The sequence below is a fragment of the Phaethon aethereus genome (genome assembly GCF_964289735.1).
Source record: "Phaethon aethereus genome assembly, chromosome: 3".
Taxonomy (NCBI): Eukaryota; Metazoa; Chordata; class Aves; order Phaethontiformes; family Phaethontidae; genus Phaethon; species Phaethon aethereus.
Window position 1 is genome coordinate 67,365,549 of NC_138576.1, and position 71,381 is coordinate 67,436,929.

General features: G+C 45.7%; 2 protein-coding genes across 2 annotated transcripts; both read right to left on the reverse strand.

Moving 5' to 3' along the window:
* Positions 1 to 10,312: 10,312 nt before the first annotated feature.
* TXLNB (taxilin beta) lies at positions 10,313 to 38,337 on the reverse strand. The gene is made up of 9 exons (XM_081998347.1): positions 37,936 to 38,337; positions 35,874 to 35,965; positions 31,779 to 31,949; positions 25,132 to 25,326; positions 23,351 to 23,470; positions 18,566 to 18,640; positions 13,387 to 13,479; positions 12,195 to 12,290; positions 10,313 to 11,216 (listed from the first exon to the last, which is right to left on the reverse strand). Exons 1-9 carry the CDS (start codon positions 38,321 to 38,323, stop codon positions 10,404 to 10,406), a joined length of 2,043 nt encoding a protein of 680 aa, XP_081854473.1. The 5' UTR covers positions 38,324 to 38,337; the 3' UTR covers positions 10,313 to 10,403.
* Positions 38,338 to 59,565: 21,228 nt separating this feature from the next.
* Positions 59,566 to 62,752, reverse strand: CITED2 (Cbp/p300 interacting transactivator with Glu/Asp rich carboxy-terminal domain 2). Its single transcript, XM_081997353.1, has one exon. The coding sequence runs from the start codon at positions 61,582 to 61,584 to the stop codon at positions 60,856 to 60,858; it is 729 nt and encodes a 242-aa protein (XP_081853479.1). The 5' UTR covers positions 61,585 to 62,752; the 3' UTR covers positions 59,566 to 60,855.
* Positions 62,753 to 71,381: the final 8,629 nt, after the last annotated feature.

Here is a 71,381-nt window from a genome sequence, read left to right on the forward strand (position 1 = left end):
GAAAAATATTTCACTGTGAAGGTAATCAAACATGGGCACAAGTACCCAGAGATGTGCAATCTCTGTCCTTGGAAAACTGACAAGGCCTGAACAACCTGATGTAACTTCAAAATTGGTCTTGCTTCCCTTAGGAAGGGGAGGTGATCTCTAGAGGTCTCTACCGACATAAAATATTCTGTTGTTATAATTTTTAATGACATTTTAAATTAAATGAAAGCGATTAATCATACTGAGAATTAAACGTTTATACACAAGTCTGCACTCAAAAGTAACTCTCAACCAAGTTCACTACCCCAATTTTACATGCAGGAAGCTGAAGCAGAAAGATCATTTGTTTCTCTGAGACACAGGGTTGCAAGAGCAGGGATTATAATGCAAAGATTGCAGGGGTTTCAAGCGCATAACCTGGTGTCCACATTGTCTGCCTCCCTCTACCATCTACCAGCGCTGATGGGATTCTCCAGGGCACAGTGAGGATCCCAGCTCCTCCCTGGGGGAGAGGAGCACCAAGCGGAGCAGAGATGTTGCAGTGTGTCCCTGCAGCTGTGGTGTTACAAAGCTTACACCACTAAAATGTCTGACTACAGCTCTGCAGTTCTATGTGCTTTATAGCTGTAATGGAACATGCTACATCCTATGATATGTTACCTTAATATATAACTAAGTTGTTAGTATGGTGTGTGTTAATTCACCGGTAACTGTGGATGAAGCTGTGTTCCATCAAGAATCTCTATTGGCATGTGTGTAATAGAGATACAGAAATAGGTAATGGCAGACGTCATAAACTGAAGATGTGGAAGGCCCGGAGGGGTTACTGGCAGCCACTGTTCTGCACACACAAGGTAAATGTGATCTTGTATAGAAGGAGAAGTTCAATCTCCTTTCTGGGGAGCCAGCTAAACATAGCTGGTGTGGACCATGCTTGTAAACTGCAGTTATTTTAATCTACATTTTAAAGTGTTGTGGGTGTATTTAACGATGCAGAAAAAGATAGGTGGAGTGGGTTGACCTTGGTAGATGAAGAGAACTGCTGCTGACTAAGACATATCTTGTGGTGGCAGGTCCATCTTTTCGCGACCCTATGTCAAGCTGCTATTTCTGTCGTCAAGGCTTTTCTGAACTGACTTTCTAGCTGTACAGAATAGCACCAGTCGAAAGTGTGGTTTCGTGCAGTGGTCCGTCAGTCTAGCAATGGTCTAGAAGCACGAACTTGAAAAACCAAAACTGACTTCAGTTGATGTAGTTAGATGTGACCCTGAATTTCAGGAGGTGACACTGCATTACCAACCCATAAAAAGCTGCTTGTAATAAAAATGACATGGACCACACAGGGTGTTTTTAATTTCTTCAAAACAAATGCCTCATTTTCTTTATGTTACATTCAGCCTCCGGTGTAACAGAAAGATGAGTCTTTTGTGTTCTGAGATGCTGTGGTCTACAGACATTGATTTAATAAAATTTTGTAGCACAATAAGCGAAGAAAGAAAGAAACTCAGTATATTTATATTGCTGAGGGCATTTGCCAGTTAGCATCTACCAGAATGGCTGGGAGCACAGAAATGATCCTTGAAGTGTGAGCAATCACCTTGCTGCTGGCACATCAGCTGTTCTTGTCCGTGAGAACCCAGGGTGTCCGTATGGAAGCGGGAGAGCTTTCATTTTCTTTGTGAACAGAAGATGTAACACACAGTTCCGAACGCTGGAGCTGGTCATTATCGTCGTGTGTTGGGTATTGTGTCTTCCCCGTCTTTTGTGTAGAGGGTCAGACTGAGATTTAAAATACAACTGTTCAAATTCTCTGTTCAGTCCAGGAGATGTCTACTAAAATACTCAATGGAAAGACTACCATTAACTCTGAGAACAACATTATGCTCCAGAGTTAACATCCAAATAAAATTAAAGGGTTCTAATCATGCAGCTGTGTGTATTTTTCTCTTTGCTGTATGGATTCCTTCATGAGCAGAGGGTGGGTGAAGTTCAATTAGCAGTTATTGTGACCAGAATTCAGGTCATAGTTTCATGAGATACTGTCACAAAAAACCCCAACTGGATCACTGCAATGATCTGAGTTAAAATTAGCTCTTCTTGGTAGTGGTGGTGGGGAGATATTTTTAATTTCGATTGTTTGAGCGACCCAGTTCAGGTGCAGCCGTGCAGCAGCACACCGGCGAGGGCGGTGGGTGCAGTGCGTGAGTGGGAGCGATGCCTTGAATGAGGGGACGGGGAAAGAAGCTGTAAGTCGTGCTCTTGCTAGAGCCGGCATTTTATTTTTAATTCTGTGGAAACTGAGGGAAAGATCCAGGAAGAGGTAGCTGAGGAACATGATGACTAGCATGACTTGACTCTCCTGTGGGACTTGCTTGAGGTTTTTTCTGTGTACGATTGCTGTGGCACTGGACGTGTTCAGCTTGCGGCTTCGTTTTTCAGAAGCTGAACTAGCTGGCAGTGTGTAGGCTGAAGCTTTCTGGTGTCAGCCGTGGGGCACCGCGGCCACCTAAACTGAGAAAACAGAGATTCCAGAAAACCGACGGATCTCAGCAAATGCTGATTTTTAAAAAGCTATTGCTTTTGTTGTTGTTGTTGTTTGTAACACTCTCCAAAGGGATGGATGGAAAAGAGAGCTGAGCATCACGGTGCCCAACTTCAACGTTGCTGACACCTGGCAGACCATGAAACAATAAAGCTAGGAGGGACCTCGAAAGCTTCGCTGTCTGGGTGAGGTCTGCCGTGGCCCGTGGCCCTGAGTCACACAAGCCGGCTCTCTCAGCCCTGTTAGTTTGGTAAGGTGCCCGGCCCTGTGTGCACAGCACGCCTTGCTGAGCTCGCACATCCTCATGGGACCCCAGAGGCTCTCCAGGCCCCCGGTGCCTAGACCGTAACCCTTTCTTTTAGGGGTCTGCGGTGCCATGTAGCGCACCTTTTCCCTCTCGGCTGCAAAGGCAGACGCTGCCACAGCCTGCCATTTGAGGTAATGCAAAAAAAAAACAAACCCAGAAAACTGCCCAGCTTTGCAAACTGGAAGTGATGTGATACAAGAGTGGTCTGCCAGAGGAGCTCTTCGTGACCTGAGCGTTGCTGGCGTGTGGGGGGGCACATGGATGCTCAAAAGTTCTCTGCTCCCCTCAGCTTCTGCCCTGAGCGAAGCACTAGCTTCCCCAACCTAGTGAAGTGCTAGTGAAGCACTAGCACCCCAATGCTGTAGTAAGCCAGTTTGGGGAGCTACACCAGCAGAAAAATATTTTTTTCTCCCTTGCAAGGTTGGTTTTCTGCCAGGTTAAACCCCTGCTGGGTCAGAGGTGTGCCAGCACCCAAACAGGAGATGAGGCTGTGACACCCAGCACAAGGTGCGAGGAGGAGGGCTCCTTTTGGTGGTAGCTGATCTTTAAAAGCATAAAGATTACCCTGCTGCTCACACCTAGTCTGTGCTCCGTCTCTGGCTGTGGCAATAGGAAGATCACACTTCAGGTACCTCTGCGATCAAGTAGAAAGCGAGCAGGATTTCGGTACACCCGAGCTGACCTGGTAGTTTGCTGCTGCCAGAAGGACTGTTCCCACTTTATCCATCAGCACGCTAACATGCTGGAAAATAATCCTTTTTTCCTTAGTTGGATTACTTTTCTGTTGGGCTTGTGAATTAGATCAGGTCATCAGGGTCTGGCAAGCGCCGCGGCCGGCGCAGAGGAGGGTCTGCAGAGCCGTAAGCCGGTGAGAGGAGCAGGACCTCCCCCATTGTGGAGACAGAGAGCTGTTGCCGCAGCTCAAACGGTGTTGTCAGCCCTGACCTAGATCTTGTGTGAAATGAAACCTGAATCTAATCATATTTTATTCTATTTTTAACGAGGTCTGTGCAGCAAGCTGCAGCAAGCAGAACAGGTTTAGACCCGTCATCGGGTAGGAGAAGTGTGAGAAAGAGCTGCAGGATGTGGGTGAAGTCGTTGAAGAAATGGTGCTCTGCTTTTCATCCTTTCTGAGGAGCGGATGTGAGCTGGAGCACCGCAGCACGTGGTGCTTGGATGTGCTGCAAACTGGAGACCGTGGCCACTTGTGGTCAGTAAAGATTGCTTTTTTGGCACTTTTCCTAAAAGTAGCTTCATTACATGCAAAGTGTTGGCCAAATTCTGATTGAGTAAATCCATTCTGTCTCTCTCAGGGCCCCTGAAGTATCGGCTGGGTAAAATGTTCACTTCATAGGAACAGAGGACTTGCTAATGGCCTCAGTAATTCAGCCTCTTGGATGGGGTTCTCGTTGGACATCAATGCGTGGAGCTCAGCTGGCTCCAAAGGAGCTACTTTGATTTACACCTGCAAAGAGCTAGACCTTTATTTTCTGCTGATGGCAGTGCCAGAATTATCAGGGCAAGGTACAAAAAATAGGCAATTAGGGAACAAACTGTTCATTGAAAAGGTTTCTTTCTATTACCAGACACTCAGTGGTTGGATTCTGCTCTGAAGGTTTATACCTAGTGAAAGCCTCTGTATTTCTGGAGTGTTATTGCTGCAGCGTTGCAACACAGTGCAGGTGCCCTCAGCCCAAAGTGAAGTAACTCCTTGGCACTTATAGCTTGAAAAGCATTTTGGGATCCTCTGAAGGCACTCTCTGTGGTGTATTTTTATAATCAGTGTATGAAATGATTCATGCAAATAAGAGAGCGTCCTTCCCCCCCCCCCCCCGAAAAGGAATATTCTACTAATACAGAACTTGTTTTTTTGATCAGCGAACATGAGATATTTTCTTCATCTATTCTTTGTCTCATGGCTCTTGGCCACAAGGTGTGACATTTTACCCACCTTTAGAAACACTTTTGTGCTAAGTATATAATGTTTTGCTAAGGCTGCCTTTCTCTCAGGCTGGATTGCAAGTGTTTCATCTGCACCTCAAAGCTGAATGCTGCTAATGTTGTCAGAGACAGACTGGTACTTAAGCCTCTCCCTTTTTTTCTTTTAAGCATAAAAATATTTTCCATGGGATAAATGGAGAAAGTAACCTCTAATCAGAGATGCATGAAGCAAAAGAAAAGCCAGGATCCAAACACAGGGAAATGTAAAGCTTTTCCCAGTCTTCCCGTCAGGGCCGCATGCAGCTGTGGCAGGGAGGGAGGATGCTGCGGCTGTTCCCTCCTTACGGGACATTCTTACAGGACACAGAGCACGTGCCTCATCAGGCGACAGGAATGGGTGCACGTGCGTGCCTTTGTTGCATCCTCAGGGTAAATCCAGGACTGCCCTAGCCTGGATGCCCAACTTTGGTTGCTCTGTCTGGGCATGCTTATGTTATGTGTCTCCCTTGAGTAAGGGCAAAGAGAGCATTCCCTTTAGGCCCTTGTCCATACCCATGTGATGTAGACATTGTAAAATACACGATTCTGGGCTTGTTTCTGAGCCGTTACCTCTTTTGGCTCTTCATACGCCCTTTCTTTCAGACCATCTCCAAATATAAGAGGGAGTGTGGAAGCTACTTTGCTAACGTAGAAAATTGCTGACAAATGGCATACACCCTGGCATCTTTCTTTGCCACCCCTCTCCCATGGCCAGGGCCAAAGTAGAAGATCCTCTGTTGCTCCTTGCCGGGCCTGCGAGGGGGGAGCTGGCCCGTGGTTTCTTCAGCCATCCATGGCCCAAGAGCAACTACCGCTTGACTTGTCGTGTTGGGTCAAGTGTGATGAGCGGCCAGGGCTGCAGGGCGACCTGCGCTGTCAGCCGTGTGAAGCTGTGAGTCAGTGGCGACTGTGGATCTTGACGTTTCTGGGTTTCCCCGGGGTTTGAGCGCTGGCCCAGCACTGACCTGCCACAGCCACAACCATCATCTCCTGCAACTTTGAAAGGGATGGAAGAAGTCTTTTCTAAGCAGAGAAAAAAACATTGCACCATGTTAGTGCAAAAAATTCAGGGGAAGGGGTGGCCACCAGTGCAGCAAACACTCATTTTCCATGTCTGCCCTTCCCTGTCCTCCTGACTCCCTTGTCCAGCTGGCAGGCGCTGCGTTGCGGTGCCTCAGCCCCCAGGCTGACTCGCGGGCAGGGTTATCTCCGTTCCTTATGCGTGCCCCTTGGCTAAGCAAGGTCACGGTTGGAATTTAGTATGCACAGCAACGCAGGGGTAGTGTGTGAATACAGGAGAGGAATGAGTCCTGTTGCAATTTCTTTATAAAGTAAAAAGAAAAGTCTAAGTTCAATACTGATGAGCACAATGATGTTCATTGCAAAGAGAGAAGGGCGGTGTGAATCTGGAGACGGATGCATATGTGGTTGACTGCAACCTGATTGACAAAGTGAATTTAAAGATGGCGTTAATAGTGAAGCCTATAATGAAAATTTCCCTCTATTTTATCATACGTCCCTGTTTTGGGTCATTTGCACTATTGAGGCAGTTCTGTCATCTGGATTTTGTATTCTGTGCCTGTGTCTACTTCTGTTCATTATTCTGGGAAAAGTTAAGCTGAAACAGATCAGCTCTTTCGTACTAATCTCTCATCAACAGGATTTATCATTACTGTGGTCTGCCACAGGGATCAGAAATTAGGTGAGAAGGTCGTGTTAGCATCATGGATGCAATTTTAGCTGTCATCATGAAAATCCCCTCACATTTGGATAAATTCTGGGTTATTGAAAAATGTTGTGTTTTACATGTTCAGCAGGGGAGCTGTTAAATTTTTGAGGTGACAAAGGTCAGACAAACAGAAAGGGAAAATATTTTTGTTGTTTCCTCACAACTTTTGCAAATAAAGGCTGTTGCTGGTTCGGAAGCAGTGCAGCAATGGATGTTTTTAGTAAGGATGACATAGGTACTACCACCACATTTCCTCCCCCCAAATCTGTGCCCGGTGTGAAATAAAAGCGAGACCAAAGGAGGCAACCACAGCACACACCAGGACTGATGAGACTGGCGATTATCAGTAGCAGAATGATGCTGTGGATGAGCAGCAGGGAAGACGCATGCCCCACTGCTACGTGCTGCCTCCGAATGATCACAGGAGTGTGCTGCATTTCTGTGTCTTGAGTGCGGAGGTATCCGAGGGACGTGCAGCAGAGCTGATGTGCAGGCTGCAATCCCAAAGGCTTTGGGCGAGGACACTGCTACCCTGCAGAGGCAGCTTTTGCATTGGGTACGAGTACGAGAAAAGAGCAAGAGGAGGCCAGCAATTAATTTTGAAGAAGAATGAGAGAAAGTAGGTTAACACCCAGAAATCTGTGATGGTGGTTTAAACTGCCAGTCTGACGCAATGGATGATGAACAGGTGCATGGCTAAATTTTATAGATTTTCTGCCTCTACTGAGGGTACTTCAGCCTCCCACAGCTCTATAGGCCATGAGATTACACACAAACCATCCCACAGTGTGACTATAAATGCTCCATCCAGCCTGGGACCAGCCAGAATTTTCCCTACAATTTTTTTTCCCATCTTTTGCAAACTTGTGAGACCAAATCCTGGAACTAAAATCTGGGAGGGTCACTCTCCTGTGCTTTCAGTGTTGTATGTATGCACTGAGAATGAGGAAACCATTGGATAAAATGCAGTTGGTAGATGGTATGGAAGAAGAGAAGCAACAGGTTCGTGGGTAGAAACTCCCAGAGTAACAGGAATTGCAAGTATGTGAGTGCAGTTTTAGAACTAAGAATTAAAAGGGTGAAAATGAGGAAGGTGGAATAGAGTGGGAGTGATTTTCCCAGAAGGTTGTGTAATTATTCATGAGGGATGATGCTGTAAGAATCAATCATGACTATGTAGGAAGTTTTTATCTGTAGGATCCTTGTGTCCCTGCTTGCTGAAGTTGGAAGGTATGAGGCAACAATTATATAATTAAAGATGCGACCATAATGATTATGCAAAATGGAACCAAGTCAAAGTTGCAAGGCCACATTGATCATTATTATTATTATGTAATTGAATATTTGCATGTATAAGAAAACATCAACAATTAAAGGCATTCTAAGGGCCTACTTGAAGAAAAATAAGTTGGTTTCATGCAGGTAATTACTAAAATGGCAACAGAATTAAACAAGACCAAGAAAGGAAAAAAAGCATTAATCGGTATATAAATTGCATTAATTTTAAAAGTCACCCTAACAAACAAAACTTGTACTTCTAATGGAAACTAGATTTCTACAGACTTAAGTCAATGGAAACTAAAAAAAGTAAATCAGGTGAGTATAAATTTTATCTTAGGTTAAGGATTTGTTATAGGTTAACATTTTCACAGGCGTATAAGTGGCTTGGTTTTCAGAGATGGCCATTCACTTAGGGCTTTGAATATTTGATGATCCTAATAATAGACATTTTAAATTTAAGCTGGTTGTCTTGGGCTGGCTGTAGAATGAGTGAAGAGAAACGGCATCTTCAGAGAGAAAGTAATATCTTCCATCTTGGATGCCAGTCGTACCATGAGATGACTTGTCTTCAAAAGATGCCTATTCTTCTCCACTGCTTATAAAAGGAGCTTAGGGTAACTAAGACAACTTGAATGATCTACTTTCAGATGATTAAAGACATGAAATAAATCCCTTCGGTCTTGGTGCATAACGTAAAGCGTCCACATGTGAAAACTGTAGCCGTAATAGCTACTTGTAAGGCCATATCAAAACAAGCTTTTGCAAATCACGCTCTGTATACTCCAACGGTTAGCTCTCGAGAAGGCTGGGCCAAGCAGTGCAGACACAGACATATGCAAACAGGGCATGGACCATGTTGACAGCAAGCAAAGAGTCAAACCCTGCTGGAGGTGGACGTGCTGGAAGGACTCTGTGACCACAGAGTCACCAGTCTCCTGCGGTCTGCCAAAGATGGCATCTTTTCTCTTGGTTCACCTGTATTTCAACTTTGGCTTGAATGAGTCGCACTGTCTACCGGGGCTTCTTGGGATTTGCCTATAAACATGGGTTTGTTTGATTGTAGCATTTCCCTTTCCAGTCTCTGGACATCTTGCTTAATTGCCTTTTTCAAATTCTTAAGCTACCCAGCTCAGACTCCAAAAGGCCTAGACTGAATTCAGAGGAAGGGCATGAGAAACAAGAAATGTGCCAGCAGGATTTTTTTAACCTTCTTCCAAAAAGCTTTCTTACTTTCCTTGCTTGAGACCATACAGCTGTCTGGGTAGGTACCCTCTCTTGCCCCCTTCCTTCTTTGTCTTTGTTCTTGGTGCCAGAATCAACCAGTTTCTGACAAGGTGGCTCCATTATTAAGCGGTGGCGTGTTGGCAAGCAGACGGGTAGAGCCGGTTAGACAAGGGAGGAGATGAGAATGTAGCCAGTCCCCGAAGGTGTCTGTGAGAGGGATTCCTGCTTTCCTGCTTCCTCTTTGATTCTGGGCTATTTACTTGTGCTCCACTCCGACAAACAGGGCGACAGGCAGGTGTGCTCGCCCTTCTCCTGGGAGCACCAGCACATGCAGCAGGACCAGGAGGAAGCTGTGGTGAAGAGGTTCACGTGGCTGTGACTGGGAGAGATGGGATGATCAGGAAGCATGATCTCAGGGGTGTCTTCTGGAATACATCCTGGTATCTTCTAGTGTAGCTCCACTCTGCTTTCTGCTTCTGGACTAGAAGCCAACAACTGCAACCAACTTCTGAACTTCTGACCTCCTTTGTGAGCTGGAAACAGCCATGAGCCCCTCTGTTAGGCTCGGGATCCCAAATAGTACGACAAACTAGCAGGTTTCTATTGGATGCAGAAAGAGGATTGGGACCTCTACCCTGGGAATTGCCATCAATTTGGAAATTGCTGTTGTTTTCCGTGATTTTATGAGAAATCTAGAAAAGATCTTCTCCCCTCCCCTGTAGTTCTGTTAAAACCAAAACCTTTTTTAGAATACTAAGCAGAAAAGACCAATTCAAGGTGAGGCTAAGAGCTTGTGGGTGATCAGTGCTGAGTGGTAGTTTACTTGTACAAAATTTCACCTTTTGTTATTGCACCTCTCCTTGGATATGGGTGACTGCATCGATGGTCTCACTGTTTTACTTTATAATTACAGATTCCTTTCACCTCATTTATTAAAATCACTTAGTGTCCGAGTAGGCCACCTTTTATGCAACGTCATAACAAATAGACACAATTAATTATCTTTAAATATATGTATGCAATGATTTTTGAAACATGAAACTTCAACACTTTAAAATTATTTTGCAGAATGAGATGACTCATTATGCCTGGGGAAAAAGATCCTGTAATTTTGTTGTATTTTCCTGTCATTAAGAAAATATTATGCTTCAAGCAGATGAAGGACAGCAAAATTTGCAGACCCATTATTACTGGACAGTGGTAGGAAAGAGAGTGCATTACATTTGCCTACAGGTATGTGAGTGTGTTTTAGCACCCACTTTTTCTTTCTTGAAAAAAAAAAAAAGGCATCAATTTAGAGGACAAAGTAGAGCTGTGGTTTGTAGAAGACAAGCCCGGACACACTAGTGTCTTCAATCCACTGCTTCCATGTCTGTGTCTCCTGTTTGCTCTGCAGACTGACCTTGGACAGACCTCTCCGCTGGGTCATCCACACATTCTGCAGCTTCTGGTGCACTTTTCGTGGGTACTGACGTATTCCCAAGGGGAGTGGGCATGTTTTGTGTGGGTGTTGGCACGTTGTCGGGGGTTGCTGGCATGCTTTGAATGGCTTTTGGTGTATTCGCAGTGGGTGCTGGCACGCTCTCAGGAGGTATCGGTGCACTTTCTGTGGGCATTGGCACCCTTTCTGGGAACGCGGGCATGCTTTTGGTGGGCTTTGGCACATTCTCGGCGGGTGTTGCTATGTTTTCTGTGGGCGCTGGCGGGCTCCCAGTGGGTGCTGGCATGTGTTCGGTGGGCGTTGGTGTGCTCATGCTGGGCTGCTCACGGCAATTCCTGTCCTCTGACCGTGGGGTGAGAGGAGAGGGGAGCTCCGGCACCAGGGCAGCATTACACATTTGAGTGCCACAGGTCTCTGGATCGCTGCTGCTGCTTGGGAGGGACTCACCTGCCTTGTGGGACACCCTGAAAGCTTCAGCCAGCTCCTTCAGCATGTTCTCGTCGGTAGCGCGCAGCTCAATGCTCGCCTGCTCGGAGGAGGAAGGGCTCGTATCAGTGTCGTCGTCTTCTTCTAAGATGCCATTTCCATTCACCTCTTCAGGGAACTGCGCTTGCTTTATTTTTTTGTACAATTCATTCCTCTCTTCCTGCAGAGCCCGGCAAAGGTTCTCTAGCCTCTGGATTTTCAGCACGAAACACTCATATTCCTTGGACCTCATGGCTTTCTGTGGTCAAAGACATCAGACAAAGGTGTGGACTGAGTTTGGGTGCATGCAATTCATTGGTGGAACTGGCAATTAGGAAGCAATCTGAGATCTAGGCAGCCCTCACAGGACTCTGCCAGGTGGCTGGCTTTCACCAACTGCTCTACAATAACTGTGGTCTTTTGTACTGTGGCTTCAAGAGGAAATTCACCCCTGTTACTGTAGTGTATTAGCATTCTCCATACAGGTTCAGATCAATTTCACTCAAAAATATTTGCAGGAATACCTGTTGATGGTCTGTGGAGATGTAAAAACTTAGTGGATGTCCATACAGATAAGCGTCCAAAAGCCTACCTGGACTTCTGGGGGGCATGGGTGTGAATTTTGGGGGAAAGCAAACTGTATTATATTTTTTGGTTATGTTGCTTCTAGATTCTGTGAGAGCAGCCTGAATTGGAAAACTTTATTACTTCTACACAAGTTCAGTGTACATTTGGGGTGAAACTTCAGGCAGTTCCAACATGCTTATGAATTTCCTCTGCAGTGCCCCTGTGACAGCATGTTTAAAACTATGGAGAACCACAAGTACTTGCTTTTGGCTCTTAGAGTTTGCCTACACAGGAAGTTAACAAAAGGCATGAATTTAAAGTTCATTAGCTAGAGCACATTAATTCCCTGGGTGGATGCTCTTATGCAGAAAGAAAGTAGCATGAAGTGAACTATTATCACACATTTTTAGAGCACTTAAAATTCACAGTTACATAATTCAGTTTCTCGAGGACGTAATGAATGTCTCCGCACAATCTAAAAGCCCTAGCAGTTGGCATTTTTGTCTCTTTTTTTAAAAGTCATATAATTATCACGGTAGCTTGAAAAAAGACCCTTAGATTCAAGAACAATTGTTTCATTGAGTTTTGGTGGTTTCAGGTCATCTCGTCTCCTAGTTAAAGGCATTATGTGTGGGAAGAGGTGCATCCTGAGAAGAAAAAGACCACTCACCTCTTCAATCATGTCCAGCAACGCTCTGTTACAGTTCTCAAACCTGGATTTCCATGTAGCAGTATCCTTTTCCAACTTCTTCATTTTCTTTGTCATCTATAGAAATGGGACAAAAAGCTGAATCACAACAGGAATTCCATGCTGCAGATTAAATTAGAGCAGTCCTTTTGTTTAGGTCATTGGCTGTACTCGTAACGGTACTACCAGCAGGTGTAGTGGCTGTGCTAAGTAATAGTTTATGTTAGGGGGTGGATTTAGTTTTAAGTTGCTGCCATATAGCTTTCAGCCTCCAGTCTGTAGTCCTAAAGTTGGTGATGTGTCTAAAAGTATAGCCAACTCTCAGAGTACAAGCTGTCACAAAAAACAAAAGGCAAGGAAAAGGTAACATTATTCTGTTTCTCTCTGTACAAAGACCACAGTGTTGTATTGCTGGGAGGTTAAAGAAGCGCTTGTATCTTCTGAGCCAGCACCATCAAGCAAGATCCCTCTGGATTAGTCACCTCTATACTACCTCCAACACACACTGCTAGCTATATAGCATCATCTTTCCCTTTGGTTTTCTGCAGGCTGAACTCTGTGAAGATCGTTAGATATTGCCTGGATCAAAGCACCAGGATTTTGGGTCCTTCTGGCAGAGCAGAACATTGTTTATTATGAAAGTGGGTGTGTTTGTTTGTTTTTTGATTCCCATTCATTACAGGAAATAAGTACACCAACTGCAAGTAAACAGTCACTTGGGCTTAATGGTGGGAAGGTGTCGGTGGGCTTCAACTTTGTCCGCACACTCCAGTGGGAAGTCCTGTAGCCTGTGTCAACCTTTCCATACCAGTGTCAGTCACCCAGGAGGCTCTGGGCATTCCTGGAGACATGGGCTGACAAATGCAGCTCCGGACTCCACCTTTGGTATCTCTGAGGGGTCTGTACCCAACCACCAAATTAGGTTTTAGGTAAAAAAAAGTTTGTTCTTCAAGACAATTTCAGTTTTAGCTGAAAGGAAGAGTGAAATGTTCAGCTTGCAGTGCTGAAGTCTAAGCTGCTGTCAGTTGTGGATGAGTGTGCCCCAGATCTTATTTGGATGTTGATGAGATTGTTCTCCAAAATGTGCAGAAATGTCCCCATCCCAGATAAAATTATTGCAGTGAGAAATACCAAAATCTAAAAGGAGAGTCTCAAGTACAGAACCGCTACTTACTTTCTCCATCTCTTGTTTGAACGTGGCAAACACTTCATTGCTTTTTGTCAATGTTTTCTGAAATTCTTCAAACCTTTCAGAGTAGAGAGTGATCTGCATTAACAGGGAAAAAAATAACCACAGTAATTTCAGTCTCCAGGATGGCGAACTTCTTCTTTGGTAGAAGATAATAAAACAAGTGTTGTGTTTGGACATGGAAATTAGCTCTGTTTGGAGATCATGAAGCACAAATATCAGGGAACTGAAACCCTCTGCATCTTTTTAAGGTTGCAAACTATTATGATTCCTCTGTTGCAGAAAGGAAACCTGAGAAAGAATAGAAAGATCCAGGCCAGTCATTTTACAAAGACCTGGGAATTATGGGTGCCATATTCTCCTGAATGTTGCAGCTATGATGTCTCTACACAGGGTGCCCAGAAGCAAAAGAATTCCCTAGAAGTGGAGACTTCTGAAAACATTTCCCTAGCTAACTCCGTGGAGACTTCAAGAGGACCTGTTAAGGCCTACAAAGATTTCCAGCCTTTCCTCACAAGCCCTGTATACTTCTTTTCTGTATACCATTGTGGCTGACACCTACAGGAAAGGACTCCTAGGATGACCTACAATGGAAAAGGATAATGCAATCCGTGGGCCATCTCCATGGGCAGGGACTAACCTTAGCTGATCCCACCACTGATGCTGTGCAGGACCAGGCAGTGGGATTAACTGAAGGTGAAAGCCAGCGTGGTCAGAGCTGTGCCTGAGCTCTAAGCCTTGCTTCACCATGCAGACGTTGCCAAACTCCAACTTCAACCTGAGGGTGTAAGCTCTGGCAGGCTTTAGCAGAGGAGCTCGGCACAGCCTGGCTGCCCAGCTGCTTACCTGCCTTCTTGATCACCCAACAGGCTGGCAGCTGGGTGCTACCTGGGCTACGCTGCTTCTGACATCCAAGTGATCTGGGGAGAGGCATCCCCACATCACGCTGCAGCCACCATTTCCTCTCTTCCTTCTTTCCAATCCCCGCTCGGTGGCTCAGGCTGTGGCCGGGGGCTGCACGCGATCTGCTTTACCCGACTCTGCCATTGAAGAGCAGCATCGCTGCTCCCTTCCTGTATTATCTGGCGTGCGGGGTAGCCCCACCACTGAGCAAAGCCCACCCTTCGCTTCACACTGCCGTGATCCTGCACCGGATTCCTTCAGCGAGCTGAGAGGGCACCTTGTCAGCTCTGTTTTGTAGCCTGCATGTGGACTGCAGCTGCAGGCAAGGTCAGCAAAGGCAGAGGAAATAATCCCCTGCCAGCCTTTTCTGCCAGCTTCACTTCACATCATGAAGCAGAGCGGAAGAAAGATCTGTTGCAATGTGCCCACATTTAAGATTAGGGCTCCATATTTTGCTATCAGTTTGTACCTGGTAGCCACATGAAAATTCATCTGTGGCTGTACTTTGTCAGTAGGACATATTTTTATCTGTGGGCATTTTTGAAGAAAATTGTTCTAAAGATCTGAGTGTTTCTGTAAGAGTCTCTTGGTTTCTACTTTTTCTGTTTTTCTGAGTGGGAAAAGCACTTTCAAAGGAGGAGGCTACATAGATAAAGCACTGTTATCTGCTCTTTGGGAAAGAAGACCAGCTCCAACTCAGCCACTTCCTTCTGGCACCAGAGCATCCCCAGCAGTGTTTTGGTGGTCGGACATTTCATCTGTCCAGCCGACAGCTCTCGTTAGAAAAAGCGCAATCGGCGTAACACGCCGTGGCTGAGGCGGGATGGGCGCAGGGCATCGGGAGGTGCAAGAGCAGCCTGCGCTATTCAGCCCTCTGGCTGGGGGCTGGCTGCCCTCCCCGCGCCGGCGGGGAGCTGACGGCATGGTTAGCTGGGAGCTATTTCGTGAGGTGCCAGCCGATATGCACCCTCCCCTGACACTGCGCTTCAGTTACTGAGGAAAAGAAGATTTAGAAAATGTTGCTAATAGTGGGGTGGGTTTAATATGGTTATATTCTGATTCATAGTCATTCCGGTTAGTTGTTACGACGCTCCTTAGAAAATGCCGTGGCCACAATTGCCGTGTAGGGTGGATGTGCCCGAGCTCGGGTTAAGCTAGGTAGTTAGTGTCCCGGTGGCCATGAGTACGGCACTGGCTGCAGCCCTTCCCCGCCAAGCTGGGTGAAGGCATGGGAGGTTAATCCTCGCAGAGCTCTGTGGTGCCAGTATCGGAGCTAGCTGGCCTGAAGCTTGCACGTGTGTATTTATCCTAGACTGTGACCTATGCACAAACAGAAACGCAGAGGGATTTGTTTCAGCAGCCTGAGTGGGATGCTGATACCAAGTGAGACATTTGGAATACACATCGTGGCTCTAAGGAGAAATGTCTGCACACCCCAAAGCCAGGTGAGGGAGCAGGGGTGGGAGCCAGCAAACTGGGGCTCCTAGCCCAGAGCCGTTGTCTTAAAAAAACTCACCTAAAGCTCTCTGTCTCTGCTTTTCCCTTCCAACTTTTGCCTATTGTTTAATAAGATTAAAAACCTTTCAGGTTTGAACAGGGCAAGCTCTGATCTTGGCTGGGGCCCTAGGCAGTACCGTAGCACCAGGAATAGCTTCTGCAATTTAAATCTGAATAATAGATGAATATTTTCATAGCAGCTGGGAACAGCCTGTGAACGCTGTCTCTCGCCAGGAGCAGGCACACATGCTCCTCAGCTGGGGAGATGAGGACCCCCTCGCTGCTGCCCACCACCCGCCCCGCTCCCCTAACGGCGTGGGCAGGGGGAGCGGAGGCAGCCCTGCTGCCAGGTGAGGGCTTGGAAGTGCAAAAGGCTTCAGGGCAGCTCAGCGTCACCTGCCGTGAGGGGGCTGCAGGGAGGACGCCCCTTTGCCTCTCTTACGCTCTTCTCGTTGCCATAGCCCGCACTGTGCCGGCTACAGAAAAATTAAAGGCCTCAGCTCAAAGCATGAAGCTAAAAAAGTCAGCCTGAGCAACATGCCTGGGGAGGGCATGCAGCATCCTGGGAAGCACCGCTGTGGTTTGGCTGTGTTCCCTGAGCTGGTGCCGGATCCCAGGTTTGGCTGTCTCAGGCACACCGTGCCGTCCAGAGACAGGCTGGCACAAAGCTGATGTCCCCTGGTTCCTTACAGCTCAAGGAAGCACTGTGTGTTCATCACCTCCTCTAAAATGGAGTGGTACCTCACCCGCTATAGCGGGCAGTGAGGGCTATATTATGGCTTCTCCTCATCTCATTGACCAATGCCTTCTCATCATTTCCATGCAGCTGTTCCTCTGTTAATATCTGCCTTGTGCTGTTTGCATCAAGGAGCTCTTTATGCTCTTTCTGTTCTGTGTTTGCACAGCACCTTGCATGATGGCATCTGGTCCGTGAGGGAGTCCCTTCAGTGCTACCATACTGGAAATAATAATAATCATCATCATCATCATCCTCCCAGTAATTCCAAATGGAGGCTGCTGTGTAAGTGACAGCTCTCACACTTGAGCATAACACCTAACTGCATGTTTCATTTCAGCAAGTGAATCAGTTTTTGTCTAACCAAGTCTGCAAGGGGCACATGTGTTATCAATGCCTTTGCAGACTTGTTTGACTGGATTTTTCTACAAACAATTTTACCGTTTCAAATGTATGCTTAATATAGTCTACCTTTTATCAATACCTTCAGTTTCATTAAACTGGCTACAGAGGCCTGCCTGACTACAAGACTCTTTCTGGTTGAACATAAAAGTTTAATTAAAACCACTCTGAGAGAAGTGGGAGCAGGTTTGCAGTTGGGATGGACTCAGCTGGAAGCCTTTGGGATTTGGTTGCAGAACCTGTCAAACTGGTGTCAGCAGCACTTTATGTGATATTCTTCGGTGTGCTACCTGCTTATCTTAGCCTTTGGAACAACACGTGAAGGACAGCGTGTTTCCAGGTTATCAGTTTAACACTAGCCTTTCTTGAATGCTCAACAGGTAGGAATTAGTCTATCTACAAGGGCAGATCTGGAACAACTTACCAGTACTGTAAACCGTGAGCAAGGAGGGGGCCTGCTGATGGGTGAGGAGCTGGGCAGCTGCCGAGGGGCTGCAGGACTGATACCCACCCTGCAAGCTCTGCTGGGCGGGGACCTTTCCCACAGACAGATCTAAGAAGATAAATCTGCATGACTGTTTCTGTAAGTCTAGGAAAATCTACAGTTGCTGTCTCTTTTTGATGTGGACGTCCAGCATGTCACGTAGTCTTCCCACTCGTATTCAAGGTCGCTTACTGCATTTCTCTCAAAGTGTAGTATCTGCCTTTCACTCCAGCCTGACTCTTAGTGTAAATTTGGCAACTAATTTTATTTTATTGAATGTTTCAAATTCTAACTGAATACTGAAATCCTAGAGGACCCTTTGTATAAGCCTTTAGCAGGCAGAATTCCTGCTGAAGTTAATGAAAGCTCTGCCTTCTCACCCCAGTCCAGAAAAGCACCTGAGCACATCAGGTCCAGTTTGGTAAAACATGTCTCACAATATCTATGTACTTCAGTGCTTCGCTGGATTAGAAACCTGCCTGAAGGTTAGCTAAGGTGAATAATCAAGCCAAGGCACATACATTGCTGTGTGGCTGAGTACTGTAAACACTCATAAATCGTAGAATCACAGAATGGTTTCTGTCAGAAGGGACCTTTAAAGATCATCTAGTACAACCCCCCTGCCTTGGGCAGGGACATCTTCCATTAGACCAGGCTGCTCAAAGGCCTGTTCAACCTGGCTTTGAATATTTCCAGTGATGGAACATCCACAACTTCTCTGGGCAACTTGTTCCAGTGTCTCACCATCCTCATAGTAAAAAGTTTCTTCCTTATATCTAATCTGAATCTACCCTCTTTTAGTGTAAAACTGTTACCCCTGCTCCTGTAACTACAGGCCCTGGTAAAAAGGCTGTCTCCATCTTTCCCTGTAAGTATTGAAAGGCAACACATGATAAGGTCTCCCCAGAGCCTTCTCTTCTCCGAGGCTAAATGACCTACATGCCACACTATGATCTGCAATATGGGCATTACCTTACAGTTGGCTTGAAAATAGCCTGTTTCCTTTGCAATAGTCTGTGGGGTGTAGAATGAGGCTAGAAGGAATATATAGAAAGTAGTTTGGATACTTTACCTGGAACGTGCCTCATGGGTTAAAAACTGGGAAACAAAGGCACACCATGCAATCACCTCTCCTACGTCACCTGTGCCTGCAGGATAGTCTCTTGCTCCTTTAACATTTTGGCCTGGAGCTTCCATTCTGCAGCTTGGTTCAGGAGCTGTGTTTTGGGCAACAGAGAGAAAATCGTTAGGTCCCTAGTTTATCCGTTGGAAATCCTCATCCTCTAGCTACCTATGCTTTTGCCACGGCTACCTTGATAAGGAGTGATCTAACTTTCAGATGAATGCAATTAGAGGAGTTAGGCAAGACAGAGTATTTAGTGTTTTCCAGGGACAGGGCATTTGGGTGGCAAAGGCATATTTGAACAGGAGTTTATAACCTACTTGGAATGAAGTGTGCAGTACAGTGGGCTCTAAAAAGTGTGGTATTTAACCATATCTTCACCAGACTTTTAGAACATGGTTATGATACTTTCTGGCACTTTCATTTCAGCACAGCTCCAGCCAAATTCCTGCTCTCCAGTGAGAGCTCCAGTGAGCCAACTGGTTAGGCCAAACATATTGTAAAAAAAGAATGATAATGATAGTTTGAGAAAAGAGATATAAACAAGTTAGTTTACCACAGGACTTTCTTCTGTTGGATTAAATTGTACTGTTTAAAATAGCATAGTTGGGCTCTGAAAATATATTGAAAATAAAAGTACTGTGTAAGTCAATAGATCCTACTCTTATATTGAAAGTGAAAGGTGAGTATAACCACATGCAGAAAATGTATTTGATTGCTAGTAAAAACTTATATTCTAACTATTTTGTTGGAAATAACACGTGTAAACTACTTGAATACCATCTGGCAAAAGAGCTGAGGATGTACCCTACAAACGCTGACTGAACGACATAATGAATTCCCTCCCTGTCTGTAGCTGTTTGTGGCACAAAGACTATCTGAATTACACTTGTTGCCCATGTAGATACATATATATATATTAGCTCTAGAAAAATATTTTTTCCATCAGTTTGGCCTTTTGATTTGGTCCCATTGAATTTTTACAATTTCCTAAATCAGAATGTTTTACAGCTCAAGTATGCATTGTATGAAGAAATATCACATTCTGTTTTATACCTGCCTCTCAATATTTATTTTCAGAATTTAATGTGATGTTTGTTTCAAAGAAGATAAGTAAAATACTTGAATTTAGATTTTATTGACTAAAATTCCAAATAGATTGTGTCATAGCCAGTAAAAAGAGATGGTATGTGTAGGCCTAGGTTAATGAACATAAGTTCATGCATTTGTTTTCTTGGAAGAGGGTATGTTTTACACACACAATAATAATGTTTTTTTTTAAAGTTGGATGAAATCTGGATTTTTAAGTTTCACGTTCCTTTGATATCTACTTCTTTGGGGTTTGGGTTTTGGTTTTGGTTTTTTTTGTGGTTTTTTGTTTTGTATTGTTTTGTTTTTTAAGGAATTATAGGGTGTCTTGTTTGAATGATTTAATGAAATGTGCTTTGAAAACCTTCAGAGCTACCCAGTCTCTAGGCCAGTCATTAATTCCAAGAACTGGGCTTTTGTCCGGATTGCTTAAATCTCAGCTAGGGTTACCTTTGTATCCAGTGTGCCTGGGATAACGAAAATGGCCCACCTCCCGTGGCATGTCTTCTGCCACAGCACAAGGGATGGACAGAGAAGGCAAAGAAAAATTGCTTTTTTTGCCTGTTAATGAAATCCTTCTTCTCTCCTACTGACCCACATAGCTTCTGCAGCTGGTAAAAATCCAGGAGTTAATAAACTCTTCTGTAATGGAAGCAAGACACAGAGAGGCTTGCTCAAATTAGCACACACTCTTATGCAGCCTGAGGTCATCTGCAAACACCAAGCTGGGAGAAAATGAATCAGGAGAACTGATACTTTTATTAATAGGCTATGAAGTGTTAACAAGGAGGCTGAAGTATAAAGAAAGGAATAAATATTGCATGTGGTGTTTACAAAGCAGCACTTCAGTGAAGTGTGATGATGTTATACTATATTATTAGAGCTGTGATAGCTGCTGGAGGCCCAGACGGTCACATCACGCTCAGGACTAAAAAAGCCAGGCCCCAAGAAGATACATTCCCATTTAATGACATGGATCTAGGAACTGGCTTAATAAAAATTTAGCTTCTCTTTTTGCTGCCAGACTCTGCAAATTCCAGTTATGTAGAAATCTGATCAATACCTTCCAGTCATATACTTGAAAGCCACAGAGGCTTTAAACTGCAATTAATTGCACTTCAAAGTTGGTATTACAAGTGCTAAAAATGTATGGTATGGGGAGGAAGTCCAAGTAGCGCTGACCAGTTATGGGATGATAGTTAAATTGCATCCTTAGATAAAGTTGACCCTTTGGGAAGGCCACACAGGATGAACTGTTGCTCCTTACATAGGGAATCACATTCTCAGTTGCATGTGTAGAGTGAATTGTGCAAGCAGCGAGATGACCAGCCTATTGAGATGTGGTGTACAGAGGCTGCAGCAGGGGACATCTCTCCTTGCCTGAAGTAAAGAAATTTTGGTCAGGGGCAAAGATTCCTACATGGAACAACTGCATAGGAAGACATCAAATTGAGTCTTCAAAGAGTAATCAAATAGGTAAAAGAATATAAAAAAAATATTTTAATGACATTTTCAAAATCCTGCAGCAAAATTCATCCACAGGAATGTAAAAAAATAGTATGGAGAGAACTGGCATATAGTTCTGAAAGCCTTTCCCTCGAATGACAGGATGCTGAAATGCAGTAAGGCTCTGACTTTGCACATTACTGAGCTGGAGAAGGATACAGCTAAAGGAGAGGACTCCATCAGAGCCACCTTGATTTCATACATACATGCACACACATTACTCCCACAGACACTAGCACGATAGCTGGGTGGCTGGGACTAAGCGCTCAGCAATACGACTGAGGTGGGAGACAAGTGTAGGCCAGCTCGCTGGGTGCTGGGCTACCTGTGGTGTATCACGACGCACTAATTGTGCCTTGACTCGTTGCCTGGCTTTTAGCCGGTCACTTAAGCTCCTCAGTTAAATCTACCTTGCTCTGAGGTAATGTTAGCCATGCATCACCAGCCTACCTCAAAGGCAGGGTTTTTAAGCATTAGCTTGGACGGTGTGAAAAATGTTCTTTTACATGGTGCATATCATTATACACCCACTACCTAAAGGCTTTGTGGCTTGCTTTCGAACATGTTATTTCATAGGCGCTAGTCATACATACAGCAAAGACACAAAGAAAATCTCCCACTCCCGAACGTAGATGGTGATGACTTTCACTGCTTTAAAAGAAATGAAAATAATAAAACTGTGCGTATCAGTTCTGGATAAAATATGCAAAGAAGGTTTGGCTAGAAACAGGGCCAGTCACAGGCAACAGGCAGCCCCAAAACTCACGTTCTGTAAGACACAGCAGGAAAGGTCACTGATATATATATGCATAGGTTGATTTTCCGTAGAGCCAATGCCCTATCTTTCACATCTTTTTCTTCTTTTTAGTGTATCTGAAAAATCCAGTATCTGAAAATCTGAAAAACCCCCAGTATCTGAAATCTGCTACTCAGTAGCAAATCTCACAGTGACTGCAGTAAAGTAAGCCCAAATTTGCTTTGTCATTGTAAGGGATTTCTTGGAAATGTTTCCTGGGGTTTGAATCTGCCAAGAATCAATTGTCATGAATGAAATTTTGGCTTTTGGCTTTGCACAGGCCTCACAGTGAAAGGGAGTAACTCAGCTGGACCACAGATTGCCATGCAGTGACATGCAGATGTGCACGTGGAGAAGCCCCAGCTCCTCTTCCCTCTCAGGCTTGAGCTGGGAGTAAAGTTGAGCAGCCGTGGGTGTCCCCGCCGCAAGACTGGTACAGGGAAGGAGGACAAATGCTCTTATGGGCAATTTCTGGTAAGAGGTGTTTGCTGTGTTTCCCTTGTGCTCCACCCACAGGGCTTAGAGCCCCTCATATTCATCCATATTTTATGATCCTTTGGCCACGCCTGTGCTAATGTACTTGTTTCTAGATATGGGGAGGGGGTAAATATCCTCTCTTAAGAGCTTTCTCATGCTGCTCCTGAGTTAGCTGGAGGACTGGTGAAAACCAAAGCTTTCTTCCAGCCCATGAGAGCCTGTTGCTCCCCGAGAGCCGTCTCAGCTGCTGCCTCCGCTGAGAAGAGGGACTAGATGTTAGCGTCGAACTCCCACCCTTTGTAGATGTTAGGAGTGCTGTGAAAATACCAGACAGGCTGAGAAAATTAATTTTGATCTGACTGAGTTGCAAAATGTGTGAGACCAGGGAGGAGTGCCCTCCTCCCACGCCAGCTGTGCCTGCGGGGGACATCCCTCCTGCTCTTTGCTGTCCCCCGCTCGAGGTGTCCCCTCCGCCAGGTCGGGTGGACATCTGGGGAGGCTCTCAGCCTGGGGGGTTACTGGCCTCCAGCCATCTCACTTTAACCCCATGTTCTTCTTCTCCTCTCTTGATTGATAGTTCAAATGTGCTCATTTATCATGTGAGGAGATGGAGTATCAAATATCAGAGCTGTTTGGAAACTAATGGCCTCACCTGACCCAACGTCACGATGAATCGACTGTGTAGTAACAGTGAGCTAGCTGGAGCGGTCTGCTCTAGCCTACCGCTCTGCAGTTTGGCTCAAAAGCTGTAAATGCCGGTGAAAGCAACCTTTCAGGGGCTGTTCCTGTACATCGAGCACTGATGGCAGCAATACGAATGCCTCTGCTACTGTATCCCACCTCGGACTGAAGAACCAATATATTAGTGAAATAGCATGCAGGGCTCAGATTTGCCTAAACTTAGGTAAAAGACAGACAGATTAGAAGGATAGGTACGTATTCCTTTTCTTTCTGATGTCGCTCCTCGGCTTCCTTCATCATTTCCTGGGACTGCTCCAACTTGGCATCCACCAGTTTCTGTTGAAGTTCTCTGTGCTTAAATATTTTATCAAGGTGCTGTAAGAAAACAAATTCTGCTGAATGCGCAGGTTTGATTGTGTACACAGACCTTCACACTCATGCATACACAGCTATCTAGTGGAACACTCATAAGACAAAAATATTGCAAAACAGAAGGACTCCCAACCTATTGCAATTACTAAAAAACTACAGTGCTGATAAGAAGAAACTGTGCCAGAATTTGCATGGGAAGGGAAACCTGCTTACATTATCTGTTTTGATTTATTATAGCAAAAAAAAGTTTTTTAAAAAGCACCTTAGTATCTTTGCTGGTTCTATGGTCTACATATGAAGTCATCAGTATAATCCAATATAACTGCAGAGCAAATACTTGCTTATCAATAATAAATATGCAGGGACACACTTTTTTTGGAGCTGGAGTGGCCTGCAGATCCAAGCCACTGTGTGGATAAATGCGCAAAGGTACACTGCAGTCCTTGGGAGCATGTGCACAGCTCATGCCCTCCTCTCTCTAATTACAAGCTCCGTACATCCCCTTTGCTCTGGCCTCACATGCGTAACGTGGGCTTGGAGGGCCTGGGTGAAAGTGCACGAGTAGGGATGGGGAGGAGATCAGACCAGAGTAGGGATGGGGAGGAGATCAGACCAGATGAACCAGAGGCCTCCTCTGGCCTGGAAAACATCTGGCTCCATGGTGACCTTCAGGAGGTAATGTTGCTGAGAGCCCTCTTCACTCTCACTTCATTTAGATAAAATTCACAGGAGCAAATATTCTGAGCGCATGCCTCCGCTTTACATTGTCTTCTCATAGAAACCACAAGCCAGGAATGTACATTTCCTTCATTCAGCATGAGACTTCACACATGATGCAACAGATCTGGAAATGCATGTATTGAATCGGGCATTCCAGATTGTAAGGACAGATTATTTATCTTTTATTCAGTATGATAATGTTGTCTGGTTGCACTGAGGCTCACAGTAAATGTATTTAGAAACAATAAACAGACCCATTATGATGTTTGTTAGTATTTGTCATCCAAGTAAAAAAAAAAGGTATTTTGGGATTTTACTGGAGGAAGTTTTTGTGTCAAAATTTTCTGACCAACTCTAATGTTTACTGGAAGAATAATTTCCCATCTGTCTATCGACTGCTAGATCTTATGGTGAGCGTTGTGCCTGCAAAGAAGAATCTATTCCAATGCAAAGGGCCTCCTTTATCTGTTGTCTTCATTTTCTGCTTCTGGGAAGGGTCAAAGCATTTACTCCAGAGCCCTTCTCAGCAACCTGTGTCTGGGGGGAACAAAAGCGTCTTTGGCATCACCAGCAGAGCAGGCTGTCCACAAAAGATGGGAGCTGGGAGGTGGTCGATGGGGACTGTTTGGGGGGAAGAAGGAAAGGGGTGCTGGGGGGGCTCCCTGGGGATTTGGGGGAGCTGTGAGGGGGCCGGGGGGCAGCTTAGCAGGCAACTGGCACACCTTGCTGTGCGGGCCCCTCTCCCCGCAGAGGCTAGGCTGCCGGCGGTGCCGCCGGCGGGGTGCTGGCCCCCGCAACACCTTGCCCGCGGAGTTCGCCATGCGGAGCCCGCGGTGGGGGCTGCCCTCGGTACCTCCACGAGACACCCGAACGAGAACCAGCGGGGAGGACAGGTGGGCCGATGCTTTCCGCTTCCCCCGCCGGCACCGGGGTGTTGCTCTCACCTCTTCCCGCAGCTCGTACTGGTCAATGATGCTTTTCAGCTTCTCTGCCAGCTCCGTGTTCTCTTGGCAGAGCTTCATGTTCCTTTCGCTTTGCTGCTCGATCTGAGCCTGGATTTCACTCAGCGTGCCCTGGAAATGATTAGTTATTTCTTTCCTCTTCTCATCTTCCTCTCGTGCCCGCTGAATGGTTTCCTCCTGTTGCCAAATGGGAGAGAACGCAGCCGTGTAGGTAAGACGTGTGATAAGCAGTTCCAGAAAGGTACCGTTTCGGAGCAGCATAAGGCTTCCCTTTGAAGGATTATACGTGTTTGCATTCCTCTTTGGCGATTTTCTTGCTTTCATCTGCTCCAGCATTAGGCATGATTCTAAATTTACAGAGCAAATTACACAGTGGCCTTGAAAAAATTAGGGAACTAAGAATTTGCATTTATAAAGATAGATGTAGAGCAGAGTTTCAGATCAAAGCAAGCCTGGAAAAGGGGACATACATGCATGTCTTGATTCATGATACTGCAGCGCAGCTTTTGCTTTGGAAGAAGATATTCAGTGAAAGTAGTCAAAAGCTCTTTTGTCGAAATTCGTTTTGATTGAATTAAAAAATCACCCTTTAAAATGCCTCTTTTTAACTAGGAATCCTCATATCAAATTTATGGTCTCTGGGATTTTTATTTTTAAGAGAAATCCATCACTTTCTGTAGAATCCCTCCCAATTCCTTCCCTAACTTTTTGACTGACACCAACATGTGCACTAATTTATTAGGTAGAGGAATCAAGGAAAGCTTGTGGGCTGTTTCTTATGGAATCAAAGCAGAGAATCACAATTTTGCCTGGAGAAAGATTGATGGAAATTTTTTTTTTACCAGTTATTGAAATTCTGGTTTGGATTTATTTATGTAAAAGATAATGCAGAAAGAATCTGGATTCATTGCTTTGGATCCAGAAATACGGACTATTTTTATTCCTTACTCATTTGCTTCCAGGGCAGTCTGCCCTTCTGGGAAATGTAATCCTGACGTACAGTGGCTTGGACCGTATCTGTTGTAGTTACAAATCATGCCAGAACGACGTTAAGAACCCACTCCACAGCATGGAAATGGCATACTCTAATAAGGTTTCAACCAGCATGATCATTTACATAAAAATCTCTGCTAACACTGCATATGGCTATTTTCTATAAATATACTTGAATAAAGCCTTAGCTGACTCTAATGAGGCATAATTTTATCATAAATGTGACATAAAAGGTGTTGATTCAGGCCTTACTCTTAAAGTAAGATGAGGACCGAATGATCCAATATCTACTTAGCATGAACAACACAAGCCTGATCTTGGACAACTGCTGTTCAAGGTGGGAGATGTTTGTCCTTTCGCTGACCGGGGAGTGACAAAGATGACAATGCCTCGGATGACGGGAGGAAAGTATTGGAGCCATTGGTGCTAATAACGCCGTAGAGCACGGAAATTACCACAAAGCCCTGCTGTGCTCAGCAGTTTACACAAGAACACGTGTGTGTACCCACAAACAGAGTAAAACAGTGTGTGAGCCCAGAAGGACTCTCGTTCTTACGAGGAAGAAAGAATTTCAGACCGAGCTGGGCAAATGACTTGAGGGGGTCCTGGTTCAGTACCTGGGTTGGAAATTGGACACGTGAAAAATTTGCAGCAAGACTAAGGAGAAGCTCTCTAAATATTTCTTTTTTAAATTGGTGAGAGTGATTTTGGATTAGCCTGAAGCATTTTGCTTGACCAGAAATTTGTAGTTACTTTCTGTTTAACTCTTTTCAGGACAATTTTGAAAAGAAATGCTGTTCCAAAGTAGAGTTAAAAATGCTACTCAGAAGTTGTTTTAAATCAACTGCTTTAGCATTCCCAAAATGAAACATTTCCTTTTCTTTTGAAAGGGGATGTTTACAATGTTGTCCTTTTTATTTTTGTTTGAAACTTTGGCAAATTTAACTTGAATTCCTAGATAGTTTTGATCAAGCCAGAACTCCGTTTTACCTCTAATATACTAGTTAAAAAACTGCTCATGCCTTTTTGTTCTCCATTGTATAGGTGCAGCCGTGAGCAGGGAGAAGAGTGACAAGGTGCTTTCACTTCAAGAAGTCAGAGTGAGAAATTAAACTTGCATGTCTGGAGTCCTATTTCTACGGCTTCAAAACGTCCCTCCTCAAAAACACTTTATTGTTTCAGTGGACCAAATGGTGTTACAGCACATCACTGCTGTGATTTAAAGCTCTCTGGAGTAATAAAACTAGCTGAATATAAAACAAAAAATTGGTGAATTGTGCGTAAGTCACACCACACAGTTCTGTTACAAGGTGAGACATCCTGAGAGCAGCAATCATGCAAATGTGAAAAAAAAAAAACCCAACCAAATCATGCATATGTTACTCAGGGAATCTTATTTCCTGCTCATCCTCTCTGCTGAGGTAGAATAATTATACAGAGCACAGATGATACAAAGATTCATAGTTAAAGACACTGAGCCAGGAAGGATTTAGTTGCAGGGCATGGTATTTCTCTTGACCTCTTCTGCTTCGGAGAAAAAGATATTTGAGGAGGCTATTTGCCTGGGGCGCTGGGGTATGTCCCAGAGAGCCCCTCAGAGTGCCTCATAAAATGGCAGTGATTTGTTAAATCCTCGGTATCCCAGTTACAAATTACGGGTGGGGGCGGGTGCGAGGAGGGCTGTGTGAGCAGGAGGGCGGCCGTTCGGCTACGGCTCTGTGCAGGGACCCGCAGGCATTGCCTCTTCCCTGTGCCGAGGAGCAAAACCCCGCTGTGCCCCGGTGCCGTGCCGCGGAGCCGGCTGCGGTGCTGCCAGCGCCCCGCTGACGGTAGGCTGGCGCCCGGGCCCTACGGTATTACGGTTTCAATCTCTAGGTGCTCCTGACAATACCGTGGGGATAGTGATGGGTCTTTGGAGGTGTCTGCTTTAAACCTGAGCGTTTACTAGCTGGAAAAGCCTACGGCTGAGGCTGCACCTGCACTGGAGCCCGGGAGGGGGCTCGGTGCTCACGGTGCCACCGGTGCCTGCCAGCTCTGTTCGGGGGCTGCAGTGTCGGCTCCCCTTCACCCACCCTACCTGGGCAGGGACAGCCTGGCAAAACCCAAATCATCGGCGTCACCCAGGTTTTATTAGCACAAAGCTACAGCCCCAAGTCTTTGCTTATACCTGTCCCCTTAACCTGAGAGAATGCACTTTTTTCTAACAGGTCCCTTAGTCCTTCCCATTTCAAGCCCCCATAGTGCGAAGTAAGATCCTTAAGTTTTCTCCCAGATTGGAGTCTCGACATTGACTTCTGTTTTGTGTTGCTGCTGTTGCAGCTGAAGTAGCTGTGCGGAGTCCAGAGCTCCTGAGTTGTAGGGAGCAGAGCAGAGGGTGCTTGGGGTGGTGACTTCTCAGCATCATCGTGGTGAATTCATAACACACAAACCATGGTTGGCCTTGTCAGTTGCTTCACTCTGTGCTTATTCTTTTAATAGCTTTAAATTAAGTGCTCAGTTTTAGTGAGAAAAATTAAGCATTGTAAATTCTTTTTAGATTTCCAGTTGTGGAAGACAAAGTCCAGTCATAAACTATTATTCCTTTTCCTCTGCCCTTTCTTAATCTTTGTGCTCCATACCCACCCTATCAAAGGTACATTCTTGTGTCCTACTCCAGTACTGCTATCACTCTTTGGTTTTACTGCTAAAAATGTAAGAATGCATTGAATAAAAACCTTGTAAAATTAAGACAAGGATATTTTGCAGTTTGGGATTTATCACCAGAATGTGGGATAATTTGCAAATAGAAGAGCAGGATTGTCTCTGGTCCTCATGCCCCTCTGGGGCAACTCGAGAAGACTGAGGTCTGCTGACATCATATCAGCTGAGATGATATGAGTGAGGATGAACCGTTCTCTTCATTCCCAGGCAGTATAGTCTGAGCCTCAGATCTGCAGTTTGCAGCTGAGCTCATAACCAAAGCTGTTGACTGTTGTGACATTTGCATGAAAGTCGCTGCTTAATGCCCGGCAGCAGGGAGGACAAGGGACCTGAGATGCTCATGTCACTACAAGATGCGGAGTAGCCACCAGATTGCCAGATAACTGGCAGAACATGAACAACGTTGAGAAATGAGTTGCTGTTGGTCTTAGCAGAGCTACTCTCTATTGCAGTGGGAACGCATCCTGCTATGTCATAAACATTTATTCTCTTTTCTTGAAGGGATAATTAAACATCTGTTTTCTGCTGTGAAGTGTAACTGCAAGGAAATAATCTGGATAGCTGGACAGTAAGTCGGGTTTTGAGGCCAGTATCCAATACTAACCAGAAACTTTTCTTCTCTGATCTGTACTGTGGATTTTAAGCGCAGCTCCACATTACATATTCATCACCACTTGGCTGCACCAATCTCCAGTTAATGGGAATTCCACACACCAGATGAGTGAAGATGACATTTGCATGACGTGATGTGCATATAATGTACCACATGGCAAGTCAGAGGAGGTTCGTGATCTGGACAGGCCAGTTTTCTCCTGTGCCATTGAAATGACACAATCTCCTACCGTTTTTATTTTCCATGCTCTGGAACATAATCAGAAGTGCTAATCCCAAGTGGTAAAAAATTATGAATCAGCTTCTCTGTCCTGCCAAAACCAAAATAAAAATTACTTAAGCAGGAGATTTTAGAAATAACATTTGATGGATTCTCCTGTTTTGGGCGCTCTCAGCACAGTCATAAGTGAAAGAAAATCACATTCATTTAAATAAACAGATGACATTCTGGAGATTCACAGATGTCCAGGAGCTAAAGCTTAAAGGCAAATATTCCAAGAATTATGTTAAAATTCTTAGAGAGACAAAACTGCGTAAAAATGTTGAATGCCTTTGTTTAGTAATTTAATCCTCATTCATTCTGCAAGTATATTTTGTCTTACTGGCTTATTTAACCTTCTTGTTTTTACACGGAAAGCACAGGAACCTGGAAACAGGAAAGCTAGTATTCTGGGTTTCTTGAAAGGTCTCCAAATTTTTGGAAAGGTGTTGCCAAAATGTGAACACTTTTTTCTACTACAAGATCAGCTCAGGTACCTTTCCTGGCTCACCTGGCATAGGTACAGGATAAAAATCAGAACTGAGTCTGAAATGGATAGGTTTATTTAGGGGACTTAGTCCCAAAGTAAAACAGTCCAACAAGTGGAAAGAGACTTTCCTAAATGTAGACTGTGTAATGAACTATTTATATGCAAAGAGAAAGGAAAAATTGTGCTCTAGTAGTGAGTTTAATAAGCCTATGATAGCTGGGAAATCATATAAGGAATTCGACAAAACCTGTTCCAAATATGGTTTCCAAATATAATTAGTTTTTCTCTATACCCTAGTTTCTGCTGCTTTGTTCTCCTGATATGATTTGTTTGTTTTAGCAATCTCAGTTAAGTCTATGTAAACCACTGTACACTGTACTCTTAAATCACTTTAAAATTGGCTTGTAATTCTGTTGAAAGATTTTGCCCAAAGACAGTCTGGTAAATCAGTGTGGATCAATATCAAGGTGTAGCTCAGGTCTTGTACAAATGACAGGCACAAATTTCATTGGCACTACCAGTTTTCTGCTACTACAACTGAACACACAGAGATTTGCTTCTAGTTTTCCTAACTATCTCTTAAACTGCTTTTGTCCTTCTACTACTGCACAGTCTGAGTGTACACATGGCCATTCCCCCTCTCAACTATATTCTTACCAACGTACAATGAAAGTCAGAGCTAGACCCTGAAGGCCCACTCCTGAGCTGGTGGAAATGAACAAAAATCCGTTACAGTTAATAGAGGTTATATCAGGTGAAATTCTTGCTGCTGAGAATTCATATGTGTAATTCTATACAGAACTATATCCCCATAAAGAAGGATTTTTAATAGATCAAAGCAGAAGTTTTTTGTATAATAATAACACCACCATTACTAACATGTACTCAGAAAAAAAAGGAAGATCACAACAGAAATGTGCTTCTTGAACCTAAAATTTTTCAAGAAGCACAATCATATTATAAATTTCACATTTAAATGGCATGATGCACCAAGCAATAGGCAGACATGGCATATGAATCCCAGCCTTTCAACGCTCCTGCAAATTTCCTTTTTGAACTGATGCTTGCAAGCCGAACAACTTCCACAGTGTCGGCATCTTTCCTATCTTGTGGCTTGACGTCTTGAGGCAAATGTCCTGATTGACTAACCCTCACAGATCACATGAAAATGGCCAAGCGCTCAAATTACATGAAAATATCTGGCCACCTTCTGCGAGTCCCCTGGAACAAAGCTGGTGTTCCTATGATTCTGTCCATGCAGGTACATTCGCACCTGCAGCCTCAGGAGCTGGTCTGTTAGCACCACTGGGTTTCTCTGCGCTGAGCTCCCTGATAACGCAAGGAGGGCTTACAGATAATGTGCGCAAAGTCAAAGTCCAAAAGTGCTTGGATTTTTCCAAACAAGGAGTAAAAGGGTCTTGGTGTAAACAGGCCTCAAGGCTAGAGCATATATATAATGATATATTGCACATACAGATGCAAACGTGCCTTTGATTTGGTGCTAGGGCAAGATGGGAAGGCACCAGCATCTTCTTCCCCCAAACTGCCAGGTACCTTGATAATGCCACCACTCACCTTGAGGTTTTTGTTGTGCCTCTGGAGCTCCCGGCACAGGCTCTCGAGCTTGCTGCGGGCAAGGATGGCTCGGCTGTGCTCACTCTGCAACTGGTCCTTCTCCTTGGTGATCTGGGCCTGCCTCTTCTGCAGGTACTTGAGCTTTTTCTGCTCAGTGCGATGTTCTTCAAGCTGAGTGGGGAATGGGGGTTGAAACAAAATGAAGAGGAAAGAAAAGAAAAGAAAAGAAAAGAAAAGAAAAGAAAAGAAAAGAAAAGAAAAGAAAAGAAAAGAAAAGAAAAGAAAAGAAAAGAAAAGAAAAGAAAAGAAAAGAAAAGAAAAGAAAAGAAAAGAAAAGAAAAGAAAAGAAAAGAAAAGAAAAGAAAAGAAAAGAAAAGAAAAGAAAATGAACTCTTTTGCTTCACACTTTCTTAAACTCTTAGCAAGCGTTTTAAATTTATCATTGCTAGTGGAAGAGGAGCAAGCCACCTGGAGAGAGTCCCCAGCCTGCTTGCTGCAACGGTCCTGAGTGTGCTGTACTGTGGGTGAGTGAACATAATTTTTAATACTCTCATCACACCACTTCAGCCCTTCCTTCTTTGGTCTGAATTTCTTTGAAGGCAATATGTGAGGTTTTATTTTTGTTTCAACATTAGGAACTGGAGCAGCCGGTAGTGCTTTATGTGGTGAGATTTCTCCAGATCATGAGATAACGCAACAGTTGCTCATTCTGTTTTGTGGCTTCCTAAAAAAGAAGCGGCTTCCCAGATACACCCAGGAACCTGCTGTAAAAAACAACAGCAGAAGAGGCGCTGGAGACCAGGAATGCCGTCTGTGTGAGGGCTTTACTGCTGATGGAGGAGGATGGTCTTCAGGGAGGAGTTCCCCAAAACGACGTGTGGGCACCTCCTCTTGTCAGGCTCCTCTCGCCCACGGGCACACATGGGACCATCCGTCAGTTGTCTTTCTGGAGGTCCCGTCATCAACGCGGGTGGTTTGCAGAACCCACTGCAAACTTCTTTCGGGCTCTTTGGGTCTATCTAATTACTGAAGAAGATATGGACAGTCCCTGACGTTCATGGGAACCCGCTGTTCCTGTGGGTGCGTGGCTCCTGCCTTCCCTAGAGGGCTGGGAGGGAGGAGGGTATATTTGGAGGGGGGATGAGGGGCAGCAACAGCATTGCTGATAGCAGTCCCCACACAGACCCGGCATTTCTTCTGACATGTGCCTGTTACTGGCTGTTTGGAAAAAACTTCCTGCAGTGCAAGTTAACACCGTAACAGATACGTCAAAGCAGCATTTCACCTCTGAAGCTTTTAAAGATTTCTCTTCCTGTTCCAAGGCCCAGCAGCCCCCCTCGCTGTATTACGGCGTGCATACATTGCCAGACCTTTCTGAAGTTCTGATGTTTTCCCGTTGAAAAACAGCAGCACATGAGCTGCAATGTGCAAACCTTAATAGTAATAGTTGCTATTAAGATTACATTATCTAATAGTATGGTACCACTAGTATTAACTATTAACCCCAGTATGACTGGGAAAGTTTCTAAGTGCAGGTGAATGATGTGCAGCTCAAACAAGACAGTCAACAGGCATCATATTTTACACTTTCTCTGCCCAAGGATCTGTTTTCTGCAGATGTTCTGTAATTTGTGCTTACAGTACAGAGCTCTGTGTATTATCAATCAAATCACCACAGCTAGGCATATCACAAAACAATGCAGTCACCAGCTTGAAGTATATTTACAGTTTACGCTCAACTTTCTGCACCTGTATTGTATGTTTTTTACCCCAGTAGATCAGAATAGGGGCTTTTGCACCTAATCAAGCTGCACTGGCTGAAATAATTTTTCTAGGATTGTGGGGAAAAAATAACCTCTCTGTAATTAAGGCTCAGATTTGTTTTCTTTTACAAGCTTGATTTTGGCCCCTTCCCTTTTAAAAAACACAAAAAAATGTTCTTTTTGGTTCACATTTTGCATGCACAGCCTGTGCTGAGCAGATAATGATTTGTCCAAATTTTAGATGATTCATTCAAGCTGTGCTTGAGATAGGGGGCTTAGAAGAAAATAAGTCTTAATCGTGATATGAGAAGTCTTCAAGCATTTTTTTTCTTTTTTTTTTTTTCAGTAAAAAGGGCTTGCACTAGAAACTTGTATTTCAAAGTTCTTGGGAATGTCTAAGACATGGTGTTACTTTTGCACTGAGGAAGGGAACTCATTGGTAAATAAGAATGACAAAAGGGCTCCCAATGCCAAACTTCTAAGAATAATTAATGAAATATTAGCTAAAATGAACTACAAATAGAAGGAATTATGATTTTTGAAGGCTGACCTAGAGAGATAAATTCTCAGTTTAGGAAAAAAGTTTTATCTTGACCCCAGTGCGGACAATGACAATACTCATATTTATTTATTAGCGTATAGTTCTTGCACCCAGCACTTGCGTGACCCTCAAGACCTCTGAAAATAAACCGGTCACAAGCAATTCTGCAACAGCCGCTTGTGGGCAAAAGCTAAAATACGGGCACGGTCTGCCTTGCTAACCCCAGCCACTCTGCCTACACCAGTATTAGTGAGTAAAACGTTCTCTGACGGCGAGTAGCGTGGCACGGCTTGTGCCCAGACGTCTTCCTCCCCGTCCCCGCAGGCATGGCTTCCTCCACACCAGCCCGTGCTCTTCCCCGATGCCTTCCATTTCCTGGTGTACCCGCAGGCTGTGCCAGGGCACGCGCTACCAGTTCAACAGCAGCCAGCTGGGCGGCCCCGGGCAAGCGCTGGTGCCGCGTGGGGTCCAACGCAGCCGAAGCCACTGCCGGCGTCCAGCCCAGCCTGGCGCACGGCTGCACCGTCCCCTGCGCTACGCTGCAAGGAGCGCTTGTGTCACCCCATGGCTCGTCGGACCGGGGGGCTGAACGGGCTGCAAAGCAAACTCAGCAAAAGCAAAAAGTGGCCTGAAGTGTGTGATGGGGATGGACAAGAGGGAGGAGAGGGAGTGGTAACTGCTACAGCTGACTGCTGACAAGCTATTGATCACACTACACACCTCAGCTGTGTAAGGTTTGCTCCAACAAGCTTTTAGTTGTATTTATTAAATGATTTATTTTAGTGACATTGCACAGGATGTCGAAAACGAATGCTCAGTATTTTTGTTTTAGCGCCTTTCTCCTGGATGGGTTACTGGCAATATGGCCCCTGTTGTACACAGTGCTCCAGCAATGCTTGAATGCAGTGGAAAGTACATTATAGAGGAACAAGAAGACCTGTTTCAGTTAATCTATGGGCATGAAGTCCCTTTAAGCATGGGCTAAACCATAAACTGCCTGAGCCCAGTTGATGAAATCATAGGATTTTACATGAAAAAAAAGGAAAGCTGAACTTCACATTATGATGAGACATGGACACATCTGTGCGTAAAACCAATTATAAAGTCAATGTTCTGCTTGGCACATTTTTCAGTACTCCACAAACTGTAAAATGCTGCAGCCTTTTCATTTGTAAGATTTCCACAGCTTATGGTCATAGAGCCCTTTAACCACTTAGAAGAAAATACTTGATGTGAAAATAACCCATCCTAAGTGAGGAAAAAACAGAGTCAGGCAGCTGGCATTATTACAGGGGTGACATTATGGTGGCAGGGGCTTTGACTCTTTATTTCACTATGTTGTGGTTTCTCTCCCGATCGGCTTCAGTTTTCTGTTTTCTGATTTTCTGCTTCCTAACATTTTATACTAAGCCCTGTATTATCTTCATTTTGGTTAAATCACCGATACATAATTTAAAGCAACAGCTGCATACAAAGGTATGCAAAACTCCTGGCAGAAGGCAAAGGTAGGAGCCTAGTCACTAGTCTCCAGTGTGGGTCTGTGGGGTATATTCACCTTTAAGTACAAATATTCCACCTCATCAACTTTTTAACCCAAGTGTTTTCCCCACTTTTTACTTTTTTCTTCCTTCTGACCCATAATTGATTATTTAATCCTGACAATTACTTTGGGATTCACTTAACAGGACAGACACTACAACTACAGGAGGTTTGACCATGCTGCATGGCACATGGTTTTCATACCTTCCCGTACAGATAGTTTGCACAGAAGAGAACCAACAGTGTACTAACCAGCTCAGCATACTTCTTAAATAACAGGTCCAGCTTCTCCTCTGGAGTATTCAGCTTGTTCAAGCTTTGCATCAGTAGGGTGGCTTCCTTCCCTTAAAAGAAAGAAGCAGAGATTTGATGGTAGAGGTGGTTTGTAGCTGATGTACTGTTATGAAATTGGTTGTTTGATACATGGATCTGTGAAAACTGCGGGAGAAATGAGGCATTTTGGAAGGAAAAGAATAATTTTTTGCTATGAATTCCTGTAGGTTTTTTCTCCCCACAAGAACAAACATCCTTGAATTTTCTTCCATTTCAGCCCTCAGTAATGTGCTGTCCTCTAGCAAAAGCACTGGCTATGAAATGTCTTTGTCCTGTATAACCTGACTTCCATTTAATGTTTTTGTAACATGACTGGGTCACATATATGGCACATTTGACTGAAATAGGATGGAAACGGCCTGGACCCCGAAGGCTCAGAAACCAGATCCCTTTGCAGGTGAAAACTGATCAAAGCTGGTGTACTCAGCTCCTGTGCTTCTCAACCCGTGCAAGACGTAGGGAAGATTAAGTTAAGTACGGAGACTGTGCTGCGGATGGAAACAATCAGAGAGCGGCGGGTGCTGCCCGCCAGGTCTGGGCTGCATGATAGTGGTGTAAATCAGTTCCCCTGACTCAGTGAAGAGACTATGGATACCAGAGACAGTCTAATAACTCTCTGGGCATGCATAGCTAAATCACTGCATAGCCATTTACGTGTTGCTTCTCTTCTGATACCTCTTGGTATTCATTTCAGCCCAGAGTATGAGATGGAGCTTGAACACTGCTTGTTCATCAAATACAAAATGTCCCTGGTGACCCTGGAGGTAAGGACAGCTGTGGTGCTCGGGGCTTGGCTGTACTTTTCCAAATGCTCCTGTTTCCCGAGGCTGTAAGAGCAAATTTGCTTTCTGCCTGAGGCTGGACTTTTTTTCTACTTTGAGTCTAGTGCAGTCCAGGAGTACTGCCTGTGGGGAAAATCCACTATTTCACACTAAATTCCCTCTACAGCTCCAGTATAAATAAGTTTAAGTATAAATAATTTGAAGAGAGCTAAAATAAAATCCTGGAGTGAAAAATTTTGCAAGTGCAGCTGGAGAACTGTGCTTTGGTAGTGTTTTTACTGATCTTGGGGAGGTACCAATAACTGCACCAAAGCCGAGGCAACAGAAACTGAGGACTTTCTTTCTCCTCAACATTCAAGGGATTTAGGGATAAAATTCCCTGCTCTCTCCAATGCTTAGTCCCTTGTCTGTGAGAACGTCCTGCAGTGATTTTTCTATAGGCTTAGTCTACGACTGGGTTTGAGTTCTCATGCAAAAGAGAGGCTTGAAGACTGGCAGGAGTTAAATGTAGGGAGGGAAATAAATGACATGTTTGCTAGACTGGGATGTAACTACATTGCTCTCTAGTGGCTGCCCAGCAGAAAGGACAAACTTTACAAAACCTGAGACTTCTTTCTAGCTCAGCTAGTGGAGCCCTGCCGTGGCCAGGGTGCTCTATAAGCACTGTGCTCAGAGAAAGTAAGCGTATTGACTTATTTCATATAGTCCATGGTGAGTTCCCAGGCCTGCTAGATGAAAATCAACCTGGGCATGACAGTGGGTTTGTTCTGCAGATTCCCATGCCACGTACCACTGTTAGCACCGTTACGGCCACTGAGAAGTCATACCCAAGGAAGAAAAATTTTACTGAGGCAGAAACGAGAGGCTGGATTTTCCTTCATCTAAGGAGCAACTTTCTGCAGTGTGTCATCAGTCTCACAGATTTGGCTAACTAGTTTGGGTGGCCCAATAGTATATCAGTATTGTGTGATATAATCCTAAGCTTTTGTCTTTTTATAAGGACTAATATCTGATACAGGCTACGTGTAAACGTTGGGTAACTGCTGAAAATAATTATCTGTTAGAGAAAAGTTGTAGCAGTCACCATAATTTTCAGTGGTAACTAGAGGTCCCTATCATCCATGGCAGAGGCTTAACATGAGGAAAGAGCAAGGACCAGGAAGGTTTTACTTCTGTTCGCAGAAGGGCTGCGTAAGTACATAAGTACTTGCCTAGTCCTTTCAGGATTTTCTTCTCCAGCTTTTGCTCCTTGCTGCCGCTGGGCTCCCTCGCTCTGGCAGTGTCCCCCGGAGCCAGCTTCTCTTTCTCACTCTCCTCACTCACATCTTCGTACTCCGCATCCTCCACGCTGCCTGGCTCTCCCTTTTCCGGCCTGTCGCTTCCCGTGGTGGCACCTTCCTTCTCCATCAGGCTCGCGGCAGACCCGTAGGTTTTAATAATGTCCTCCAGCTGCCGACTCAGCTCCTCCGAGATGTCACACATGGCTACTTCGGGCCGGGCACCCGGCTGCTCCGTGGGGGCTGGTTTCTCCCCGCTCTGCCCCTGGGTGTCCTGCCCGGGTGAGGTGGGAGACTGGTCATTCTCCATGCTTGGTGCAGGACCTGACGGCAGACAAATGGAGGGTTAATTTAACAGCACACAAAACTGGTCTTCTAAGCGCCCACGAGGCTCAGCCAGTGCGTCAATGATTTTGTGTGGAATTTGGGATGGTAGCTCATCAGTCAGCTCTGGCTTGATAAATACGTCGCACTTAAACAAACAACCAAGGCGATTTGCCTGCAGGGAGAAAAGCAAATCGTATACTTTCCAAGAGGAAAAGCCTGCCCAAACCTAATACTTAAAACCCTTTTATTCCTGTTGCCAGCAATAACACACAAAATGATGCCCGAGTCATTTATACCATTTCCCTCCCTGAACATACTATTTGCCACATGTTTACTTGTCTTGATCTGTTTACCTGTGACGCTGGCTACCAATATGGGCACCTTCACTCCAGAGCTGCATCAATTTAATTTCCTATTTCTCCCCTGTTGGCACATCTCAAGTCAATAATCATGAAAAAGGAATATTTTAAATGAAACCCGTGCACCGAAAATTGCACTGTGCTCTTGGAGAGCCCAGCACGGTGTTTGATCTATGAGTGGCCTGGGTTGGTACTGTCACAATAACAGGAAAGAATAAGATAAACTCTTGTACTCGCTGCATGCTGCTGACAGCTTGTTTGACGAAGTACAAATAGAGAATAAATCACAGTGAAGTAAAACCGACCAGGCGTAACATGGGTTGATAGTCCGTGGTGTTTTCTGGGGTGAATTTCACATAATTCGTTCCCAATTTGCAAAGGGAAGCTTTTGTTTTACCATGTCTTTGAGCAACTACGCTCAGCCAGGCAGATCCAGAGCCTCCCACGTGTCCGTGTTCCTCCGGAGGCTGCTCCGGCTTACCCAGGACCTGGCGACGACCGTGCCAGCGAGGGTGTCCCGAGCACGTGCTCCCCAGCTCCTGCAAGGTGTGGGCCAGAAGAAACATCATCTTTGACTGCGTGTGGCTGGAAAACTCAGTGTAGAGAAGGCTCCTTCCTCCCCAGAGTGCCGGCAGAGCCGCTGCCGCTGCTGCGTTGCCCTCACGATCTGCGGGGCGCACAGCTGGGTCTCACACTGTAACTAGCCCCAGCTTCTGCTTGACTGCAGACCCTGTACCCTTCATAGCCATGAGTTCTTTCTCTTTCTGTTTTCAGGCTGATTTTTGTTCCTCCCTTTAATGATATGATTTACAATGGAGCCCATGGGGAATAAAGAGAGGAAGAAGATTGTTTTCTCAGTTCTGTTCCAGTGTCTGAGGTGGTTGCTTTCTTAATTTTTAAAAGACAACTTGCTTTGAAAACATGGAGCTAACTGGGAAGCATTTTGTACCCTGTTCTGTTGGCTGTAACGTGTATCTTCTATAGTGCCTGAATTTCTACAGTTTTCAAAATAATAAACTAACTTGGCCGAAGGCAGTATATGATAAGAGAAATGTAATTTACTGCAATACATTACTTGGTGTTTGTTATTAAGGTCTCCCCAGTCAAACTGATGTTTGGAAGTGCAGTGATATCCATCACTAAGGCAACATTTTTCAAGATTTGATTGTCTAGCTCTTTGACCGAGCTTACAGATAAGATAGTAAAATATTGTGGTTTATCATCTCTCAAGCAATTAATTGTGGGCCTATAATTGAAAGCTTTGAGTGGGGCTCAGGGTGTGCTTGAAAACTGTTAGTGATAAATCCATGCCCCTGCAGTCCTCCCACAGGTACAACTCCCCAGCAGGAACCGCTTGGGAAGGCAGTTGGACCTGGTCCTACAGACCCTGTGAGACAGACTAATGCATCCCATTCTTTCCTTCCTGCTGGTGGCATGGTCGTTATATCACTGCAAAATGATTGTAAAATTATGTCTGTCTGATTCGATTTCATATTGAGTTTAACTTACGTTGAAAGAGTAGGATCTACGTGTGCAGTTTATGTAAATAATTTCAGATAGCATGAATGTTAGACTACAGTTTGTGGTCTTGTTTTAACTGGAGTTAATTGACTGCCAATTAATTCAAGGTCAGTAAGATTATTGTAAATGTTAAGCTAGAAGATCCACAAAATACGTGTTTTTTTCTGACATGTTCAGACTAGTGTTTACAATCGTACTCATTAGTTTGAGCTAATTGGCAATTGGTGATCAATCAGCCAGAAAACCCAGGATCATCAGCTCTTGTCTAGACAGAAGTCTCACAAAGTACATCCCCCATTTAAACTAGCTATTTTCGTTATACGTTCATCACAGAAGGAGAACAGGATCACTAAACGCTCTGTTTCCAAATACGAATTTCTCTTCTGCTTATCTACCTCTCTTTGTAAAAAGACACAAGTCAACATGGTCCCCGCTGCACCCCGACTCTCTCCCTTGGCTGCCGCCCATCTCCCAGCTGCATCGCTCGTGGAGCAGCACCGTCCAGCTAACGGTTCCCTCCGATGTGAATTACCAAGCACACCTGCAAAGGCAGTAGGCTCTAAATCAACAGCGGCAATCAATTTATGCACGGCATTTCTCCATAATAAGGGAAACACTCGGGTTGAATGCAAGAGAAACTGGATGTTTAGAATCAAGGACACAAAGTGTTTAAAAGCTGACCTCACAGGAAATCTTCCCTAACATACATGCCTGGCTAGAAAGGGATTAGTAATAATTAGTCTCTGAAACCATGGCAATTCTGCTGAGGTTCAGGCCACCAGCCTGAGCAGGCAGGACCTGCAGAAATACCCAGCAATGAACCTTTAACCCCAGGGTGCCCACCTGATGGATCATACTGGGAATCATATTTACACAGACAAGTAAATATCTTAATGATTTATTCCATTCTCCTTCAGGCTAAACTACTTTCAGCACGAACACAACGTTTGTTAAGACTTCTGCGCCTTGTTTTATGTAACAGCTTCCCCAGCGTCACAGAGTTTATATTTAGGGAGACGGGGCAGCTCTCATCTGCTGAGAGCAGCCCACTTACAGCCTTTGATGCTGGGAGGTTTTACTGCAGTTGGCCCCGGTCCTCCTCGTGCTCCAGCCCGTTTAACCTTGATATACGTCAGGAATTCTTCCTTATCAGGCTGTAAAAGACTTTCGGTGCCAATCTCAGCAAGACCAACAGTGTTTACATTATACCCTATCTTAGAGACAGTAAAGCCTGAAAATCAGGTGACTGAGCCCAGAAGATAAATTCCCTGGTTCCTCAAGGAATTTTAGGCTTGCCCAATTTTAGACGACCCACCTCCTGACTTTTGAGACTCCTGCCAGTGTCACTGTTGCCCTCAGGCGCCTGAGTGTCCAACACGGCCTTATCCTGTTTTACGGTGAGGGGGAGGACTGCCCAGTTATCTGACTGAGTCTGAGCATTGCATCTTGTTCACTCTTTCCCTCCTGCGCTCCCAAATCCTGGCCCTGTTCCACAAGCCCTGATACCAGTATCTTCCATGGCCTTGGAGTTTTTGGATGGAAGCTTGATCCCAGACACTTGTGGTTGCTGCCTACAGATAGTCACTCTGACCCTCCTCTCCTCCAGTGGGAAACACCCCTGAGAGCCAGCGGGTGCTGCGGCCTCCCCACTGTGGGACCCTCTTCTCCACCCTCCACCTTCCGCCGTTAAATACTTGGGGTAACCCAGGAGAGCAACGGAGCTCCTTGGGGCACAGGTGACCTCCAGTCTCAGGTAGGAGGTGACAGACAAGCTGCTCCAGAGGACTTGTCAGAGGACTTGTGGCCATGCCCGCCGTCCCACCCCGAGGCTGGTGCTCGGGGCAGCAGCAGTCTGCGCTTGGCCCCGGGGGCACGAAACCGGGCCGAGCACACAGCATGGCCACAGCTGCCCTCAGAGGCAAAGCTCTGCTGCTAAGCTCAGTTTGGTAACGAGATGAGTTTGTCTGCCTCCCACCCTGTCCCTTAGCATTTCACATTTACGGCACGATTTGCCTTTGCCGCGCTTTGAGATCAGCCAGCCCTTCCAAATTAAAGGTCAGCCGGCAAGAGCCGGCGCCTGTTTCGCAGAGCTGCCACGGCCATCGCTCCGCTGCCGGGCAAGCCGTGCCCCTGCCGCCCGCGCCACCGGCCCGGCATGAGCAAAGCACAAAACAGACGACGTCGTCATAGCCTCTCTTGCAGACTTTTATACCGTCGCAGAGTTTTGGTTATCTTTTTTTTAGACAGAGCGCTTCGCCTTCCTTCTCACCGGAGTTTCTTCCTCCTTCCCTTCTTGCAGCTTGAACTTCTAGAGGGTTTGCAAACCGGTCTATATTTAGCTCTCGCCTCCCCACGGATCCCGCAGAAGGACACATGGCACCTGCTCTGCAGCCAGGAGTTATTTTAAGCACTTCTAAAATGGGTAATGTATTTAGCACTTTATGCTCAAAATTCACATACACACACACAACTTCTCTAAAACAAAGCGTTCCATCTACTTACACCAGGCAGCTTATGCTGATAGAATCTGAGTTTGACGGAACACCAGGTTGCACTAGAGTAACACCTCAAAGCAGCAAACATTAAACCCTGGAGTGGCCCACATTTTTGTAGCTCCAAGTACTCTCCGGAAAAATACAAGTGCCTTGTTATAGCCTAGACACTGTTCTATGTATTACTTCAGAAAGCATTGGTAAAATCAGCTTTATCAACTACATGCTACATTTGAATAACTTTACTCACAATTTTCTAGTACAAAACTGAACAAAAATCTGGAGACAGGTTTCCACATGGGCATGGAAAAAAACAGATTCCGAGAATTTCTGAAGTCCCCTGCCTCACCTCTCCTGCGGCACCCGAGTCTTGATCGCCTCTTGCTGTAGCAAACCAGCCATGGCTCCTAGTCTCACTTAAAGGCAAGCTCTAATAAAGTCAGCTTAAATTTTTTTGATCACTCTCTAGAGAACCTTGTCTTTCTTTCACCAACAGCCTTAGACACTTGCCTGTTTTCCTCACGCATCACACGGTGCCCAGGTTTTTAAGGCTATTCCTAGAAACCGTGGGCTGACAGTCTCAAAGGGAAGTACTTAGATTAAAGCCCTTGTGCCGTGCCACCCAGCAGTGACAGCAAGGAAGCCGTTCATCAGACTTACCGGAGCAAAGAGAAGAGCTGAGCGGAGAAAAAAAAAAGTCAGGCAGAAAACTTAGACAAGGGCACGCCAGCAACAGGACACTGGTACTGTAATCCTGCCACCGAGGGAAGAGAGACGGAAAGACCAAGCGAGGGGGGAAGGACAGAATGACACAGCAGGAGCGGACACTGTGGAGGCTGAAGGCGCGCTCTGCAGGGACCGGCTCTGATAGGCGAGCGGGGAGGCTGCCTGCTAGCTGGCAGCGCGAGCCAGCTGTGTTGGTTATTGCATGCTCTGACAGAGTTAGCACGAGAGGTTAGAGGCTCGGGCTCTCAGAAAAAGAAAATAAAGGAAGGATCCATACACAGCTGCTACCCTTCGAAATTAAGTCTTACTCCTTCAATGACTTGACATGCTGTGCTGTGTGAAATTTGTCTGTATTGACTACAGATTGGTCAAACTTGGTCTAATTTTTCTGCTTGTACCAGAAAGACTGGGGTGGCTTTCCATAATGTGAACTCCCAGCTGTGACTGCTCTTTGCAACCTGAGATTTGGGCAGGATTTGTTAAAAATCAGACTGATTCTTAATCATAGACTCACTGGCTGGAAGGGACCACAGGAGGTCTTTAGCTTAACCTCTTGCTCAAAGCAAGCTCAGCTCTGATCTCAGACCAGGTTTCTCAGGGCATTATATTAGTCTTAAAAACCTCCAAGGGTGGATACTGCATGACCTCCCTGGGAAGCCTGTTCTCTGGCCTGACTGTCCTCATGGTGAAAAAGTCTCTTCTTACACCTAGCTTGAACTTCCATTGTTTCAGCTTGTGCCCATTGCCTCTTGTCCTCCCACCTTACACCCCTGTGAAGAGACTGTCTCCGTCTTGATAATCTCCTTGTAGGTACTGTGTTAGGTAGGTACAGTTAAGGGGCCTCAAAGCTGTCTCTTCTCCAGGCTGATCATCCCACTTCCCCCAACCTCTCCTCATGGGACAAGTGCCTCCGGCCCCAGCCACCGTGGGCCCCCTCCAATGAATTGACCACCTTCTCCCACGGGGGCAGCAGCACTAACGGAGGTGGCTGGTGTAGCTGCTCCCCTGATCCCAGGAGCTCGCAGGCAAACGTTCTCGTTGCTGCCAAGGTAACCTGCCTGACCTACTTTCTGCTCCCGTGCCGGCTCACATGGGCCCAAAGTTGCTTATACAAACAAGCAGGGCACTCCCCAGGGAGCTCAGCTGCACGCTGTTTATCCAGCGACCGGCATCTCCCACTGCTGTGACCCACAAGCCACCCAGGCGGCATCTTGAGATGCCAGATGGCCCGAGGGCCATCTGCTGCCCACTCCCTAGAGAGACGTGTAGGTCAGCTTAATGCACAGATATGCAAACAACTGAGAAGCGATAGGCTGGTGCTGGAAGTGGCAGCCAGCGCTATGAGAAGAGAAATGGGACATTTCATTCATGAAAAATAATAAGGCTCAGAACGACAATAGGAGGAAAAACACGTGTATGCTACAATGATTTGGAGTGAGCCTTCAAACGGAACTGTTGTTGCATGGCACTAGAGGATTCAGAAATGTTTTTCACCTGGTTTATGAGGGATATAAGAGAAAACAGTACTGGGCAGCTCGGTGTCATGAAGTATTGTCTCAGAAATAGTCCATATGTTAACAGCATCCCAGACTTTCACTGAAGAGGATTAAAGGTCCTGCTATATTTATGGAGGTAGTGTCTGTGGGGTGGAAAGAACATACTTGGGGTGGTTTCTCATTAATCTTATTTAACTACTTGGAAAAGGCAGCTCATATTATCTGGGGGATGCGTGGGCATCATGGCTTAAGGAAAAATCAGTTCTTCGAATCTTCAGACACTGGTGGTGGCTCGGCAGTGCTCGTAAGGAAGCCACAGATTTAAGGACAATGAAAGGCAGCTTGCAAGGTGGGGGGGGTTCTGCTGTGAATCATTTGGAGGGGGCTGGAAACCTGCTGGTTGTATTTTGAAATAAGATAAAGCTCTGGGGTTGTTTGTGACAGGGCAGCATGAACGAGCAGAATACCAGTGAAGATAAGAGTGTTTGTGCGAGCTCCTTGTGCTCCTCCTGTTTTGACTGAAGAATTATCGTGTTCCAGTCCCCTGTTCATTTTCCTTTTGAAATAAAATCAGCTCCAGGGTGTCTGAGATCAAAATGCACAACTGAGCTACCAAGGAGCTAAGCAACAGCTGAGTTGCAGAAAGTTACTCCGGCGTATCCTCACTCCTTGGAAAACACAAGGCAAGACACGTTCAGCTTCGCTCTCTTTCACTGGGGTTAAAGCTATTAGATGTTACCTCATTTCTGCAGCAGCGTGGCAGCACGCACACAGACCCCGATCGCAGCTGCAATGACATGCGGGGGTTCACTGGGCGGGGGGAACCTGGTCATGTCCTTGAGACACGAGAACGTGCTGATAACAGGAAATTAGTTGGGGTCATCATTATAAAAATTAGCTACAAGAAATCCAAAGCTACATGTTCTGAATTGTTCCTAAATATGCAAGTAAAGTAAACAGTCTCTGGTACAGTCAGGGAATGGAAAGAGGCAAATAAAACGAGTGTTGGGCAGTAGGTGGGGCAGTATGTGTGTGTAGCTCCAGAAGATTAAAAGGGATCTGCTGAATTTTGACCTGGGAATTGAAACAACTGCCTTAAGAACGGAAAGGGAATCTCAGACTGAGAAATTGAGAAGAGTGTGTTGAAACTGCCAGGCAGTCGATCTGCATGCTGAGGAGGAGGACCGGCGTTCTGACTCTGCACGCTGGGATGGTTGCATCCGGCGAGGCGAGGAGAGAGCTGGCTGGAAATGCTCTCTGTGAAACCTGCACTGCTTCTGCGTTTCTGCTTTTGCAGGGCTTTGGGCATTTCATGTCCCTGTTTAGGGGAAGAGAAAGAAAAGCCTTCTCTAATCCACAAGAAAGAGGAGAAATGTACCTGCCCCGTAATAAAACCCGAGCACACCCTGAGAACTTCCTGTAACAAGGCTGAATTTCTTTTTCAGTTGTTTTCAGTTGCGAGCTGGATCACAGATCCATAACCCTACACTCTGGTGCACAGTAGCATTTCCACTGATGTCATTGGTAAGGTTACACAGAAATTGCTTGTCTTGCAGCCTGTTTCTGGATTAAACATAATCCTCAGCAGCGTAAACCTACTGAAGAAACAGGCTTCCCCGAGGAAAATGAATCTAATAAGTAAATTTCTACCTATATTTATCATTTGCTGTGTATAATATTCAGTGCATTCATCCCTACCAAATGGAAGGACAAGTTCATAATTAAGTCAACGCCATTGAAGCTTTTGGGTTTTCTTCCTATCTTTTTTTGACATACTTTTTCTTCTCTTTCCTTTCCTCAGGGTATTTTGCCCAACTGCAACATTCAGCTATCATCTGCTGATGCTCTCCCCTCTCCCTCCAGCGCTAATGTCATTGGCATTGAAACAGTCACTTTTGGGGTTTTTGTGTATTCTTTTTATGTGCCATGGAAAGGTTTAGGCGAAAGACTGATAGTTCAAATTTGAAGTCTCCCTCTCAAACGCTCAAGGGCTTTAAAAAATGCAAACTCTCTCTGAAGGCAATACGGTGTTGGTTAAAGGCACTTAAAAAGTTTTGGGGTTTCTTTTTCACCACCAGCAATGGCAAGCTTTTATTTCTTCTTCCACCTAAACGAAAGCGTAATTGCTGCAGGAGCCCTACTAGCCCCTAGAAGCCATACAGGCTGATTTGCCCTGCAGACCAGTCTCTTGACAGAAGGTGAAGAGGCTGGGGAGGGATTCCTGCCCTCTACACCAGCCAGAAAGGAGCCATCTGCACCCCTCTGCAAACTGTACCTGCTCTGCTCCATGAGACCCCGCTTGCCAGCAGCACAAGAAAATCTGGAGACACCCCTTCCTGGCCCTGTCACACGCAGGGACGCAGACTGCTGGGGACTGCCACCGTCTGCCACTTCAGTGCCAGATCTGTATTGCTGACGGCATCATTTTTGGATTCTAGCAAAGAAACCCCGCTAAGAACCTGGAGGAGTTCTTCACAGCTTCCCTGCTGAACAGCTTTTCATTTATTTTTGGAAAGATACAAGTCTTTCAAATTATATTGTACCTGGACAGAACCAATTCCTGCAGTACCACTACTTCAGTTAGTTATATTGGAAATAAAGTTGATCCATTCTGTTTAAATATGTACCATCATATACTTATGCCATTACCTAATTATATAATGTACTTATAACATGATAATATATAGTAATGAGCAGCTAGGTAAGAAATATAATGAAAGTATAGTGTGTATGAAGGATTTAGAAATACACATACTGTAAAACGCATCGTTAGAATTTAGAAATAGCCTGTGTAAAGGTCTTGAGACACAGAAGCACGGTGATGTGTAAGCAGTGGTCTAGAAGTCAGAAGCTTGCTGAGTCTGGCAGCGTTTCCCTACTGTGGGCAGCTACGACTGAACCAGTGTTGGGAGAGCCCTATGCGGTCCCAATGCAAAGTCTGTCAAGACCGATCTCCACTGGGTTTAATTTACTTACTTCTATAGAAGTGTTGTAAACATCTGGACCAATCAGACATTTTGCATGGTCACCTCTTGGGAATCATTCCTCTCTTGCTTAGACCTGTGTCAAATTAAAAAAAAGGGGGGAAAAATAACATATTTGCATCTATTTGCATACACAAAGCCAGTGTTCCACACTGCATCAATTTTCTACAGATTTCCTAGTTCCAAATCAATCTCAAAAGGGTTGGGGGGTTATGATTTGACTTCTAATAAGATTTTATGGCCTGAGGGGTTTGTCATATACCTATGGCTTGCCAGGTTTTTTCTTCTACAGCTCAGAGATCCATGCTACCAATGGCAGTTAATAACACAGCCAAATTAGCTGACACAGAAAATCCCCGTAGGCAACAGACTTAACTATTTTAAGCAAATAATTTAATTCCTAATCTACATCAGTAAGACTATAATTTCTGAAATTTAGCAAGGAAACTACTCAAAGAATCTGGAGGAAATCCCCATGGTTTGCTACTGAGCAGTTTTTGATTTATTCTTGGAAAGATTCAAGTCTTTTGAAACCTTAAGAGCAAGCAAAATCAATTATCAGGGTTTCAATTTTCTCCAGGCAATTTCCACTGCTTCAGCTTGCCCAAGAGATAGACTCTCCATAAATACATTATGCTATGTGCTGTTTGAAGAATTTGGCAAAAAGTGGAGAATAGCTTCACTTGAAAAATCACACATAAAGTGAAGGAATCCCTCAGATGAGGCATGCGGTCACACCTGAATGCGTCTCTGCAGTTTGGGAACAACCCTTCTCCAATATATACAGATAATTTATCGGGAAGGAGAAGAGCAGTATTAGCTGTGTCCCGTTATTCTGGTTCCGCAGGGAAGTTACTGCTGATTTACACCATTATAAGCTAACATCAAATCTAGCATGAAACTTCAGAAAGGTACTGAATCTTGAAACCACCTAATTTCAATCTAATTTAATTTTAAAATTACACTCCTTTAGCTAGAAATGACCTTCTATCAATCGGCTGTGGGAACAGAGTTGGGCCAAGTCCACTGTCAGCCCCGGACATTTTGTGAACATGCCAGGGGAAATCTCTGCGCAGATTCAGATGTAATCACGCCGTAAATCACGCATCAGATGTAAGCGCCAACGGTACACTGGTCAAGGATGAGTTGTAGAGAAGAAAATTATGCATTCCAGTAAGGTAATGTAAACTGACTTGCTTTGTATGAGGTTGCCTTCTGTGTTTCCCTCCCTTTTCTAGCCCCTTCCATCTGCTCGTGAAGTTCACTTGCACCAGTTTCATTATCAATGTACAACATTTTTCTTTTTTAGATTGCTGCTAGAGCTGGCTTGCAAAAATTAGAAATGGAAAAGACTTATTAAAGGCTCGGTCCTGCAGCTGCTCTGTGTGTGGAACTGCCGCCGAGTTCCCACGCAGCAGCTGCTGGTGAGCGGCGCGGGGAGCAAAGCGGATCAGAAACCGAAGGCCAGCGCGCTCAGCGGCGCGGGCTGCCCACGGACGGTAAAGCATCTCGTAACTGGAGCCAAACGCCTTTCTCTGGAAAGGGCAAGGTCCAAATTCTGCTGACAATCGTAAGTAAGCTGAGGGGTGTGGGGGGGGCTGAGCACCACTGAGGTTATGACTAACCTGCCTAAGACCAGGGGAGGGAAGAATAGGGACTGACACAATGGGAACGACGCAGGTTGAGATAACGCTTAAACAAGGCTTGGAAACGAGGGGGACATTTGTGCTGAAAGACAAAGACGTGTAGAAAGAAGGGGGGAAATAACAGAGACAGCGATAGTGAAGTAAGTCCTAATGAGAACCTTATTTTATAGGATAATGACAGGGTGGCTGGTGAACAGTTAGTTCAGAAGGAACCACGTGGTCATCTGCAGAGCTGGCAGCACTACTGTGTGATGCCTAAAACTGCCGCTGATGTAAACATCAATGACCTATTTTAAGACACGCGTGGAAAGAGAATCACCACATGGAAAATGCAAAAGGATGGAAAAGGTATATTGGCATTAACAGATCAAAACTGTGGAATGGTGTTAATTGCATTTTTTTTATACGGGTTTTCTAGCTGTCTAAGTAGAATCACCTTATTAAACATGTTTGGGGGACCAAATGAGTAAAGAAGAAAATAAAACCCCAGAGATGAAAGGATGAATAAAGAAAAGATCATGTGAGAGTTTTTCTTATTTTACTAAGCGGAAGGACAAATACGAGAGATGGCACCATTGTCACCAAGTTGTTAGAATATAGTAAATCTTCATTTTGTGTACATAAGAAGCCTATGCAAGCCATATTTATTGTGAAAGGCAAATTGGTCTCTAATTTAGATCCTGGACTTGAATAGGAGTACATAGACAGATATGTGCATAATATTTAGTCTCAGATATCTTCAGATGTGTCTCCAAAACTCTACTACTACTACTACTACTACTATGAATTTAAAAAGTGTTTTTCTCTAATGGCACTCTAGAAAAGAGAATGGGTTGGGTGGCAGTACTTCTCAATAGCCTCAGAGCAGTTATGTAATTTGGAGACTCCCAAACCAGTTGGAGCATGGGCAATTGCTGAACGAGGGAAAAATCAAATATTTAGCACCCCCCTTGGAATCAGAGAGAACAATTCTAGTTCACTCAGATACTCTGAAATCATCCTCAGGCAATCTGTAATATTGTCTGTGTTCCTATAGCATTGCAAGACACATCACTAGTGACTGTTTACCTTATTATTTACTTTTTTTCTTTGGCTATTAGTTCTGTTTTCTGAGCCCAAAATGTATCTTACCACAAATCATGGCTACCTGTGGTTAAAATATTTAAATCAAACTTTTAAAATTAAAGGTGTAGGAACAAACTTCTGTGGCAGTGATTTCCAGTTGTGTAGTAGCTTGGCATGCAGGGATCTAATTGCTATTAAGCAAGTTCAACATCAAGCAGCAGTGAACTGCAAAAAGCACATTGTACTCATTATTTGAAAGGGCAAACTGAGACATAAAGTGTTACATGTTAATACACAATAAATAATGACTTGCCCAAGGTCATGCAGATGGGAACAAGATGTGCTCAGATTCTTTCCTACTTTAATTGTGGCGTGCTTGCTCTATACATGAGGATGGGAATGGCATGCTCAGAGTGAAGGGGAGGTCCACCTCCTCACAAAAGCGTTCAGTGTCTTTATGTACTTTGTGTGCTTACACTTTCTGCAAAGGCTTTGCATCTGTTGTGAAGTTCACGGGATCCGGCTAGTCAGCTTAAATAAAGATGGTCTAAAGACCGCACTGCTTTGCACAAAGGAGGGCTAAATTAGGTCAGTTATAGGCCTGGAAGGCCTAAATGTTAGCCAGTATAAAGTAATCTTCCCTCCATAAAGCAACTGTATTTCACATGACCATGGAAAACTGAAATTCTGATTTGTATTAAATTCATGAGACATCTGTGAGAGCTCTGAGCCACTTCAGGGGTTGTGACTACGACAGCACACGTAAGATAATGTAAATAAAATCCCAGGGCTGTCATATTGCCATTCTAATGGCTAATATGTATTACCTTTTCTCAGTTCGTTTTCTTTTTTTCTCATCATTTGGTCTCCCACCTGCCTTCACTGTCTTACAAGATAGCCGGGGGTAAGTCCTCCAGGGCCACCTTTCTGTTGCATGCTTGTACTCTTCCAGCACAGTGGGCTCCTCTCTCCGGTTGGACCTCCAGGCTCTTTAGCATTAGCTTCTGTGCCGTAAACTTTTCTGACTAGGAGATCATGTAGCAGAGCTGGCAGGAAGGATGGTCACTATAGTCACTAACAGTCCACAAAGATTGCGGATTGTTTCACCAACCTGAGAATGGAAAATATAAAATCTGTCTTTAGCCCTATTCTTCTTTCTCATTTATCTGCCAAACAACCACAAGAAGGAAAAACCTATTAGAGGGCATACTGGGCAATAAGTGCCTCAGAACCCTCCTGTGTGCCAGCCAACAGCAAACAAGGAGAAGATACCGTTCCTCTAATCCTGGTTTACTCTGTCTTCTCTTTCCGTTTAAGTCACCAACTAATGTTTGATGAGCTGGGTCCTTCTGAAGCTTTATCATTTTCAAATTCATTTTCTGTCATCTTGTTCCTTCCTAGACTGTCAGGTGTTGAGGATACCCCCAGGTCATCAATCTTCCAGGTAACCTTGATCAAAGAGTGGAAGAAGAGAGAAATGCAGCATTTCGGCATGATCATCCATCTCAGGTAACAAATGCTGAGGAATCATGAACCTGGTAACCGCTGGCACAAGCAGGTATAAGCTGTCAACTTGTCTTTCTACAGGCAAATATGAAAAACCCCTGATAACAACAGATGCTTTACTGGCAACCTGAATTGGTTGGGACATTTAATGCTATATACATCTATTTCTTCAACTGTTTTGGGAGAACAACCAGAAAGAGAAAATACCCTAATCCATTCCTAGCCTAAACACCACATTAAGAATATACTAAAATATGTGACGTTACATTTGAATGAAGTTAATAAGGATCTTGGATAGGCTCCTGGTCATCATAGTGATTGTGAATCCTGACTTAATCTAGTCTGACATTATCACTGTAACACAAGGTGTTGGAGGTAGAGAGGACGGCTCATGTCTGCAGCTGCGCTGTGCTCATGCAAGGCTTTAACTTGTTCAAGCAGGGACTCCAGCAACACCACTCCAGAGTCTCAAGAAGGACTTACAGGACCTAAGACTGATTTACACCACTATAGTGTACCTGTACATAGCCAAGCAATGTATAGCCCTCCTAAAATAAATAACGTGTTCAGAGCACTGTTAGGCCCACTGACACTGGTGGGGTGACTTAGGGGAAACTGAAATAACTGTCTTAGACTTAGAATATGCAATGCAGTTTTGGCATAAAGTATTGTCTGCACTCCAAAAGGGCCCCAAGGGTATGGCTATACCGGGTAAGCCATCAGTCAAGCCTTGATTTTTGACTTGGACACCACTGGCCAAGCAGTTACCCAGGTCAGAACTAGACCCAGAGTATCACTGATCTAGATTTTGGTGATGAACCTTATCTGGTAAAATAATAGGTGAAAAATAATCTTAATTCCTGTTAATCTTCACAATTCATAAATCAAGATCTCTGCCTTTTGAACATTAATCGTAAAAAAAAAACAACAAAAAGGAGAATGGACCTCCTCAACTTGGCTTACGCACCACGTCTTTTCTTGTTTTGCCTTATCTTCGATCGAAGTTATGAGGATACCATTCAGGGCAAAGCTGTTATGTACAGAAAGAGCTAGAGAGATCTGAAGGAGAGGCAAGGAGGCAAAATGTTCTCCCTTTCTTCCTTAGGCCAAAATACTAACTGAGAGTTCAGCATTGGAATTTAGAAGTGCCCTGCTTCACTGCTTTCTGTGGAGCCAACTTCCTCTTTTAAACACAGCCCATGGTAATAGAGCCTCGGGGAAAAACACAGAAGCAAACCCAAGTCCTCTGACAGTTTTCTCTGGAGAGGACTTTACTGCTGATGGTATTTACATGTGAAACGAACTATGTCAGAACGACTCCTGAACTAGAAGGTCTGGACTAGAGGAACCCTGCGCGTATTAACCTATTTTTCTGATGGCATTGTGGAATTGCCGAGATGTAATTCTTGCATTAGGTGAAGGCTCTACTCCATAAGCATCCATCACTATTCACTCTGACTACCTTTCATCTGGTTAAAACGTATACGATAGTTCAAATTAAAAGGCTGCTCTTTTAAGGAATTTAATCAATACAAAGGCAGGGCTTCAGCTACACCTAGTGGACAAGCTCCTCGTACTGCAGCCTTTCTGCAGATTTGGTGGTTTTTATCTGTCACGTTAAATGACGCCTGCTCTGTTTCAATATATAAACCGTGAATTGAAACTACACCCCTCCAAGTAAGTATCAACAATTTACACAGCTGCTCTGAAAAATCTGCGTGACTGTCCGTGCCCCGGCGCCTTTCCGGTAAAGCGCTTGATTAAAGGGTCGGGCAAGAGGGCCCCGTCTCAAAAGGCGAGTGCTAGGAACGGGAAACAGCAGCCACGCGGCGGGACGGTGGGCTGCCCTGCCGCAGGTCCCCACCGGCGAAGCCGGGGACGGGGCGAGACGCCCGTCGGAGGTTGCTCCTGTCCTTACAGGGCACAGTCACACACAGGGTGACTTGTGACGGGCCGGCTGTCGCCCGCCCCCACCGCCCTCCGGCACGGCAGCAATAACCCGCCGCACCGGCTGGCCACGCACCCCAAAGCAAACACGCGACCGCCCCAAAGGCTTTCAACGGCTTATTTTCGCCCTGGTTAAACCGAAGTAAGGGCAAGAGCAGGCACGGGGCCTGTGGTGCTTCCCGGCCACCAAAAAAGAAACCCGCCGGACGAGGCTGAGGTACTGGATTACAGGGGACTTAAAAAGAGAGAAGGTGGTTTTTGGAAAGAGGGCTGAGCACAGGCTTCGAGCCCGTGTTTTGGCTACAACAGTTTCCAGCGTGGTGGCTGACTGGGGATGGGACTGCTCCCCGCTCGCCTTCCAGGAGCAAGGATCCTGTGTCTGTCCTCGAGAGGAGAGCAGCCAGCGCACACGTCTGCAGGCTTCATCGGCTCCACCCAACAGCAGCTTTGCTCACTTGCCTCCACCAGAGCAAATTCAGGTTTTTGTTGTAAATAATGGTCTGTGAAGAAGGTTAACACATCACGTTTTCTCGAATTTTCCACTTCTCTGGTGTACAGCATTGTGCCCCATCAGACATGATAAGGAAAACCAAGCTGTGCCCATCGCTTCACAGACAGGCACCTGTTTATAGCTGGTGGGTTACGGCTGACTGCTCTTCAGCCCTGTCCCCTAAAACCTTCTCAGTGATGGCCATAACTAATTATTTTTTGCCTACTGCTTAGAAAGGCTTTATATTCATCTTCATACCAGTGTTCATACCTTGCCCTTCATCTCCCCGGTGGATCTCACGCTAGCCTTAGTGTAGCCTGCTGATAAGCAACACAGAAGCAACCCAAAATATGACTATATAACCCTTATAATCCTATTAAGCAACCGAAAATATAACTATTTAGCTTCTGTAAACAGCAGATGTGTGCAGAGGCTTTGTGCCATTTCCTATCACTGGAAAATCCCAGGAAGCCACTCCTGCCTTCAAATACATACTTCACTTTGTACTAAGTTGATGGAGGACATAGAGCTGTACAAGGTTTGTATACAGAGATAATATCAATTATTGAACTAAATAATGTAGCTGGAAGAAAACAGAAAATATTTTAAGTAGCAGGCCTTTAAATACTTCTCCCAGCAGAGAGAGAAAGACTGAAATCTGAAATTGTCTGTTTCTTCTGTTTGAATAGCAGCAGATAAGACTTTTTATATACTTTCAGAAACTTCACCTTCTCCTGCGCAGCGCACTAGTGTTAGTGAAGCAGGCTGCAGTAGAAAACTCACAGTACAAGCGTTAGGAGGCTCTTGGTCAAAACCGCACATAAGTAGGAGCACCTTCAGCATCTTACTGGGATGAGGTCTGCTAAATATTTAGCTTTTGAGCTTAAGAAATGCTGTATACTCACACGAGTAACTTCAGCCACGGTTTTAGGAACTTGACAATTCTGAAGGTTTCTTTTATTTTACTTTATTGCTGATAAAATAGGAAATATATTGCCAAATGAACATGCCAATAGAGAGAGGTAAGAAAATGGCATGGTGAAAGAAAAAGGTGAGAAAAGTGGCCAGCATTTTTCGAAGTCTGATAAACTGCAAAATCTTTTGCTTACTTTTAATAAGGTAGGTATGTGTCTTTCAAAATCTGTTTCAAGCTTGTGATCAATTTGCCCCTCTGTAGTTTTTTAAGAGGGGGGAGGGCACAGCAGATGGAGAGAGACTGCGATACCTAATCCATCTCTGTTAAAAACCTGGTGTTGCAAATTTCTTTCTAAAATGAGGCAAAGAGAGTAACAGAGAACCTACCATAACAGCGGCTCATCTGTTCAGTCATTTGATGTATCTCCTTACTGTTGCAGTTACTGAGACTCAGCATTATCTTATGCGTGAGCACAATAGTGGCACCATATTGAAATGTATAAATATATTTTCAGAAACTATGTAAAACACCTCCTCTGTACTGACAAAATGATGCACTTAGAATGCATGAAATCCTGAGAAAATGCTGCTGTCTTGGGTTCCAAAACCCTTTGATTCCTCGTCTTATTTTTATTGCACATGCAGTGTTATCTGACAAATATATTTGCCTGACTATTTAAAAAATACTTTGTCTTATCATTTAAAGAGCTCCTGTCAATGTTACTTAGTCCTTGTTCACACTGCTCTCCCTGTGAGTGATGGTACAGAAATAGATCAGGTTAAGGTCGGTGTGTGTAGCCCAGATCCGTTACACCAGCGTTTCTTATTCCTGTCAGCAGTAGCACCACAGCGAGTGTTTTGGAGGAAATGAAGGCTTCAGAAAGGATAGCTGTAGGATCAGGGACTAGAACCGCTTTTTCTGACTTCATTTCTCTTCCCTCTACCCGTGCCCACCCTGGTTTTGCTGAGGTTTCTAACACGAGGGGTATCAGTCCTGCGAGCACCAGCTCACGTTAAGCCCTGCTGAGCTGCACAGCCAGGCGGGAGCAGGGGCAGAGGGCAGGAGGAACAGGACAGGAACAGGATGCCTCCTATAGCAAGACATTGACACAGAAGCTGTCCATGCCCTGAAGAAGAATTATGATGTGGCTCCACAGACACATGCCATAGCCTTCAGCCAAATGCCAGCGGTCCACGAGGCTTTGTATCCAACTTCTCTAGCAGATCTGGAGCGTGGAAAACATCTCCTAGGAGAAAAAAAAAAAAAACCCAAACCTAAAAAAAGAAGCAAATGAAAGGGACTCTGCAAATCCAGATGTTGGAATTTTCCAACCCCCTTAGGAAGACAAGATAAGCAGGGGATAATTCTCGTTAATTTAATTTTTTTTTTTTTTTAAATAAAACCTGAGACCATCAGGCGCGTTTTCACAAGGTTTGTTTGCTTCTTCTCTAAACCCACACCGAGAAATTTGGGGAGGCCCCGCGCCTGTGACGAGCAGGGGCGCCGCCAGGGCCCACGGCCGGCTCCCCTCGCTGTGGGCCGTGCCCTTCCTCTCCCTCCCTCCCGCCCTCGGTGCGGGCGTCTCGCCCCGCACAGCCCACCGCCGCGGCGGGGCGAGAGCTCCCCGGCTCGGGGGGGAGGCTGCCGGGCTCCCGCAGGTCCCCACGCCCCTGCGCCCGGCGGCGGCTGCGCGGCGCCCGGCAGCGCCCGCCTGAGGGCGGCGGCAGGGAGGGCGGCCGCCCACACGGGGGCGCCGTGGCGCCGCCGGCCTCCCCGCGCAGGTGGCTGCCGCAGCCGCGCCGCGCCGCGCCGGGCCGAGCCGGGCCGGGCCGGGCCGGGCCGCCCGCACCGCCGGCGGCCCCGGCGTGCAGCGTCGGAGCTCTGTCGGTGAGGGGTCAGCCGGCCCCCCTGCCCTGCACCCGCCCGCGAATTCTTTTCTCCCGGGGAAAAAAGCAGAGGATTGCGTTAATCGGCACCTAATTTTCCGCCGAGCGTGTCTTACGTGGCGGGGCGGCTTAGAGCTGATCTCCCTTCCAAATAAAGCTGCGCGTCTATTTATGGCCGTGGCTTAAAGAGGAGCAGATCTCATGTACCATGTTGGAAGTTCTTGAAAAACAGCCAAAGTACAGAGGTCAAGTTTCCTGTACCGAAAACTTGGTGGGACGCAGGACGGCAACGTCCTTCGCGAGGGTCTGGCGGTAGCTGGAAAACTGGGTCACTCTGCATTTTTCGCTAATCGCTGGGTTCAAATAATAAATTACTTTAGCGTATTTCTAAACAGTGTGGAGGCTAGAGAGGATCTACTTGAAGGCTACTCCAGTCGTGGGAGCCAGAGTGGGAGTGTTGCCAAGGGGTTCGCGTCAGCAGATGGGGGTCAGGCCTCCAATATTGCTTTGGTGGACGATTTTATGAATAAGAAAATATCTCGTTGTGCTATCCACTGGGATCTGACTCTTCATTAGAAATTAAGGGGCAAGGTAGGCAATATGATTGTTTTGCAAATTTCCCTGGGGTCTACTTTTAAGAAATTGTAAAAATCCTTGACGCCGCCTTGCCCAAAGCCAGTGCTTTCGGTAGCTGCTGTTGTTTAGAGGCAGCAGCTCTCAGGAGTTTTACAAGGAGTCGTATGCAAGTAAGACTCTACTAGCGTGCCCATGAAACTGCCTATTCTTGGAAAAGCTTATATAGAAGGATTTAATGTTGACAGACTTTAAGTAGTGATGTCTCATCTGTGAAGAATCTGTTGTTTAACCAACTTTATGAAGCAAAAGTGCTTATCATTAAAGCAAGAGTATTCCCTTTTGTTTTAGGAGGTCATGGAGGCTCTAAACAGCTATGCAATTTGGTATGCACATAATTTGATAGTCTGTTTTATGAGAAGTTGATGAGAATCAGAAAAAACACCCTCCCAAGCTCCAGAAGAGGGCAATGCAACGTGTGCAGATCAAAAGGCCTTAGAATGAAAAAAGGATTTATATAGTGGCAAGTTTCTTAAAACTACAGCTGTATTCTTCTCAACACTCTTCTACGTTATTGGCGAGTTGATAAGTTATGATTCACTACCATTTAATTTACTGCCACAAAACATTAGCGACCACCGGCTGAAACCAGATGTTTTTTTTAAATTCTTGGGTGCTGAGAGTTGTCTAAGACCGGGCTGTTACCGCCTGCAGAGAGCACTTTGTCGTCAGGGTTTCCCAGAAGTGTACGCTTCCTTCTTTCTAGTTTTGCTAATACTTTAACACAAGCATTTATTTTCTTTTTTACATTCATAAAACATATTAGCTGCTTCATGTCTCTAAGGCAAAGAAGGCCAAGTATCACTTTTCTCACCATCTGGGACAATTTTAGCAATAGTAATCAGTTTAATTTCCCAGCTCGATTCAAAACACTGCTATTTACGCTCCCATTGTGTGGTGATAGCCTCCCCTGTTTACGTGCCCAGGTTTAAAATTTAACTACATCCACCATGCTGTTTTTCTTCCTAATAAATTCAGAAGATGAGGCTGAAAAACTAGGCTAAAAGAAAGCACAGCAGCATCGCTCCTGCACCGAACTTGGGGAAGCGTGGCTAAACGGGATTACGTGCATTATTTAGGGACCTGATCCGGCAGTCCTCGCTGAAGTAATAACTTGTGCGGGAGCTTTGCCAAAGGCTGGGTGGGGGCAGAAGGCTGCAACAAGTTGGCACTCAAGGAGCAAGCTGTCAATTGCCTTGTAACAAGGGGCACCTTTCTCCCAAATATTTAAAGTAGACCTGTATGGATTTGTCTCTATGGCTTTAGTTGGTAGCAGTTGCTGGGAGAGAGGGGTCACAGGTGGAATTTTTTAGGGATATATGCCCCTTCTCTGAAGCGACTGGAAATGAAACGCCATTGGTTCTGGCACGATGCAGGTCTGGATGGATGCAGCGGTCTCCCCTCTTAGCCCTGTGAGGTGAGAGGGACGGGACGACACCCACCACCCTCCCTTCCCCAAGTCACAAATACCTGCATGTTAAGCGCGTGGCCTTTTTACATAGCTCTTCCAGGTGAGATAATAAATATACAAAAGAACAAAGTCTACTATATAAAGGAAAGCAGATTTATAAAATTACAAGTTTAATAGATAAATATAATAAATACTTTATGCATCATAACTCTGGACAACTACATTTAAAGCAAGTATGTTGGCAAGTCACAAAAAAGTTGCGCCTCGGCAACTTTATTTTTCATAAAACCACACGGACAGGCATATTACAATGTTACGTATGAGGCTTTATGCTGTAAGTATGTTCAAATCCTGCTCACCTACCGAGTTCACCATGACATATATATGGGTGTTGTGTACTTTCTATTTTGGAATGTCTTTTTGCACACCAACATGGCCGTACAGATAGATGTTCTACTTACCAGGAGACAGTGGGGAAGAGTTTTGAAGAAAAATACTGGTAAATGACTTCTAGAAAAACTAAAGCATTTCTTAACTTTTTATTGACATTGGCAAATTAAAATAGAATAAATTAACAATATTTTCTCAAAAAAATGTTTTGTACAAAAATACTGTCAAAATTTCCTGAAAAGCTTTCAACACAGTAGTATCTTTTCATGTACTGAATAAACTATATTAGCACAGTGTCAAAATGCCAAAGACAGAAACAAAATAATATTAAAAAAAAAAAAAATCTGTGAAATGTTTGCCACTAGTCAACATTCCATCCACACCATATTATTGTCTGTACATATGGGGGAGGGGGAATGGGTAGCAGACTTTTTAAGTAACTATTACTTTTCCTGATCTGGAAAGGTTTGGCCCACATCTGTTAAGCTTCCAGTTTAGCATATTTAAAAAAAAAAAATTATTAGTCTGCACTGCAATGCATAGTTAAAAATTAAGCAAGATGGCAGCATTTGTGCAGTAGTATCTGCCCTTCAAAGTTCATGCAACCAACTGATGCAAATTTTTCTCCCTGCTCACCCAGATTTTGAATGCAGTTCAAGTCATTGGAAATCATCGTTTACAAAATCCACAAGATTAAGCAATTTGCCAAGATTAATATCTAACCGTTCAGCACTGTGGGAAGTATGGGCACGTTACTGCGAGGAAATTAAGAGTCCGAGGAGGGGAGGGGGGGCAACCAACATAAAAAGGCAAGAGTTCGCTAGAAATCATTACTAGGGGAGGGGACGTGAATGTCAAAGCTACAAAAAAAGTGGCAGCGGTTTTGGGGGGGAGGGAGGGGAAAAAAAAAAAAGAATTTATACAAGCGCATAGTTGACTCTTGCTTTCCAGATTCTCACCTTTTCAAGCCCTGAAAAGTGAGACACCGTGTCTAGGGGAATGTTTTCATTCGCACCGATAGAAAGTCCTTTGTTTGTTTTAAATGAATCAGCAGCTCACCCTGCTGGGCTGCTGTTTGCAAACGAAGTCCGTCATGAAGTCAAACTCGTTCTGTCCCAACCACAGCTCGGGCAGCTCCTTGATGCGATCCAGCCCCATTTCGATGACTAAGGACATGAGGACCTCCTCGTCGATGAAGTCAGTGTCTATGACATTGGGCGGCAGCATTGCCGCGGGGACGTGGGGGACGGCGGGCGGCAGGCCGCTGCCGCCGCCGCCGCCGTGCTTGGGGTTGCAGTCCCTGAAATGCTGCTGGCTGCTGCCGTTCAGCTGGTGGCTGCCGGGGTGCAAGTCCGGCATGTAGTGGCTGTGGGGGTAGGGGTGGTGGCTGAAGTACTGGTTGTTCAGCTTCTGGAGCTGCATGCTGGCGCTCAGCTGCCCTCCCGGGCTGGCGACGGGGGGGGCCATGAACTGGGAGCCGCTGAAGCGGGCGGGGGGCGGCATGCTGCCGGCCGGGTGCCCTCCGCTCACGCCCCCCGGCCCCATGGCGTGCCTCACCCCGCTGCTCGCGTTCATATTCCCTGCTCCGTAATGTATATGGTCGCCCATCAGGGCGCTGAAGGCGTGCTGCTGCTGCTGCTGCTGCGGCGGCGGCTGGTGGTGGTGATGGGGGGTGGGAAACTGCCCCATGCCCATCCGGTGCGCAGGGTGGTGGTGAAGCCCGCCGGATCCGTCGGGGAATCGCCCGTGGTTCATGGCCATCATGTGGTCTGCCATTGCCCACCTGGAAAGTTAGCGGGTGAATACATTAAGGGGAAAAAAAACCCAAACCAAAACAACCAAACCAAAAACCACAGCCTCGGACATCCAGCCGCCCTCTCCCGGACCGGCTGCATCTGCCCGCCCCCGGCAGAGACGGCTCCGCTGGTCCCGCCGTCCTCTCTTCCACCGAGGGAGGGAAGAAACAAAAAACACCAAAACGAAGCGATCTCCTACGGAGGAGTACAAAGGGAAAAAATAAAAAGGGAAGCCTGCGGTACGACAATCCCCGTCCCCTCCGCTAATCCGGCGAGCAACACGCCTTCCCACTCCAACTTGTGCATACCCACCAGCGGAGAGCGTTGCATTCGGCAACAGCCGCCTCCCCCCCGCGCGCTCGGGAGGCGCCCGAGCCCCCCGGCTTCGCCAGGGAAGGCGGCGGATTTCCACGGCACGCTCGCTAACTTGCGGGGAACGAGCAAAGAATTGGGAAGTCCCACCTAGCCGCCGTCAGCAACTTTTGGAATTAAGTCCTTTTTTTTTTTTTTGTAAAAATAACAGTAACGCGCAGATAAGGAGGCAAAACCAAGCAGCTGAGAAACACCTTTCCTCGCGTGTTTAAGCAGTCCCATTTTTCCTGTTGCACACAAAAGGGACACCCGGCACCAGCTACCAGAACCGCCTCACTCACCTCCCGGCTCCTTTCTTCTTTTGCTTCGAAGGTGGCGGTGAAATCAGTCAGTAAAAGTCACCCAGCATAGAGGGGGCTTCCCCGGCTCCTTCCTCGGTTGCCTGCGGGTGCCGTGAGCGCTGCCGCCGCCGCCGCAGCCCCGGATTCGTGTTTCACCCCTCTGCGCGGCTCATCCGCACTTGCCAACAATGAGCTGTGTTTCTTACCCGGCTTTGGCCGCGGCTAATATAGGATTTCAGAAGGGAGGAGCAAAACCCTTACAGGCAACCAGAAGTAAAACCTGGAGCAAGCCAGAGCGCGGGGGGAGGGGGGGGGAGTTAGACCAAAAAAAAAAAAAGGGAGGGGGGACACACACTAAAACCCGAACCGCTCAACACCCAAGCGCGCACACGCACAGGGGCACACGCGCGCAGGGAAACACGCGCGGGAAGGGGCCAGGCGGGTTTGGAAGGCATCCAAGCACCCCGGCTGGGCGACACGTGTGTCCGTGGGTCGCTTGCAGCCCCAGCTCCGCGTCCCCCCGCCCCTCCAGGAAGAAAGCGGGGCTCCGCGGCGGGGCGGCAGGGAGCAGCGCACCCCGCCGCCGCTCACCCGCCTCCGGCGCGGCCACGGCGGAGGATGCCGCCCGCCGCCCACGGCCCCGGCGGCGGCCACTGCCGGCTCCGCACTCAGGCATCGCCGGGCTCTGTCGCGCCCCGTCCGCCCGTGTCGCTGCAGCGCGACGACCGCGGACACGCGTGGGGCTGGGCGCTCCGGCAGCGCTCCCGGGCACGACGAGGTCCGCCCCCCTACGGTGCTGCCGCGGTGCAGGTGCCGAGCCCCACCGGCGTGGGTCCCCCGGACCCGCGTGGGCGCACCCGGGGCCGGCCCCTCTCCCGCAGGCGAGATCCGAGATCCACCTTTTTCCACAGACACGGGCGCCGCATGCGGGAGGGGTGTGTGGGGGGGTGCCGGCACACTCTTCCCCCACCTCCCCACCTCTTTCCACGCCTCGTGTTTGCCCCACAGCCACCCGGAGTGTGCAGGGCGACTGCACACCCACACCTGCCCTTAGCCGGTCCGATGGGGTTATTAACATTATTTATGATTGTTTGCCTTGGAGTGGTAAAGAAAAATGGAACAGGCAGAGCACGGGTGGGTAAGCGCTTTGCAAAGGCGGTCACCTATCACTCCCCTGTGTCCGGCAGCACCCTGCCTCGCAGCATCCCCCCCGGCAGGGCCACGCGTGTACAAACTACCCCACCCCCCGAGACCGGCGCTCCTGCCGCTTGCTCTGGATCCACCAGCTCTTCAGCAGGGCAGCCATGCTGAAGTGGCAGGCAGGCGCCGAGGGGCCGGGGAGGCCTGCTGCAGGGGAGCGCTGGATGGTGGCCTCTTTCCAATCGTGCCTTGGCCTGGCTTCCCGCTCCCCCTCTCTGCTTTCCCCCTCTCAGCTCCCCACGGGCACGCCGAAGGGGCAGCGGTAGGGAGGTCAGCCTCCCCGGCATTGTGCGTTCCTCTTTCGAGGTCAAAGCGGCCGTCGTGTAGGCTGGGCTGGGGTTTGCTCCGCCACAGACTCCACAAGGATGCAGCAGTGCAGAAGGTCCTCCTTGGGGAGGCACAGGCGAGGGCAGATGGGATGCTTCAGGGCAGCCCTCTTGCCCCCTTTTGGGTGGGCCCTTACCTGGCCACAGTGGACTATGAAGGTGAAACCAAAAGGAGGGTTAGCTCCACCTCATCTCTCCCCGGGATGGAGGCAGAGCAGGGTTCCTGGGTGCAGTGAGGTGGGGTGGATGAGGGGAGAAGCGTAGTTCCCTGTGTGGCTGGTGTAATCCTTAGCAAAGCCACGCAGGCAGGCAGCAGTGGTGGGCACATGCGAGATGCCAGAAAAATACCTGTCTGACACCCCAGCTGTGAGGCACAGCCAGGATGGAATCAAAGCCCTCGGAGGACAGGAAGCTTTACAAGTGTCAGAGTTACCTCGAGGAAGTGAGCTCATCTTGCAGCTCCCTTTGCTGCAGCGATTAAGTAGGATGCCCACCATGATTTCACCTTTTGGTCTTCAAAGGCATGTGAGCAGGTGGATGTCTGGGAGTTGCCGTCGAACCAGGACCTCCAGTCTTGGCCAGGGATGGTCAGAGAAGTGACAGTACCTTTCTGGAGATTTTTCCTTCTCATGGTTGTGCAGGTTTTGCAGGGCGAAACAATGAATAATAAGAAGATCCTGTTCCATTTGGCAAGTAGTCAGCTGTGTATCATGACAAGTGGTTTGTTTAATGTCACATATCCATGGTGATACTGGTATGCCTTTTTGCTCTCCACTGCCTTAAGTTTGCGATCCTTTTTAAAGCCAAGCACACATCGTATCACCACCCTGCAAATGCCCTTTCCTATTTTCGGCTTTCAGATGCTGGAAGCTGCCAGCTTGCCAAAGTGAGTTATGGACAATTGGCATGAGACTGCCAGCAGCAATAGTCAGGAAGTCACAGCCTCCATGACACCTCACTCATACAAAACATATCTTCAGGTCTTTGCAGCCCACACGCAAAGAACTAGGCAGGACGGAGCTTTCTTCATCAGGGCTCGCAATGGGTTCCAGATAAGGCTCAGCAGAGCGGTGCCAGATGAGCCAAGTTTTTCAGTGTTTATGATCATAGCAAAGTGGGAACACAATCAGTTGGTTGTTTTCCAGGAAACGGCTGAAAGACCGGTGACAGGCAGCTAGGGGAATGCAGGACAGAGCATGAGCCCATCACCACTGAGCTAGCAGGAAGCCCCAAATGTCATGTTTGCCTCTCCTGATCAAAGCCATGGTTATTTAACGAAATCTTTTTCACTCATATTCTTCAAAGTCTTCCACCTACCTGAGTTGGTTCTTCAGTCAAACAGCAAGAAAGCAGCGTACTGCCTATCGGGAGGATGCTGGAGATGGCCAGGGGTGGGAACGAGAGCAGCAGGGTTCACAGAGTCACTCCTCAGTGAAGAATCCGAGCAGAGTTGAAAGCAGAATGTGACTGCTGTGCCCATCTAGGAAGAATCACTGAGAAATTTCAAACATGACAACGGAAAAGGGAAAAGATGGATCCACAGTTGGGTGCTTAACGGAAGGTCAGGCAGGCACTGAGGCTGGGTTCTGGATGTGGCCCTGCTCACTCCTTCCAGACTGCAACATCTGCAGTGGAAGGAAGGAAAGGAAAATCAAAAAGGAGAATCCCAGATGGTGTTTTTCTAGGTACTTAATGGAAATGTTCAAGCCGGCTGACTAATGGTGCCAGGGATGTATCACTGGAACAAGATGCACGGGGCAACGGATTTCAGGGGAACTGGGATCTCAAAGTCCTTTTTTGCAATTTTGAAAATATAATCCCTAACTATCTGGGACTTGTCTCTCCCAGATCACCCTGGAGGTGAGTTTCTATGTGTTCCCTCCCATGCTGACACAAAGCAGTCGGGAAAACCCAGTTCAGGACATCTGCTAGGGTTATCTGATAGGAAATTTTATATTATAATGATATCCTGGAAGAAATGCCCTTTCTGTAGAAATGATTAAGCTCTTCTACTGAGAAGACAAGCCATGATTTTCTGGCTGCTGCTCTTGCTTCTGACCTCCTTACAGCTTCCTTCGATCCCACCCTTCCCCGGGGCTCCTGGTGCTTGGGAGGGAAGAAGGAACTGCAGTGCAGGAGGTCCCCAGCTCTTTGCCTTACCAGCGCCGAGCTGGACGGCCGCCGCTGGTTTCACTGCCCACCCCGAGGAAAAACAATAAGCATGACAAGTTTGTTCCAGATGGGCACCCAGGAAGCAGAGAAATGTTTTGGTCGCTCAACATGCACTTTTCCCCCCCGGAATTCTCTTTGTGAGAAGAACAGTGGGGTTTTCTGCCTGTGGGGTGAAAACGCAGGGTTTTTGACTAGGAGGGAGTTCCATTTTCTGCCATGCTTTACTGAGAGACTTATTATTCTTACATGGTTTGGGAGGTGAAAGAGGGGCCGCAAGATCAGCCATGGGTCTGGGCATGAGATCCTCCGAGTATTCAGGTGGGAAAGAATTACCTTGGCAAATTCAGATGTTTGAACAGCACCAAAGTCCAGATTACGGCAGAAAACACAGGGTTAACTCGGTTCAATTAGTTCAATAGCAGGCACGAGCTTCCTGAAGCCATCACAGTTCCCTTCTGCCGGTCCAGACACCAGCCAGACGCTCCCCGGAGCTGATCATCTGCCCTCCCATTTCAACAGTCTTCTCTCCTGGGGAAGGCCACTGTTCAGTGAGGTACGGCACCTGACATACAGGTAGGCAGCCCAAGTGTGGAAGACAAGAGGTGACCCGCCGGGGATTTCCTTCAGCGGTGGCGTGCGTTCCGAGGAGCGACTGGAGCAATGTCAGAGCACATCTGTACAGCCGGCTAGCGCGAGAGAGCGGGTGGAAACGTAGCGAGAGACAGCGTGTGCCATCTCCATTACTCAGCCCGGGACTCATTTTTTCTTTGCTGGGTTTCACAGGGTAATTGGTCTGCGTGCTGACTGGAAGCGATTACTCTGACGAGAATGGGGGTTACCCGTGTATTTATTAGCAACAAATCTTTATGAAAAGCAAAGAGTTACCCAGAGCAAGGAACTTCCTGAAGTATTTGGGGTATGCTAGAGGGTTTCACATGATGACAGCCCTTGGTGTGCCAGGCACCGAAGATGTACACATCGAAGCATTGCTCTAAATCAAGGAACACGGGCTATGCAAATGGTGTTACTCCCTCCCCACCCATCTTTTCCTGTTTGTTTAGATGGCTCAAGATAGTAACATGCCGGTATATTTTATATCAGTAACAATGAGTGTGGCTTTGCACGCTTCATCTGCATCGTCTGACTCGTGTGAGAATGTCTCGGGAAGGGTGACAAGCTCCATGGTTTTACCATTTTGCCCTCTCAGCGCAGTGCTTCAAGCCTGTGTGATCGCAACTGAGGTTCTTCCTTAAGTGTAATTTCCCGGCAAGGGATTTTCTTTGAAAAAGTAACTGTAAAAATGGGAATACTTATTAAGAACATTGTTTCTTGAAGAAGTTCAGGAGGATGTAAATACACAAAAATAAACACACACATAAATAAATCATTAAGCAAGTATCACTCCATTTCTGTTCTGCCACACATGGACCTTTTTGCTCCTCTTCACTTCTGTGTATTTGTAGGAACCAGAAAAAACAAAAGGAAAATATTCAGGTGCCTTTGAGAAAGTGGTACTAGCTTCTGTAGTAAACCAAATAACACCAGATTCAAAGAGAGCATAGAGATGGGAAGCGGTCACCAGCTAGGCTGTATGAACAAAATTTTGTTCCATTTGGGGACTGAGCCAAGTAATAATACTGTTTTGGATCAGCAAAGACTTTAAAAAAAAATCAGGTTGAATTAAATGTTTTATTTAATTAAAAATTATTAGAAAGCAGAGTACATACTTCTAAGTATGTATTAGACCTGGATGATTACATCCAAAGTGTTCATTGCATATATTCTGTAATTAATTGAACTAGTAGTTGACAAGTAATTTATTTGAAGTCCACCAAATAATTGAAGCTTATTATTAGAATGAATCGGAATGGTCCAAAAAAGAAAGATTTACGAATACAAATATAGGCCCCAATCCAGGGTACATTTATACACACGATTAACATTCACATTTTTTAGGCAGATCATTTCACACCGTACCCTGCTCTCTCGTATCTGCACACAAATATTCTATTTTAAATCAGTGAGGCTGTGCAGGAAGTAAGATACTTCTCAGTATGAGTAAGGTTGACAAAATCTCAACTTCTCAAACCACCAGCTGATCAAATTGACACAACTTAAATCTAGCAGTGGTCTGTACTTGGGACTGGATGTCCAGGTGGTTGCATCTTCACAGCACAACAGTCCATTTGAGACACTGTTCTGTGTGAGTGTCTGGCCTGGAATTTAATAATACCCAATCTTAAATGTAATTATATTATTCCATTGATTAAGTCCATATTTTCCCTTTGCAGTTCCAATATTTCTGACAGGAAGAAAATGTTAGTAAAATTAACATAGTTAATATAAGAGAAACGTTCTGTTGTTGTACTGAACGTCAATTTAGATTTGGGTAAGCACATACTTTGGACACGCTTATTGGACCTAACGGTATCATATGCAGCAGAATTTTTCTAAAACACATGAGAAATACTGACTTCCATGGGACTTTGCGAGGGTTCAGCCTACAGCAAACAAGCGCGTGCCGAAACAGTGTTGTCGTATGTAGGAAAGTAGCTCCTCAGTATAATCACTGTGGTCATTAAGGCTTCTTCCAGCATCCTTGAGACTTTGAGTTTTATTTAAATAAATAGGAAAGTAGTTTCCTCCTCCTCATGATGATAAAGGGTTACAAGCAGCTGTGATGTTGGTCACGTGTCACACATTGTCAGCAGAGAGTTGCAGGTTCAGTTACATTTTCTCCTTTGATTTGATTATGTTTTTCTCCTAAATTAAATAATTATAATGTGTGTACTGTGTGGTAATGGCAGCAGCATTCATTCCGGGCCTTTACGAATATGCTGTGGGTTCAGGATAATTTGTAAGCAGTAAACCTTCTCATCTCGTTCAGCATTTTAGGCAACTTACTTCACTACACCTTCTCCGGTGCGGTTTCCTTTTACAACTATGAAGGATCTGGGAATCATTCCAGCCTGACACATCATTTCAGTGGATTTTCACTGCATTTCTTTATTTGAGGACTTGTAACCCTTTTTACTGCAAACCTCTATTTTGAGGCTTTATATTTCAGGTTGGGTCTCATCTCAATCCAGCACTTCACACCGTCTTTCTCTGGAACACCAATATGTTATCTTCGTTCTCTGCGGCAAGGGTTAATCTTGCTCAAAGAGGCCATTCCCAGTGTAGAAGATGCCTATCTGTGCTTCTCCCTTCCTGAATGCCTGCTGCAGAGGAGGCTTGCTGCTGTCCCTCTCCGGATTAGTTACACGCTTTCTATGTATGTGGATTACTTCCTGCTTTGCCTCAGCCTTTCATGTTGGTTGGCACCAGCCGAGTGGTGTTTCCACTTGGGTAAGTAGCTGTTTCGTGGGCCATAGGATTCGGAAGCAGCGGTACGTTTCAAGTTCTGCTCTGAAACGTCTACAAGTCAGTCAGTTGGACCCCTGAAAAAGAATGAAATGCAAACAAAATAAATGTAAACAGTTCAAAATAGTTTATATTTCCTAAAACTAGTTAAAACTCAAGTTTTGTAGCCCCTTATTTGGAAACATGAAGATAAACCCTGTTTTCTTATCAAACATATCTTTGTGAGTGCTGCAAAATTATGATACACTGATTTTTTCTGTTGATTAATTTCAGTTTAAGTTGTTTTAAGGAAGGCACAGCAGATGTATGTGATTTTTCACACTTTGCTGTTCTTATGCATCAGCCTGATGATATCATACTCAAGCACTAATAATACTACTACTTGCCTTTTACATAAATTAGCACTTTACAGCTTCAGAGCATAATACCAACATTACCTAATTACTCTAGAATTGAGCATCCACTCTCTTCCTTTTAAAGGAGAAGCTGATGGATTTAAATGGTGATACGTAATCAGAAAGGAAAACAAGTCCTTTAACAGCCTAAGCAGTTGTTTCATCAACAGGCCGGGAGCCAGAGTGTTCTCCCCACTCTCCCAATTCCAGCAATGCAATGAAAATCAGATGCAAGCACCCAAATTCCTTTCTCCTTGTGAAAGTCTCACACAGACCTCCGTTTCTCTTTCTATAAAATGGAAAAACTGATACCCTTCTCCTAGAAAATGCCTAGCAGAGATCTTTTGGGGTGAACGCCCTAAGTATCATTACTGTGGCCACAGATATTTGATGTCAAAAAGATTTTAAAGCTGATCTAGTTTTCTGCTTTTATTTCAGATCATGAGTGGGATCCTGGCCACCTTAATGTCAGTAGAAATAGTCATTATCATCACTGACTTCAATGGAGACAAGGTCCACCCTGGCACTTTTAATCTCATACAAAAGGTCCCTTCCAATAACCTCTTGGCAGCGGCTCCTTGCAGCGTTCACTCCCACCCAAGCAACAGGGCAAAACGCTCCCCTCTCTTCTCTGCCTTCCCTGTGTCCTAAATATTCCACTCCCAGTGCCTCTTACCAATTACATCTGCAAGACTCTTTGGAGGCTCTTGCTTCCTTTGTGCTCCAGGATGAATTATCTCTGCAAACTTCCAATCCTCATAGCTCTTGTCCAGGAAGGTCACCGCAATTTTCCTTCCAAATAGCCCATTTCCTGCAGCTACATGTAACACCCGCCACCAAATCCCTCACTCGGTGAACAGCAGCAGTCCAACAACATATTATCCATTGCAGTGATGTTCTTCAACAACAACTTCTTTGCATAACCGCATCCACAGCCTCTTTCTTCCCTCCAGTCTCTGATGCCCCAATAACCAATTTCCATTCATGCAGAAAAGGTTAAATCCAACAATTTCCCTCACTGTAACACCTGTGCATGATAAAACAAATATCCTATAGTTTGCTCTGGTACGGAAGGTGTTCAGCGATAAGCAAGAATGTGTTTTAGGGCTCTTGCATCCTTCTGCAGTTGTCTTCAAGAGCTTGAGTAAAATATTTTCTCCAACTGTGAGGCTGGCCTACCCTTCTACCTCCTGAGGTTGCCTGCTCTTCCAATCCCCCCCGCCAGTCCCATGCCAGGGTAGGAAGAGGATTATTACTGCTAATAAACATGTACATATAGCTTTTACTCCTTCAAGAGTTTGAGACATATCCACTACTCTGTATTTTCATTTACAGATTTTCCAAAAGTCTTCACATTTAAAGGACAAAACTCCTGCCAGTTTGCAATGTTTTATGAACATTACCTTCATTGTCTTTTGTGTATAAATTCTCAAGGCCAGTTGATTGCTCAAGAATATTTATGTTGCTTGCGGAGTAAAACAAACAGCTCTGTGACTAATACTGGCTTAAATTCAGTGCATAGCTCTGATTAATGCTATCTTTATCTGTAATATAAGGTTCATTGCTGCTCATGTATTATGGCTAGCTCAATTTTTGTTAGCACAGCACAAGGGAACTTGATTTCAGAAAGAACAAATAGCTAAAAGGATATCTGAAATTCAGTCGCAT

What these genes read in the sequence shown, in the direction of transcription:
- CITED2 (XM_081997353.1), bottom strand. Translation starts at nt 61,584, where the DNA reads ATGGCAGACCACATGATGGCCATGAACCACGGGCGATTCCCCGACGGA.
- TXLNB (XM_081998347.1), bottom strand. Translation starts at nt 38,323, where the DNA reads ATGGAGAATGACCAGTCTCCCACCTCACCCGGGCAGGACACCCAGGGG. An exon ending in AGTACGAGCTGCGGGAAGAG is followed by an intron (nt 23,471 to 25,131) that starts GTGAGAGCAACA and finishes GTTTTCTTACAG; the next exon opens with CACCTTGATAAAATATTTAA. An exon ending in ATCAGAAAGAAAAGGAATAC is followed by an intron (nt 18,641 to 23,350) that starts GTACCTATCCTT and finishes CCCAAAACACAG; the next exon opens with CTCCTGAACCAAGCTGCAGA.